The 72,089-nt window shown below is 37.3% G+C and overlaps 5 protein-coding genes and 1 pseudogene across 5 annotated transcripts; 4 read left to right on the top strand and 2 right to left on the bottom strand.

Annotated features, from left to right (window-relative positions):
* Positions 1-5,703: 5,703 nt before the first annotated feature.
* LOC147517113 (uncharacterized) lies at positions 5,704-9,858 on the bottom strand (annotated as a pseudogene).
* Positions 9,859-25,893: 16,035 nt separating this feature from the next.
* Positions 25,894-29,327, top strand: LOC147517114 (large ribosomal subunit protein uL30y). Its single transcript, XM_086589508.1, has 7 exons — positions 25,894-26,206; positions 26,857-27,041; positions 27,194-27,291; positions 28,082-28,139; positions 28,210-28,289; positions 28,790-28,892; positions 28,964-29,327. Exons 2-7 carry the CDS (start codon positions 26,859-26,861, stop codon positions 29,177-29,179), a joined length of 738 nt encoding a protein of 245 aa, XP_086445634.1. The 5' UTR covers positions 25,894-26,206; positions 26,857-26,858; the 3' UTR covers positions 29,180-29,327.
* Positions 29,328-44,183: 14,856 nt separating this feature from the next.
* LOC147517115 (uncharacterized) lies at positions 44,184-46,426 on the top strand. Its single transcript, XM_086594652.1, has 2 exons — positions 44,184-44,820; positions 44,905-46,426. Exons 1-2 carry the CDS (start codon positions 44,530-44,532, stop codon positions 45,241-45,243), a joined length of 630 nt encoding a protein of 209 aa, XP_086450778.1. The 5' UTR covers positions 44,184-44,529; the 3' UTR covers positions 45,244-46,426.
* LOC147517116 (uncharacterized) lies at positions 45,375-46,250 on the top strand. Its single transcript, XM_086593480.1, has one exon. The coding sequence runs from the start codon at positions 45,375-45,377 to the stop codon at positions 46,248-46,250; it is 876 nt and encodes a 291-aa protein (XP_086449606.1).
* An 807-nt stretch (positions 46,427-47,233) lies between the features above and the next one.
* On the bottom strand, positions 47,234-48,208 carry LOC147517117 (uncharacterized). Its single transcript, XM_086594653.1, has 2 exons — positions 48,073-48,208; positions 47,234-47,988 (listed from the first exon to the last, which is right to left on the bottom strand). Exons 1-2 carry the CDS (start codon positions 48,190-48,192, stop codon positions 47,359-47,361), a joined length of 750 nt encoding a protein of 249 aa, XP_086450779.1. The 5' UTR covers positions 48,193-48,208; the 3' UTR covers positions 47,234-47,358.
* A 12,518-nt stretch (positions 48,209-60,726) lies between these two features.
* On the top strand, positions 60,727-63,675 carry LOC147517118 (uncharacterized). Its single transcript, XM_086593481.1, has 3 exons — positions 60,727-60,836; positions 61,320-62,207; positions 62,553-63,675. Exons 1-3 carry the CDS (start codon positions 60,727-60,729, stop codon positions 63,673-63,675), a joined length of 2,121 nt encoding a protein of 706 aa, XP_086449607.1.
* Positions 63,676-72,089: the final 8,414 nt, after the last annotated feature.

Raw genomic sequence — 72,089 nt, forward strand, 5'->3', positions numbered from 1 at the left:
ATCAATTGGTTTGGCCAGTACAGGTGGTGTTGACAAGCAGTTCTTGAGAGTGGAGAACGCTTGGTGGCATTGCTCATTTTATGAGAACTGTTCACCCTTCTTGAGAATTTATAGGAAAGGTCGGCATTTGTTTGATGCTCTCAATATGAATCGGTTTAAAGCTGCCACCATTCCTGACAATTTCTGTATCTGCTTCTTTGTTTTTGGGTCGGGCATGTCTAAGAACGCTCGAATCTGATAAGGGTTTGCTTCTATCCCACATTGTGATACCTGATACCCCAGAAATTTCCCGGAGGACGCTCCAAAGAGGCATTTCTCAGGGTTAAGCTTTTTTTGAGTTCGCCAAAGTCTGGAGGACGCTTGTGTGAGGTGATCTAAGTGATCTTCAGCTTTCTTGCTTTTGACGGCCATATCGTCTATGTAGACTTCCATGGTGTCACCTAACATGTCTTGGAACATATCGGTGATGAGACACTGGTAGGCCGCTCCAGCATTTTTGAGGCCGAACGGTAGGACGTTATAACAGTAAATCCCTTGCTTTGTTACGAATGAAGTTTTCTCTTGGTCTTCTTCTGCTAATGGGATTTGGTTGTAGCCACTGTAGGCATCCATGAATGAAAAGAGCTCGTGGCCACAGGTCTGGTCCACAAGTCGGTCTATTCTTGGTAAGGGGGAGCTATCCTTTGGAGTTTCCTGATTTAGGTTGGTAAAGTCTATGCAAAGGCGAACTATGTCATTCTTCTTCGTGACTACTACTATGTTAGCGACCCATTCAAGGTAATCGACCTTCCTAATGAAACCAACTTTTTTGAGATTTTTGACCTCTTCGTTGATTGCTTTTTGGAATCTAAGGGATAACTTTCGAGGTCGTTGACAAACTAGTTTAGCATTGGGGTTAACATTTAACTTATGACATGCAATATTGGGATCAATTTCAAGCACATCGATATACAACCAAGCAAAAACATCTTTATTTAATGATAAAAAGCTTACAAGTTGTGCCTTAAGAGTAGGATCAAGGTTATAGCTCCTTCATAAACGAACTTAGGTCATCCTCAGTTCCAAGGTTGACCTTTTTCCTTCAGCTCGGTCTGAGCAGTTGCCTCAGTGGGCTAAGCAACCTCTGGGGTCCTGGTCTCTTGCGATGTCTCTTTAATCTGAAGGGGTAGGGCGACCTTAGGGGTCTGGACTTCTGGAGGGACATTTTTTACCAAGCCCCCTGTGTTCTCCATTGTGAGTTCGCTGCGGGGGGTTTTGGCCAAGGTCTTCACTTCAAAGATGAAGTCTTCTGCCAGCTTGGTTTTGGCGATCTCTCCCTTGTTTTTGAGTGAAGCCCCAGCAGGCTTGTTGATTGAGAGAATCTAATTATAATTGTGGGCATCGAGCTGGTTGCTTCTGAGCTCCATCATGCCTCTGGGGCCAGGGAAGTGTAAAACTTGATGGAGTGTTGATGGCACTGCTTGCATCTTGTGGATCCAACGACGTCCTAAAATAGCAGTGTAGGACAAGTTGACATCCAGAAAGCTGAAACACGTATTGATGCTGACCTTGTGATAGGAAATTAAACAGTCTATTTAATTAGACTAATCTAACTTTAGTTAAACCGCAAGCGCACAACTATCATTGAAAATAGTTGCAACAAACGGGTCGATCCCACAGGGATTGCTACTTCGGACAAACGAGTATTAAAATTATACTTAACTAATTCTACCGGATTTTTGATGTATGATTTAATCTAACTATTGACTAAGCAATGCAATTAAACTATTAACTACGAAAGAAATAAAAATATGGATTAACTATCAATGAAGAAAACACTAAGGCTTTCGAATCCACCCTAGACCATTGTAGATTATCTTAGTTTAATTAATTTTAAAGTTCCCTTTTTATTACGAGTAGCATGAGGGAAAGACAACCCTTGCTTTCTCGAAGATGTGAACGTGTAATTCTTAAACAATTCTAACAAATCGTTTTAATTGAATTTCAGCAAATAGATATAAACCCCTAGCAAAAATTGTCTTTTTACAGCATAACTTCTCACAGGTTTAAATATACTTTAGAACCGATGCCTTGATATCAACAGAAACTTAACCCAACAATTGACTAGTCTAGACATGGATAAACATGCAGGATATAATCAATGATAGAATTTCTACAGAAATCAAAGAATTCAATTAATTATTTACTGTAAAACTTAAGTCAGAGAACAATAACTCAATTAAACATAGAAAAACCTACGCAAGTCTAGGGCTTCATCTAAGCCCTAGCTTGGATTTTAGCTAGACATGATAATTTGCAACACGAAAATAAAAGAAGAATAAATCATCGACAAAATCGTAATCTCGCTTTGATATCTTCTTCTCCACTTCATCTGCTGCTCTGGCTCCAATTTGTGCTCTCCATAGATTCCCCTCCTTTTAGTTTTTACTGGTATATATAGAGGTTTGGTTAGGGGCAGTGTTTGATTTGGAATGGAATTTGAAGTTTCTAATCCGGTAGCGAGAGTTTCGAACTGGATCAGTTTGATTGGAACAAGGAATTTCAGTCTTTGGTTCTCTTTTTGGTTCCTGTTCGGGTAAGTAGTGTTTTAAATAGAACTAAAAAGGTTTTTGCGAGCAATTCGGTAATTGGGCGATTTGATCGGAAATAGCGAAGTCAGTCTTTAATTACTGTTAGTTCTCTTTTGACTTGTGTGAAATAGAGAATAACAAATGGCTTTGATTCGGTAGTAGGAGTAGGTGGAGTATTTGATTGGTTATGGAAGTTGCGATTTAGTCGCCGGAACTAGAGGAGATTTTTGGTTCTGTTCGTGCGAAATGAATTTGGAGAAGAAAACTGTTTTGATCCAGTGGTCTAGTAGCTAGGAACTACAATGGGAACGGGCTTTGGTGTATATGGGCTTTGGTGTTGATTTGGGCTGGTCTAATTAGTTACACATGGGTCCGGTCTTTAGCACATGGGCTTAAACTCAAACTCTCTCTACTGGTCATGTGCTCACTTAAGTTCATAGCCCCATTGCTTTTCATTCTTTTGGTACTTACTTCTGCTGAAAATAACAAGGTTTAACTAACCATCCAAACCATATCTGATCCAAATAATTTCCCGATTCTCCCATGCTTTTTCAGATACCGACTAAAGTCACGCATTGATATCTCGATTCTTCCCAATATCGACAATACTTTAATTCCTGCAAAAATCAATAAAAACATACTAACTAAATCAAATACAAAAAATAACCGGACTAATTAATATAAAATTGAGCATAAATATATAACATTTATGCGCTTTATCAAATACCTCCAAACTTATATTTTGCTAGTCTTCGAGCAAAATTAAAACTAAACTAATAACAAAAACAAAAATTCTAACTCATTTTCATAGGAATCACGATTACACTTAGCATGTGCAACAAGCCTTTTAAACCCCTAGGTTACCCCTGGTGGACGAGTTTAGTCTCATGAGGATTATCAGAAACGATACCCACAAACATTAACATAGCATGATATATGGTGATATATATAATTTTCTCAGAGATAAAAACTTTTGCCAACTGACAAACAAGTTTAATAATTATCAATTACCACAGTTTACATCATTATCACTAAGACACATCACTACTTCCAAAGATAGAAAAGATTTACTACTACTCCAAACCAAAGCGTGTGTGTGTTTAGTCAAACTGATACAATCTCTTATCCAAGTAACGGAATTCCTAACTTATTATCCAAAGAATATATCAACCTCAATCCTCACCATTCATACACTCACAAGAAAGTCTCTCTCTCAGATAAGTTTCAATTTTACCTCTGTATGCGGGAAATGAGTAAAATAATAGAACATCCCACATACTTAGCCAGAAAGACGGACATATGAAATTTCAAAAACAAATTAGTTTCATGAAAAGAATGTCAATCACATGTGAAGTGTCGGGTCCTTCACTTTAGCATCCTCTCACCTATTCTACACTTCATATCATACTTTTGTGATAAGTCTGGGTATTAAGACGGGGCTTGGGATAGGCTGACAAGAAAAAGGTAAAAAGGAATAAAAAATTTCTGAGAATAAACTAAAGACCATTTTGTATTTCTTGGAAATATTTCTTCACTTTGTAAACAACATTACTTTACTTTCTCACTACTTCTGCTCAATGATTTCTCTTTGTTTTTCTTTTCTTTTTTTATATATATATATATATATATATATATATATATATATATATATATATATATATATATATATATATATATATATATTTTCTTTTCTATTGAATCACTTTGAGCAAAATGAATGCTTTTCTTCATTTGATTTTGGTAAAATTTTCCTTCAGAATCTTCTTCTTCTAGCTTTCTCTTTAGTCCTTTAGAAATCCTCAGAGATATGGGTAAGGCTAATAATATGGGTTTACACTCCTTATTTGGAGTTGGGTTAAGGATAATTGGTTTAAGAAGAAAAGGCTTGATATATAAGGCTCAAAAGGGTTAACATGATGATCCTACTAGGTGGTATAAATAAAGGCTAATTGGTTCACTACTTGACTTATCAGTATGATATTCCGTTTCAAATAGACTACAAGACCTAATGGCTATCTCCCCAGTTGATGTCACTTCGTGATCGACCAAAACAAGAAAAAAATTGAGACTATACAACGAATTTCAGCACAGAAGAATGAATGAGTCAACTTGGACTCTGAATTTACATAAAGACTCTCCAAGAAATTCAAAGGCTCAAGTCTCACGGATTAAGTCTCTATATTCCTCTTCTAGTTCACTAGGAGATTAAATTACTCTTCAATTTGACGTGTATTAGTTGGCTAATAGTGCAAATTTCACTTTGGCTTAGACTTTCATCAATAAAATCTATTTCTAGAAGTAGAAAATAGTCTAAGCAACAACAACTTCAAAAATGACTCTTAACTTCATAGATTCCTTGAAAATCAGTGGCTTTAGAAATCAATTTTTTTTTTTTAATTTCTCATCATAGAAAATCACCATTAATCATACCATGTTGGACATATTTATTTTTCGCTAAACAAACATTTTGTTCCCACCCCCAAACTTATTATAGATATTGTCCTCAATGTTAAAACAGATGCGTAATTTAAAAGATAACAACATGGACAAGTAAAAGGTATATAAGGAAAGAGGTTACCAAGAGCTTCCAAAAACGAAAAATAATATCTTTGAGTCACCTGTAGAAATTAGTACCTCACAAAAGATATAACAATGATAATATAAAAGAGGAACCAAATTACTACAATGACTAAAATGTGTCACATGTCTCATCCCATAAAGTTACACGTCTCCAAAAAGGCGGAGAAAAGGTGCTAGAGTGGAATGCATGATACACATGCACAAAAGACTCAACAAAAATAAAAACATGGGTAGCCTCCCATAAGTTACAGCTTAACGCCTTAGCGTCTCTAATGCTTGCTTACACCCAATTCTTAGATGAACACTTTGTCTACCAACTAAACACAAAATGTACGCCCCAAAATTCAAAAAAATTCAACAGAGTCTCCTCTGTATTTTCGGCATTTCATAAATATAAAACCTGTCATAACCTGAAAATCACAATAATATGTTTCTCATTGGTTAACCCAAATGGAGACTAGGGGCTAGAATGAAATATTTGGGAACAATGCGAAGCGACTCTTACAAAAGAAAAACAAAACCTAAACTACTAAAATACAACCAACATACTCATTCAGTCATGATAAACAGGATCAATAAGATCCACCTCTTCCACATCCTTATTAGCAAAACCATCAAGATACTGTTTCAAGCGTTCACCATTAACCTTAAACACAAGACCACCCGTAGGATTCTCTATCTCAACAGCACCATGAGGAAAAATAGTTTTAACAATGAAAGGGCCAATCCACCTAGAACGTAACTTACCAGGAAAAAGACGCAAACGAGAATTATATAGCAAAACTTTTTGATTAGGTTCGAAGGACTTGCGAAGAATAGATTTATCATGAAAATTTTTAGTCCGCTCTTTGTAAATCTTGACATTCTCATATGCCTCATTCCTTAACTCTGCTAACTCATTTAACTGAAGCTTACGTTGTGAACCTGCTCTACGCATGTCAAAGTTAAAAGCTTTAATGGCCCAAAAAGCACGATGTTCTAATTCCACAGGCAAATGACATGCCTTCCCAAATACAAGCCTATAAGGAGACATACCAATGGGAGTCTTATAAGCAGTCCTATAAGCCTAAAGGGAGTCATTAAGATATTGAGACCAATCCTTACGGTCAGGTCGTACCGTCTTTTCTAAAATCCGTTTAATTTCCCTATTAGATACTTCAACTTGGCCACTAGTTTGGGGATGGTAAAAGGTAGCAAGTTTATGAGTAATAGAGTACTTTTTCATTAAAGATTCAAACGCACAATGTGTAAAATGAGTACCATTATCACTTATGATTGCAAGAGAAGTACCAAAACGAGAAAATATATTATATTTCAAAAAGTTAACTACAACCTTGTGATCATTCGTTTTACATGGCACCGCCTCAACCCACTTAGAAACATAATCTACCGCGACGAGGATATAAAGATAACCAAAGGAAGGAGGAAAAGGATTCATGAAGTCTATACCCCACACATCAAAAAGCTCAATAACCAAAATAGGGGAAAGAGGCATCATGTTCCTATGGGAAATATTACCCGTACGCTGGCATCGATCACATCCTAAACAAAACTCATGTGCATCTCTAAAGAGAGTAGGCCAATAAAAACCATACTGCAAAACCTTAGCAGTCGTCTTCTTAGGACCAAAGTGACCACCACATGCATGGTCATGGCAAAAGGAGAGAATGCTACAAAACTCACTCTTAGGAACACATCTCCTAACAATCTGATCAGGGCATGACTTAAACAAGTATGGGTCATCCGAGAAAAAATACTTAACCTCAGCAAGAAACTTAGATTTATCTTGTTTTCTCCAATGAGAGGGAAACTGGCCTATAACAAGATAATTAACAATATCTGCATACCAAGGCAACTGGGAGACAACAAAAAGTTACTCATCAGGGAAGGACTCATTCAAAGGCAAAAGACTAGTAGAAGACTCTACTATAAGCCTAGACAAGTGGTCAGCGACCACGTTCTCTGTACCCTTTTTATCCCTAATCTCAATGTCGAACTCTTGTAATAAGAGGACCCAACGAATAAGACGCGCTTTAGCATCCTTTTTAGAAAGAAGATACTTCAAAGTCGAATGATCAGTAAACACGACAACCTTAGACCCTATGAGATAAGACCTAAACTTGTCTAAAGCAAACACAACAGCTAACAATTCCTTCTCGGTTGTAGTGTAATTCATTTGGGCATCATTAAGAGTTCGACTCGCATAATAAATTACATGGGCCAACTTATCAAATCGTTGACCTAAAACAGTCCCAATAGCATAGTCCGACGCATCACACATTAACTCAAAAGGTACACTCCAATAAGGTGGTTGTATGATAGGAGCGGTAGTCAATAAATGCTTAAGCTTCTCAAAAGCTTTCAAACAATCATTATCAAAGACAAAATCGACGTCCTTACCAAGTAAATTGCATAAGGGACGAGAAATCTTGCTAAAGTCCTTAATGAATCGCCTATAAAATCCAGCATGACCTAAAAAAGACCTAATATCTTTCACAGTCTTAGGTGGTGGAAGACTAGAAATGACATCAATCTTAGCCTTATCGACCTCAATTCCTTTAGTAGAAACAATATGACCAAGAACAATACCCTGTTGAACCATAAAATGACACTTCTACCAATTCAACACAAGATTTTTCTCCTTGCACCTAATTAACACTAATTCCAAATGGTGCAAACCCTCATCAAAAGAATCACCAAATATGGAGAAATAATCCATAAACACCTCAAGAAACCTTTCTACCATGTCAGAAAAAATGCTAAGCATGCATCTCTGGAAGGTACCGGGTGCATTACATAACCCAAATGGCATACGACGGTAGGCAAAAGTTTCAAAAGGACAAGTAAATGTAGTCTTTTCTTGATCCTCAGGTGTAATACATATTTGGTAATAACCGGAATAACCATCGAGAAAACAATAATACTTATGACCGGCTAACCATTTAAGCATCTGGTCAATAAAAGGAAAAGCAAAGTGATATTTCCTAGTGGCTAGATTCAACTTACGATAGTCAATGCAAAAACGCCACCCAATAGTCATACGGGTAGGAACTAACTCGCCATTCACATTCTTAACTACCGTAATACCAGACTTCTTAGGGACAACCTAAATTGGACTCACCCATTTACTATCAGAGATGGGATAAATGATACCCGCATCTAACAACTTGAGAACCTCGACTCTCACTACCTCTCTCATGTTAGGATTAAGCCGTCTCTGGAATTCGCGGGTTGGTTTAGCATTCTGCTCTAGATGAATATGGTGCATACAATCAGTGGGGCTTATCCCATTAATATCAGTAATAGTCCACTCTAAAGCTGTCTTATGGTCTCTAAGAACCCTAAGCAATTTACTCTCTTGTTCACTATCAAGATTAGAAGCAATAATAAGAGGCAAAGTCTCATCAGGTCCCAAAAAGACATACTTAAGAGCATCAGGTAATAGTTTCAACTCAAGCTTAGGAGGACTCTCTATGAAAGGAACTTGTTTAGACTCAGAAGGAGAAAGAGGTTCTACCTTGGTTTTCCACTTATTAGTATCTAAGATTGGGGTGGCATCAAGCAAAGCATTTACTTCACAAATAGAATTATCCACATCAAAATCACCACCAAAGTGAGTTAAACAAGACTCAAGAGGGTCATTAGAATAACTTTCCAAGAAAGTCTTGTGAACCATACTGTCAATAAGATTAACATCCCAAAGATCATCAGGTTCAGGAGGTTGTTGGCTCACATTAAACACATTAAGTTCTGTAGTCATATTACCAAAAGAAAGCTTCAACACTCCATTATGACAGTTAATGATAGCATTGGATGTGGCCAAAAATGGACGACCTAAGATGACAGGAATATGGTGTTTAAGATCTTGAACAGGTTATGTTTCTAGAACAATAAAATCAACTGGGAAATAAAATTTATCAACCTGAATCAAAACATCTTCAACAATACCATGTGGAACCCTGACAGACCTATCCGCCAGTTGAAGTGTAATCGGCGTTGGTTTCAATTTACCAAGACTAAGCTGTAAATAAACTGAATAAGGTAACAAATTAACACTAGCCCCCAAATCAAGTAATGTCTTCTCAATCATATGATCACCTATAACACAGGATATAGTAGGGCATCCTGGATCTCTAAACTTAGGTGGAGTGTGGTTTTGAATAATCGAACTCACTTACTCAGTAAGGAAAGCTTTCTTATGCACATTCAACTTACGTTTTTGCGTACACATATCCTTAAGGAACTTGGCATAAGAAGGAACTTGTTTTATAGCATCCAGTAACAGAATATTAATATGAACTTGCTTAAACATCTCCATTATCTCATTAAAAGTATTTCCTTTCTTCGCCTGAACTAACCTCTCAGGAAAAGGAGCTTTTGGTATATAAGATGGTACATGACTAGACTCAAAGGACGTAGGAGGCTCTAAGAACTTCTTAGAAGCATCACGACTATTAGAACTACTTACATCACTCTTCTCGCCCTCACACTCTATAGGATCATATCTGACCTCAACATCCCTAGGCATCTCAACCCTATTACCAATATGTTTACCACTTCTAAGAACGATAATAGACTTAGCTTGCTCCTGGTGGTGCTCTTGGCTCAAGTTAGAGACTATTTCATACTGTCCCTTTGGATTAGCCACTGGTTGATTAGGAAACCTACCATTTTCCCTCTCATTCAAAGTATTAGCAATTTGACCCATTTGAATTTCCAACTTCGCAATAGATTGCGCGTTTGAATGCAAACTCTATTGGGTATCCTTTTGAAATCGTTGGGTGTCTTGATGAAATTGAAGAGAACTCTGTATGAAAAGACTAAGAGTGTCCTCAAGAGATGGTTTCTTAGATGGTGGAGGTGGTTGCTGGTATTGCTGAAACTGGTTGGAAGGAACTTGAGCATGTAACTGGGAAAGAGGGTTCACAGGTGACACTCCTGGATCAGTTTGATGCGGTCCATTTTTCCATGAGAAATTAGGATGATTCCTCCATTCAGGGTATGTGTTAGAGTAAGGGTCACCAAACGGTTTCTTATTATATGTGTTGAGTGCATTAGCTTGTTTAGCTATACACTCATTGAATGCAGAGATAGAAGGACACGTTTGGGCTGTGTGCGCAGGACTCTCACATAGCTGACATACTTGACTAACTGACAAGACAGAGAACAGGGGAGAGACGGAAAAGTGGAGCTCGAGTTAGTACACAGATTAAAGCTTGGGGACAGAACAAATTGGAGGAGAAGACTTCAACGCGAGACTACGATTTTTGCAATGATTAATTCTTCTTTTGATTTCGTTTTTCCGTTTATTGTTATGTATAGCTAAACTCCAAGTCTAGGGCAGATGAAACCTTAGGCTAATGTTGTATTTGTTGGGATTAATTTCGATGATTTCCAGTTAGTTCAAATTGCTATATTCTTCTAGTTTCATGTATTGATAGCTAGCTTATATCTTTCATATAGTATGTCACGCATGCTTTATAGTTCGATATTCGTTGCTATTAGTTAAGCTTGTTTTAACTGTTGACGTCAAATTTAGATATTATTCATGCTGTAAAAAGACGAGTAATCTTTTAAGTTTGATCTGTGTTGCCAAAACTTTAGAAGATACATGTTTAGTTAAAAGTTGTCACGATCATATGTTCGAGAAAGCAAGAGTTACCTTTCCCTTGTGCTACTCGTATTAAATTTGGAATATTAAAATTACTCCTAGAAATATAAACAGAAGTCTAAGGTGGATTTAACAGTCCTAGAATTCTCTCTATTTGATAAAACCCAATTATTTAGTTTATAGTTTTCATAGTTTAAATAGTTTAGTGAGTAGTTAATTCCATTTTCCATAAAAAGAATATTGTTTGAATTAGTTAAGTATAATTTTAATACTTGTTTGTCCGAAGTAGCAATCCCTGTAGGATCGACCCGTTTGCCGCAACTATTTTCAACGATAGCTGTGCGCTTGCGGTTTAACTAGGGTTAGATTAGTCTAATTAAATAGACCGATTAAATTTCTATCAAGTTTTTGGCGCCGCTGCCTTGATATCAACAGAAACTTAACCCAACAATTGACTAGTCTAGACATGGATAAACATGCAGGATATAATCAATGATAGAATTTCTATAGAAATTAAAGAATTCAATTAATTATTTACTGTAAAACTTAAGTCAGAGAACAATAACCCAATTACATATAGAAAAACCTACGCAAGTCTAGGGCTTCATCTAAGCCCTAACTTGGATTTTAGCTAGACATGATAATTTGCAACACGAAAATAAAAGAAGAATAAATCATCGACAAAATCGTAATCTCACTTTGATATCTTCTTCTCCACTTCATCTGCTGCTCTGGCTCCAATTGTGCTCTCCAAAGATTCCCCTCCCTTTGGTTTTTACTGGTATATATAGAGATTTGGTTAGGGGCAGTGTTTGATTTGGAATGGAATTTGAAGTTTCTAATCCGGTAACGAGAGTTTCGAAATGGATCAGTTTGATTGGAACAAGGAATTTCGGTCTTTGGTTCTCTTTTTGGTTCCTGTTCGGGTAAGTAGTGTTTTAAATAGAACTAAAAAGGTTTTTGCGAGCAATTCGGTAATTGGGCGATTTGATCGGAAATAGCGAAGTCAGTCTTTAATTACTGTTAGTTCTCTTTTGACTTGTGTGAAATAGAGAATAACAAATGGCTTTGATTTGGTAGTAGGAGTAGGTAGAGTATTTGATTGGTTATGGAAGTTGTGATTTAGTCGCCAGAACTAGAGGAGATTTTTGGTTCTGTTCGTGCGAAATGAATTTGGAGAAGAAAACTGTTTTGATCCAGTAGTCTGGTAGCTAGGAACTACAATGGAAATGGGCTTTGCTGTATATGGGCTTTGGTGTTGATTTGGGCTGGTCTAATTAGTTACACATGGGTCCAGTCCTTAGCACATAGGCTTAAACTCAAACTCTCTCTACTGGTCACGTGCTCACTTAAGTTCATGGCCCCATTGCTTTTTATTCTTTTGGTACTTACTTCGGCTGAAAATAACAAGGTTTAACTAACCATCCAAACCATATCTGATCCAAATAATTTCCCGATTCTCCCATGCTTTTTCAGATACCGACTAAAGTCACGCATTGATATCTCGATTCTTCCCAATATCGACAATACTCTAATTCCTGCAAAAATCAATAAAAACATACTAACTAAATCAAATACAAAAAATAACCGGACTAATTAATATAAAATTGAGCATAAATATATAACATTTATGCGATTTATCACCTTGTCTTCGTGCGACCCAACTGAGACAGGTAGAATGGTGTCTCTTATTGGGTCGACTCGTGATCCATTGAAGCCATAGATGGGGGCTAGTGGATCGATCATGATTGACCTGGGCATGTTCATCTCCTTAAGGGTGCGGTAGAATAGGATGTCGCATGAACTACCTGGGTCGATCAGGCCTCGCTTGACAATCCAGTCACTGATTTTGATGTGGACCATCAAGGCATCATTGTGTGGGAGACACACCTTGTTGAGGTTGGTCTCAGTGAAGGTGATGTCTCCTGAGTTGTAGCCATTTGTGCGTGGGATGGGGGTTGCTTGCGAGGAGAACTGGTAGACTTCCTGGAAGGCGCCTATTCGTCTCCTTTTCTCCCTGGAGGACGTGACAGAGTTGTCCTGGAAGGTAATCATGTTGATGGTTCTGTTGTTATCTCTGTCAGATGAGTGCTGGCGACGCTCATGACGAGATCGCTCACTAGAGCGTCCTCTAGCATGAGAGCGAGCTCTGCTGTTGTTGCGAGGTGGAGTGTTCTCTATGAGCCATGAGTTTGTGGTGCAAGTCGCCATCGGCTATATCAGTATAATGCTTGATATGGCCTGCCTTAATGAGGTCTTAGAGGTAGTACTTGAGCCCGCGGCATTTGTTGGTCTCTTGACACTTTGCTTTATGGAAAACGCAGTACGGCTTTCCTGGTGTCTCTTCTGGCCGTTTTACCTCAGGTCGGTAATAGGCCGCTATTTTTATTTTCTCCAGAATATAGCCTGGAGATCTTATAAGCACCACGAACTTTCTTTTGGTTTGGGTTCGGGAGTTGGTCGGTTGACCCTGTTGCCTGGGTCGCTTCTTAGAAGATGGGGCACTATCTGAGATCGCGGCGACCTCACCTGCTACCTTCAGTCTTTCTTTTTCAAGGCCTTCTATAGGCTTGATGTACTTCTCTACACGTGTGTACAATTCGGCCAGTGTTTCAGGGGTGTTCCTTCATGAGCAACCTAAACAGATCAATGTTCTTCCTGATCGCGTTGGTGAAGGCCACTATGGCGAACGACTCCTTGAGGCCGCTCTCCATGGACAGTAGCTCTGTCTTGAAATGTCCTAGGAAGGTGCAAATTGGTTCGTCACTCTTCTGAGACAACTGGAAGAGTAAATTGAGGTCGGCTGTCTTACATTTGTTGTGGACGTATTGGCTGCCGAATTGGTCGGTTAGTTTTTCGAAGCTGTCGATTGAGTTCGGTCCCAGTGAGTAGAACCAATCGAGAGCTCCATCTTTTAAGCTTGTTGGGAACAAACGACACTGTATGTAGTCAAACTCCTGCGCACTATAGAGTGTGAGGCTCTGAATGTAGTGAGCTACGTGCTAACTAGGGCATGTGCTGCCATCGTACATTGCGAACCGAGGCTGAATGAAATCTTTGGGGGAGGGTTTATTGAGTACCTCGAGCTTGAAGGGTGATCCACGGTATGCCATCAACATCTTTTGGATGACCTGAGTGGCGTCCTTCTTACTGGTACTCTGTTCGATCCACTAGGAGAGGCTGTTAATCTGCTGGTTGACCTCATTGATCCCATCCTCAGTGGTAACTCCATTCGGGTTCTGGGACTCGACCTGGGTTTTGAGAGCTGCATTCTCTTATCGGAGCTGGGTGATGTTGTCGTTCATCGTGTCCAGTTGGCTGATCAAGTCCTTGACTTGTGCTTGGAGGCTTTCCATGCTTCGTGGGCTTGAGATTTGTTGGTTTGAAGATTTGTTTGAAGGGTTGTGAACTCAAGAATCAAGCCACAAACAGCGCCAATGTAAATGTTAAGTTTCGTTTGACCTTACTAGAGTAGGCAATTTGGGGGAGATGGGTTGATTGATGGGGTTTGATCGAGCTCGTTTGGACGAACTGCCTATGTATCAAGTTCTCTCTCTCTAGGGAGAGACTTGAATCAGGTCAGACATAGTTCATCCTCTTATTTATATAGGCAAGGGTGACTGCGCCTCCTCCTCTCTCGCATCAGGTTAAGTTCTGGACTTGATGACATTTAATGAACCATGAAGGCGGCCTGCGGTGGAGTAATGGCGGGCGTAGCTGAAGCTCTGATCTTGATGATACCAACTGTAACATACGTTACTAGCCGTTGGGGTGTTGGCTAGAGCTAACGTTCTGGAAGCTTGATGTTCTGGATGCGGGCGTTCTGGGAGAAAGACGTTTGATGCTGATGAGGTTGCTCAACCTGTATGAAGTGGTCATCAGCGACCTGGACGTGTGGATGAGTGTGATCGTCTTGGTGTGCTGGACATGTGGCTAATATTCAATGGAAGTGTATATTAGTCCCTCACACCCATCATACTGTTCCACAGTACAATCATCAACCAACTCAATGAACTTTTCCTTATAAAAGACCTTGGTTCATTAAAATTTTTCCTTGGAATGGAAGTCAAAAGAAACTCTCAAAGTTTGTTTCTTTCACATACTAAGTATGCATTTGATCTTATAAATAAGACAGACATGATTGGAGCCAAGTCTTGTAACACACCTTGTTCAAGTTCAATAAAACTTGACCCCATACAGTGGTGAACTTCTACCTGATCTAACAGAATACATATCTATAGTTGGATCCTTGCAGTACGTACCTCATTTGGACAAGACCAGATTTGTCCTTCTCTGTAAATCAAATATGTTAATACATGCAAACACCTACTACAACTCATCTCATTGCAGCAAAAAGAGTGTTAAGATATGTCAAAGGAACTTTGGACAAAGGCTTATACTTCACAAAAGGTTTCACTACAATATCTACCTTTTCTGATGCTAACTGGGAAAGAAATCCTACTGACAGAAGATCAGCTATAGGTTATTGTGTCTTCTTAGGTTCCAATATAATCTAGCTCATCTATCTCATGGTGTGCTAAAAAGCAAACCACAGTCTCAAGAAGTTCTACTGAATCATAATACATAATCCTAGCACACACTGCTGCTGGACTTTATTGGATATGAATTTTACTCAAAGATCTTCACTTTACATTATCACAACCACCACTTCTGTGGTGTGACAACATCAGCGCAATATCATTGGCCAATAATCCAATCTTCCATGCTATAACTAAGCATGTAAAAATGGATTATCACTATGTCAGAGAACTTGTAACTGCTAAGCTCCTTGATATAAAGTTTGTGTGCACACAAAACCAACTAGCTGATGTTTTTACCAAAGGATATGATTGTCAAGTAATAGATTTCAATTCCTAATCTCCAAGCTTATGGTGTGCAAATCACCCTTCAGCTTGAGAGAGGGTAATGGAGATAACATCTCGAAGGTTCTAGAAGATCAGACAGCTCAGCACTTGAAGACAACTCAACCAAGATCAATTACAACAAACTAACAGTTTTTTGTAACAAAAAACAAACTAACTATTTTTGTAACTAAAGTTAATTAGTGAAAACCTCAGGTATAAATAGAACATATGAGCTCAGAGAATGTAAGTCAATAAAATTCATTTTAAGTTTTGAGTTTAATCCTCTTTTATTAATTCTTTTCAACCAACACTTGTAAAGGTGTCATGTAGCGAAATAATTGAATAACATATCTTATCACCGTTTACAACAATCTGCACACGCCAATGTATTTTATTGTCGCCTATAACATTCTCCTACGTGTTCATTTAAACAAATTAATTTAGATAGAGAATCTGAGTTTCAAAATTATAACCATAATAAATGGAGTAATGTGCTACACTGACCCATTTATTTGACTTACTATTTGAACCTACTGACTTGTCAAAGACTCAAAGGATGTGGCAGCTCCACATTAGCCCCAAACCTTGAACATGTAAAATCTTCCCACAATTTTTTCCCTCAAAATAAGGAAATGAAACAAAAACAAAAATAATACCCCTCTTTATTCTCGTGTATTTTTCTATCAAAACAAATTCAAACCCCCATTAAAAGAATTACATGTTAGAAATCTCCAACTGACCGTCATCATTACAGTAAGGTAATAACCCCACGAAGTGCCAAGGCAGCAGGACGGAAATGTTGTCTAGCAGCATACAGATTTCCCCGTGAGAAATGTTGGAAGAGGCATAAGACAAGCTTGCTTGGATAAGTCCAATAAATAGGCGAATCAGTATGTTGGTGCATCGTCTAGTTTGTTTCAGATGCTTCCAGTTTCTGTTAGAAAAATGGATTTGCACAAATCTATTGAGATATGAATGAGTAATTTGTCTCCCAAGTTACCCACCCCACTTGAGATGAAATGAGTTTCTCTTGAAACAGTACGTAAAGTGAGAAAAACCTTTTCAAAAGGGTGTACTGGTTTGACATAATGCATTATGCTGAAAAGGTGCGATCTTTCGAAATGTGCACTGGTTCGAAACAGTGTATCATGTCAAAAAGGTGTGACCTTTCGAAATAGGCACTGGTTCGAAACAATGCTTTATGCCGAAATGGTGTGTCCTTTCGAAACATGTGACTTTTCAAAGAGTTGCTTACTTTTTCCCAAGAGTCATTGTGTTGTTTCGAAGAGGCACCACTTTGGAGAGAAAGACACACCAGATCACACAGAGTTCTGATCTTTCTCTTCTCCCTCTATTCTTAGTCAAATACTATGTTGTGTTCGCTAATTTTATATAATTGAAAGCTTTCTATAGAAGGAAATCCGTTATATCTTGGGAGACAGTTTCCCATCAACTTTCAAGCACCGTGTGGGGGAAAATATGTCTTAAGGACATAGTGTATCTACGCTAGGCTCGGATTTAACTAAGAAGTACAAGACACTTACAAGACAAAAGGTTTGTATAGTTTGGTAATTGGTAAAGAGTAAGTACAATTAAGTTGTATATTCCTAACAACTTAAGACAGATTTCTTTTCCTTATTTTTCTTTACCGAATAGAATTTGTTTTTGTTTTCTTTTCTATTTTGGTTTAAAGGAATAACAAAGTGTAATTGTATTTCAGAATATGGCAACACCACTAGTTACTCCTGCTATTACTATCCCTATTGTTGTTCCCCATTCTGTTCCTCATGGGGAGAAGCCTGAAAAGTTCAATGGAACTAATTTCAAGCGCTGGCAATAGAAGATGCTCTTCTATCTAACCACCCTTAACTTGGTAAGGTTTATGCGGGATAAGGCTCCTGATGTAAGCCCTGATAAAACTGACAAGGAGAAGGTTTTGGCCAAGGATGCTTGGTTTCATGTGTATAAATTATGTCCTTAACAGGTTGGCTGACTCATTATACAATGTGTATAGTGTGTTCAAAACTGCTAAAGAACTTTGTGATTCGTTGGACAAGAAATACAAAAGTGAAGATGTTAGCATGAAGAAATTCATAGTTGGCAGATTTCTTGATTTCAAAATGACGGATAGTAAGACCGTCATAAGCCAAGTTCAAGATCTTCAAGTAATCCTCCATGATGTCATTGCTGAAGGAATGACCCTAGGAGAATCTTTCCAAGTGGCTGCTATGATTGAGAAATTACCACTATCTTGGAAGGATTTTAAGAACTATCTTAAGCATAAACACAAAGATATGAATCTTAAAGAACTAATTGTCCGTCTAAGGATAGAGGAAGATAACCGTCTATCTGAGAAGAAGGGCAATGATCCCATGGTGGCAAAGGCCAATGTTGTGGAAGGATCAAGTGCTAAGGGAAAGAGGAAGCGCCAAGACAAAGCTCAAAGCGAAGAGAGTAGTACGCCTACTAAGTTCAAGGGCAAGTGCTACAACTGTGGGAAGGCTGGACATAAGGCAAGTGAATGTCGCAAGCCAAAGAAGTACAAGAAGCAAAAAACTGAAGAAAATGTGACAATGGACATGCTTTTTAACAATGTTAATGACATGAACCTATATGATGTGGTTTCTGAATGTCTCATGATTAGAAATGAAAGGGAATATTGGTGGGTGGATATTGGTGCTACTCGCCACATCTGCTCCAACAAGTTGATGTTCACCACTTATCATGTTGTGGAAAAGGAAGAACAACTCTTTATAGGAAACTCTTCTACATCCAAGGTTGAAGGCAAAGGAAAGGTGGTGATGAGGTTGACTTATGGGAAGAAACTAACTCTAAATGAGGTGCTCTATGTGCCTGACATTCGCAAGAACTTGGTTTCTGGGTCGTTACTGAGCAAGAATGGTTTTAAGTTAGTCTTTGTTTCTAATAAATTTGTACTAACAAAGAATGATGTATTCATGGGTAAGGGATATCTTCAGGATGAGCTCTTTAGGATGCCTTATTTTACTATTGCGCCAAAGAGCGCCAATAAAGTTGAATCTTCTGTTTAGTTGATTGAGTCTTCACATATATGGCATGATAGATTAGGACATGTTAATTATGATATTTGCGTAGATTAATTAATTTGGACTATATACCAAAGATAAAAATATACCCACACCATAAATGTGTAACTTGTTTAGAATCCAAGTTGACCAGATCATCCTTTTATTCCATTGAAAGAAGTACTGAACCTCTAGACTTAATACATACAGATATATGTGATCTTAAGTACGTGCAAACTAGAGGTGGTAAAAAGTATTTCATTACTTTTATTGACGATAGCACTAGTTATAGTTATGTTTACTTGTTGAGAAGTAAAGATGAAGCAATTAAAGTGTTCAAACATTATAATAATGAAGTTGAAAATCAACTAAGCAAAAAGATTAAGGCTATAAGGAGTGATAGAAGAGGAGTGATAGAAGAGGTGAATATGAATCACCTTTTGAAGGTTTCTATTCTGAACATGGAATCAATCATAAAACTACAACTCCTTATTCACCTCAATCAAACGGTATTGCGGAACGCAATAACCGAACTCTAAAAGAGATGATGAATGCTATGTTGTTAAGTTCTGTTTTACCCCATAATTTGTGGGGGGAAACTTTGCTTTCCGCCAATTACATTCTCAAGAAGATTCCTAACAAGAAGACGCTTAAAACATCATACGAATTGTGGAAAGGTCATCAGACTTCCTACGAATTCTTAAAAGTGTGGGGGTGTCTTGCTAACGTGGAAGTCTCTAAACCTAAGAAGGTGAAGATAGGACCCAAGACTATTGATCATGTATTCATTGGATATGCAAATAATAGTAGTGCATATCATTTTCTGGTTCATAAATCAGAGATTAAAGATATACATGTTAATACAATTATTGAGTCAAGGAATGCTTCATTCTTTGAAAATACGTTTCCGTATAACATGTGTATAGAGCCAAGTTCAACAAAGAGAACTTTAGATGCTACAACTAGTAACCATCCTACACAAAGCAAAATTGAGGAGGAACCTAGACATAGCAAAAGGTCAAGGACGTCAACGCCTTTTGGACCTGATTTTCTAACATACTTGTTGGAAAATAATCTTCAAACTTTCAAGAAGGCAATGTCGTCTCCAGAAGCTACTTATTGGAAAAAAGCAATAAATAGAGAGATTGAATCCATAATGTAAAATCATATATGGGAATTGGTGGATTTACCACCAGGTTCCAAGACTTTGGGATATAAGTGGATATTCACAAAGAAATTTAATACTGATGGATCAATCGACAATTATAAAGCTAGACTTGTGGTCAAAGGCTTTAGACAAAAGGAAGGATTGGATTATTTTGACACTTATTCTCCAGTTACAAGAATAACTTCCATAAGGATGCTAATAGCAATAACATCAATACATGGATTTAGGATACATCAAATGGATGTAAAGACAACATTCTTGAATGGTGAGTTAGTTAAAGAAATATACATATGGAACAACCCGAAAGGCTTATTGCTCCTGGACAAGAAAGGAAAGTTTGCAAGCTTATTAAATCCTTATATGGATTAAAGCAAGCACCTAAGCAATGGCATGAGAAATTTGACAATGCAATGTTGTTAAACGATTTCAAAATAAACGAGTGTGACAAGTGTGTCTATGTCATAAGCACTAAAAAAGGATGTGTCATTATTTGTCTCTATGTAGACGATATGCTAATTTTGGGTAGTAATATGGATGTCATAAAATCTACCAAACAAATGTTGTCTAGTAAGTTTGACATGAAAGATTTAGGTGTCGCTGATGTTATCCTAGGAATTAAGATTTCTAGGACAAAGGATAAACTTGTTCTATCACAATCTCATTACATTGAGACGATTCTTGAAAAGTTCAAGAAATATAACATCACACCAAAAAGGTCATCAGTTGGCGTAAATCTTCATTTAGCCAAAAATACTAGAGATAGTATATCTCAACTAGAGTACTCTCATATACTTGGTAGTTTAATGTATGTCATGAACTATACAAGGCCTGACATAGCATACTCTGTGAGCAAGCTAAGTCAATATACGAGTAATCCTGGCAGAGATCATTGGACTGCTATACGGAGAGTTTTGGGATACTTAAAGTATACTCATAATTTTGGTTTGCACTATACAAGATATCCAGCCGTTCCAGAAGGGTACTGCGATGCTAATTGGATATCTGACACTAAAGACTCAAAGTCCACAAGTGGATATGTCTTTACACTTGGAGGTGTAGTTGTTTCTTGGAAATCCTAAAAAAAAAACGTGCATAGCGAGGTCCACTATGGAATCAGAATTCATAGCATTGGACAAGGCTGGAGAAGAAGCAGAATGGCTTCAAAATTTCTTAGAGGATATTCCAAACTGGGCTAAACCTATGCCAGTAGTGTATATACACTGTGATAGCCAATCTGCTATTGGTAGAGCACAGAGTAACATGTATAACGGGAAGTCTCGACACATACGTCGTAGACATAACACCGTTAGATTATTGCTTTCAAATGGAGTTATCTCAATCGACTATGTAAGGTTAAAAGATAACATTGCAGATCCACTTACAAAAGGTTTAACAAGAGAGCAAGTGGAAAGATTATCAAAGGGAATGGGCTTAAAGCCTTTGAGATAATCAACCAAAAGTCCTCATAATGGAAAAACCAACCTAGTTTACTAGAGATCCCAAGATCTAGGTTCAAAGGGCCAATTGAATTATGTCTATGACTCAGTTAGCATTGGAGAGTAATAATATACTTTAACCCATTCCTATATAAAACAGTGCATATCTGCGTCGAGACCCAAGATAAGTCAAGCTTTTAATGATTTACTAAATCTTAGAAATTTATGTTATCTAAGTGGAGTATTACAGGATACTCTTTATAGAAATCACCTATGTGAGTGTGAAGTGGGGCTACTTCTATGAGAATTTTAAGGAAAATGTCTCAAAAGCACTATCTGAAACCAATAAGTGTTCAAGGCCAAAATGAACACAAACGTGAGAACCAACAGTATTCGAGAAGGTACTGCGTAGGGGTGGGAATTTGGCCCTAACGACCCTAACCCGGCCTTGACTGACCCAACCCTAAGCCCTATAAAGCCCTCACAACTAAATCCCTCACAGAGTTTAGGGCAGGGCTAGCTCGGCCCTAATGCCTTCTAGGGTAGGGCTAGGGCTAAGGTTCTAAAACATAGGCCCGACCCTAACCAAGCCCTAGTTATAGTTTCACACTTTCACTATAAATACACATACCATAATTGTCTAACTCTTTATTAAATATTTTCAGTTAAAATGACATTATTCTTTGTAATTTATCACTTACACCCAAGGGTACTTCCAATAACTTGTCTTATATAACAAAAGCTTGTCAACTTAGCAACCATGAAGAACAATGAGCACTAGCCTAATAAAAAATAAGACTTTATTCCTTTGATCATCAAATCAAAGTCTAAAACTTATTATTCTCAGTTTCTTTTCCCACTTACTTCTTATAAATTATATTTTTATTCACATCCAAGCCAAGTCTAGAACTAAAGGTTTTCTTCCACACCATTAAAACGAAATACAGAGCAGAGACATTTGTAACACTGAAACCAAAAAACAACCTTTGTCAAAAAAATGGCATTTGTAATCTCAAACCTTTCTCCATCACTTGTTCAAAAGCCAATCTTTTCATTTCCACATACAAAGCTTGAATCACTTTTAAATTAGAAGAAAAGTACGGTAATATTATACTCGTTTGAATCTATTACGGAAACAGTTTATGATATTGGAAACAGTTTAACAACTTCCCTGGCTCTTAACCAAAGCTATTCTGTGTCTTCTTTATAACTATTACTTCTTCCTTTAAAATGATAATATAATTATTTGTCTATGTACTTTTCAATGTTAAATGTAATTTTAGTGAGGTTTGAGTACAAGGAAGAACAAATTCCGAACTCTCGATGTACTTCAGTTCATTAGATTGTGGATGTGCATTTTAAATTGTTGGACTTATCAAGGATTATTACTAGATTGGTGGAACTTTGAGTTTGAAGATCTTTGTATATTTTTGTAATACAAATGAGTTTTAAAACTGATGTAGTAAAAAGAAGAAAATATATAGGCATGACCTTAAAGCCTTTAAAGAGGGCTTAGGGTAGGGTCAAGGCTTGAAATTTAGACTTGTGACCCGGCCCAACCCGACCTTATGTTGACTTTAGGGTTGGGTCGACGTGGCCTTAATATCTGAAGGGCTTTAAATGTTTAGGGCTGGGCTAGCCCGACCCGGCCCATTGCCCACCCCTAATATTGCGTGAAGATGATTGTCTAGGTTTATACAAACGGCTGACAGTTCAAGGATATTAATTGAAGTCTACTGATCATCCAATTAAATCCGATCGTCTTTCACTAAGGTAAGTTCAAGACTTCCCATGCTACTTGACCTGATGCGGTATCTTTTCATTTGTAAAGGAACAGAAATCCGATGTTTATGATAGAAGAAGCCAAATTTTCATTCATGTGGGGGATTGTTAGAAAAATGGATTTATACAAATCCATTGAGATATGAATGAGTAATTTGTCGCCCAAGTTACCCCACTTGAGATGAAATTGGTTTCTCTTGAAACAGTACGTAAAGTGAAAAAAAACCTTTTTGAAATGGGGCATTGGTTCGAAACAGTGCATTATGCCGAAAATGTGCGATCTTTCGAAATGTGCATTGGTTCGAAACAGTGCATCATGCTAGAAAGGTGTGACCTTTCGAAATAGGCACTGGTTTGAAACAGTGCTTTATGCCGAAATGGTGTGTCATTTCGAAATATGTGACTTTTCAAAGAGTTGCTTATTTTTTCGCAAGAGTCACTGTGTTGTTTCGAAGAGGCACCACTCACCTATAAATAGTGGATGAATTTGGAGATAAAGACACACCAGATCACACAGAGTTCTGATCTTTCTCTTATCCATCTATTCTTAGTCAAATACTATGTTGTATTCACTGATTTTATAGAATTGAAGTGCTAGCTTTCTATAGAAGGAAATCCGTTCTATCTTGGGAGACAGTTTTCCATCAATTTTCAAGCACCGTGAGGGGCCGAAAAATCTGTCTTAAGGACATAGTGTATCTACACTAGGCTCGGATTTAACTAAGAAGTACAAGACAAAAAATTTGTATAGTTTGGTAATTGGTAAAAAGTAAGTACAATTAAGTTGTATATTTCTAACAGTTTCGACTTTTCACCATTAGACAAAATAAATTCATCGTCTAGTTTGAGCAATATTTTTTATTACAAGACAAAAAATTTGTATAGTTTGGTAATTGGTAAAGAGTAAGTACAATTAAATTGTATATTCCTAACAGTTTTAACTTTTCACTATTAGACAAAATAAATTCATCGTCTAGTTTGAGCAATGTTTTTTATTCATTCCCCTCTATCCAGGTGTATTTGCGTAAGAGTGCCAAGGTGTAAACACATTTTAGTGTATACAAGCATATTGAATTGCAAAGCCATATGATTTACACCAGAATTTGGTATAGTATGCGAGTTCCATACTTTAGACAAATGAGATAATCAGACTTTACGAATGATCATAGACAACAATATAAGGTTTCAAAACTTTCTAATATACGAGAAGACTTATTACTTTTTTATCACCCGAAGTACAAAAATAAGGGAAAAGTGAAGTGTCATGCAGTCTACCCCTCCTACTATGGTCAGTAGCTTCCAATGTAGAGTTTAAGTTTTGAGTTTTTAGCAAATGGAGAGTCCAGCCTTTTAAGATCTTAGCTTCAATGTCGCAGTTCAAGATTTTATATAGTCATGATTTTGATGATTTCCAAAGGCAGAGAAGCTTTCTCGGAGACAAGAAATGGACAATGTTGTTTTAGAGTTTTCAGTCCGAACTGCAACTACCCACTAATAACTTTACGAATGCTGTTTTAATTTTGTTTAAAATTTTGACCTATTACATATTACATATTACATATCTTGTTTAAATTTTTGCATGACACTTGGGAAAAAGCCGAATTATATAATTTACTTGTGAAATTGTGTACCTAGTTGAATCTATTTTAATGTGAGAAGACAAAACTAAAATTTAATGAAAACATGTATGCTGTATATTGCTGATGGTAGAGACTATAAAGGGATTTAGCGCGCCAAAGTTAAGTATTAATGGCATAACTTTGGATTGAAAACCTTATGCCTCAATAGATAACATAATATTTGATTTTTGGAATGATAGAGAAAGCCACGTTCTCTTAGGGCATTTCTAATGGAGGGTGTAAATTGTTTAAAGTGTAAAATTTACACTCTAAATGTCAAAAACATGTTTCCAATGGAGAGTGTAAATCTCAGGTGATAAGCTAATAGTTAATAAAAGGGGTAGAGAATTCCCCATCCGGCTATTAGTTAATAAGCATCTCGGGCGTCGCTTGTGAAGTAACGTCCCAATTAAAAAGAAATTCGGACGTCATTTAAACTCACGTCTGTTTTATTTTTTTTAGAATTATAACGTTTGCGACGGATAAAGACCGTCATTTATTGGTTGGCCCATTTTTAATGAACTACGGACGTTACTTAAAGTGACGTGCGTTTTATTTTGTTTTTGGTTAAACCCCTTGCGACCGACTTTGACCGTCGGTTTTTTTTAGTTTTTTAATTTTACAAACTCTTAAACTTTGTTGCATTGGATACCATTTTGGATGTAGAAACTATTAATGTGTAAGAGGGGTCATAAAATCCTAGTGACACTTATGTGGCACTTATGTGGAGGTGTATATATACACTCTCTATTGGAGATACCCTTAACAGGGCGCTCTGAATTTTGATGGGCCCTAGGCGAGTTTTTTTAATGGGGCCTATATTATTATTTTTTCTATAAGGTTTTTTATACAAATGGTCGTTGGGCCCAATGTTTAAGTGGTTTGTTGCAATTATTGGACTGGACTGGACTAAATCTGCTTGTAGTTTAGTGGGTATTAAGTTAGATGGGGGCCCTAATTTTGACCAAGTAACTGGGGCCGGTTGCCTAGTTGGCCTGCCCCAGAGCCAGCCCTGCCTCTTAGTTCGTAAGTATTTAATATTATTTTTGTTATTTAAAAGGGACTCGTGGCATAATATTTCCTCCACTAAATCTTTTTTTTTATGTACGATTTATTTTTGATATCTAATAAAATATATTCTTAGTTACTCAATTATAAACAAAAATAGTAAAATCATCCCTCGTGAAATGAAGAAGAAAGAGAAAAACCTATAAAATTGGGCTTACAAACAGGGTCTGTCACAGGGACCAATGTTCATAAACTAGTCCCACTAATAACTCACAGGCCCGGCCCATATAATAATACTCTTTGCCCTAAAATAAGCCAAGCCTGTAAAATGACGACAAACACCCTTTATAAAACCCCTTAAAGGCTTAAACCCTACCCTTGATTCTATAACAAAGGGGGTATTCACGTCATTCACGTCTCTATTAAGTACCCCCCTGCCACACTATTTTCTTCTTCCTTGTTTCTCCACTAGCCGCTCTTCCATCTTCACAAGTCTGAAGAACCACACTGCACGCCTCTAAAGGTAAAAAAAAAAAAAAAAAACCCCACCTCGTTTCTCTTCATTATGTCAATTGGGTTTCATTTTTTTTTCCAATATTTGTTAGCTCGAGATCTCATTGAATCTGTTTTGTTCAGTACCTGTTACTGTTGAACATGGTAATGTTGTTATAATTTTTCTTTGATGGGTTGCTAGATCTAAGTTATTAATCGTATTTGTAATGGGATTTTCACTGTGTTGTAGATTTCTGTTAGAAGTTTTATGGTAAAAGTTTAGAAATGTATTATTTGCGGGTGATAAATGCTTGGTTTGAATGGTGATGGCTATATAATTTGATTCAAGGCTATTTTATTTTGCATTGTTTTGTTTGGTATACATTGATTAAGATAAGTTTGAGAAATGGAGCGAGAATTGATTTTTATTGATTTGGTTATAATGGTATTGAATATTTGTATTTGTATATTACCAGTGAATAATACTATCCTAGTTTCCTACTATTATTTGATATTCTTACATCAAAACTTATATTGTTATGTATTTTTAATGTTAAGTTTCATATATTTAAATGATTTAATGGATACCTTGTTTTAGTATTTTTCGACTTTTTGCGCCACTTCATATAAGATAACTTGTTAAAAATGGGTTTTGATATATGCCTACCTTTGCTGATTCAGAGATGGGTGAAGAAGTTAAGGCAGCAGCTATTGTTCCAGAGTCATTCTTGAAAAAGCGGAAGAGAGCTGACGAATGGGTGTTGGCAAAAACCCAAGCTTTTGAAGTCCAGAAGAAAAAAAATTCTGAGAATAGAAAGCTGATCTTCAAGAGGGCTGAACAATATGCAAAGGAATACAGTGACAAGGTGTGAACTTGTTTTCTGTAATCCGTATCACAGTTACATGTTTACTGTTTAAAAAAATAAAAAAAGTAACAGTTATCTGTTTGTGTGGAATTTCTCTTGCGAATAATTTATTTCTCAAGGATATTGCTGACTTTTGTATGTCTCATATTCAGGACAAGGAGTTAGTTAGACTGAAGAGGGAAGCCAAGCTGAAAGGAGGCTTCTATGTCCCCCCAGAGGCCAAATTGCTATTCATTATCCGTATCCGCGGGTAAGTCAAGTAGCTAGGAAATACATCATGTAAAATGATTGTTTCCTACGTAGTTTCATCTTCTGTTTTGCATTTATACCCACAGTTCTTTCTGAGATACGTTTTTTTTAATGTCAAAGTACCTTCCTTATTTGGTCTATGTAGTTGAAATAATGACGTTCATCTATAATACATTGGAAATAACATTTTGTGGGTATGGATTGTTTCTCTATTGTGGGTAAGGAGGGGCGTTTAGCATTACCTGTCTGTCTGAAGCAAGGTCTGCACGACTTTACGAGTGGGCCCACAGCCCACTCTCCTGGAGCTTAGTTTTGCCTGAACCATGAATTTGATCCCAGGTTTGAGTCTGCCAAGACCAAATGTCATCTAGATATATTCAGACAGTTTGCTTTTTATGGTGATGAATTGTGGTTTGACATTTTGGTTTTATGGTGATGAATTGTGGTTTGACATTTTGGTTATCTAGTGAAGACTTGAGGTATAGAAATTGTATGCAGCTGCTTTAGCTTTTCCAAGCAATCAAACGGTTAAAGAGTGTTACAATAAAAACTCACGTGAAATTTGTGAGACAATAATCTTGATTGAGTACAAGCCCCATGGAGTTCGGGCATATATTTTGTATGAATATCGGCCTGGCTCAGTTCAAGTTTTGAACTAGACCCTATAAACCCAGACTGTTATTGGCATGTGCATTCTAAGGTGGATGGAATTTACACTTTCAGTTTCCTATTATGCCCATTCAATATCATTCAAGGTTCTTATTATGGTTGCTTGTGATGTCTCTTCACAGTATCAATGCAATGGACCCAAAGACCAAGAGTATATTGCAACTCCTACGTCTGAGACAGGTACAAAAAGCCGCAAATTTTTATATGACATATCGTATGCATGGATTTTAATATGTAATTCCTTTTGCAGATATTCAATGGAGTCTTTCTCAAGGTGAACAAAGCAACCGTTAACATGCTGCGCAGGGTTGAGCCTTATGTGACTTTTGGGTAAGTTTTGTTTCTATATGCACCAGAGAGGTTGGAGAGAGTTTGCTATTCTAATTAGGAATGGGTCGGTTTTAGTGTATAGGTTGTTTAGCTACTCACCATTGTGGGGTATATGAAGCCAATGTTTTAGCCAATTTCCTATTTTAAGTTTCAGAACAATTATCGTTGAACTGGATGACAAAATGGTAAATTGCTTGTCAAATTTCAAAACGCTTGGGCTGTCTTTGAAATGAAAGATTGTAACTTTTGGAGTTGTGATCCATATCCAAAATAATCTGGACGGCTACTGTCACTTTTTGTTTGTTTGTTTGAAGTTTAATTAACACTCCGTAAAACCACAGGTTGTTTGAACTCTGTTTACGTAAAACCTTGGTTAGTTTGACGCTAGAAAAAATTGTGTCCTTTTGGTTTAACTCTTAGAAGTTGTGACCTTTTGTTTTAAACAGAGCTCAATCCTTTTTAAGTGACTGGTGCTCATTCAAAAAATTTCTGTATTACAGGTACCCTAATCTAAAGAGCGTGAGGGAATTGATTTACAAGAGGGGGTATGGAAAGCTGAACAAGCAGCGAATTGCTTTGACAGACAATGCTATTGTTGAACAGGTATATATTTTTGGTTTGTCATTATGTTCAGTGCTTCTTTGTTTGGCTTTCTGATTTTGATGTTTTGGCAGGGACTTGGAAAACATGGGATAATCTGCGTGGAGGATTTGATTCATGAGATCCTGACTGTTGGACCCCATTTCAGGGAAGCAAACAACTTCCTGTGGCCATTCCAGTTAAGTGCTCCATCAGGTGGCATGAAGAAGAAAAGAAACCATTATGTTGAGGGTGGAGATGCTGGAAATCGTGAAGAGTTCATCAATGAGTTGATCAGGCGCATGAATTAGATAGTTGAAGTACTATTCCTGAAGTTAGTACTATGGTAGCGTTGATATCTAGTTATGACGTATGTCTGTTATTTTCTTGTTCAACTTTAAACTCTGAATTTTTCTGCATATTCTCATTTTTGTTAATTGGAATTCTGTTTTTGTTTTATTTTGTTCGTGGACCATTACATACTGAGTTTACATGATAGTTACTACTGCTGGTCAATTTTATCGGTGGATATCTGTAGGTAGAAAACTCAGTTTCAGAGTTCTTTGTCCCCAAGTTGTTTTCAGATCTTATTGGCCTGTCCTTGCAGGGGATACAGTTACGCTATAATTATCAGCGTTTGTTTTCTTAGCTTAAAGCAGGGCTTCCTGTTCAGAATGTTTAGCAAATCCTTGTTGAATAGGTAAAATCGTAAAACGATTGATAGGCTGCAGAAAGAATTATTAGCGGGTTTGATGTATCTGTGCTATTCTGGCTATTCGGAAGGGGCTTGCAGAAACGCTTGACCTCAAAATCCTCTTTATTGTTTATTGTGAAGATCAAATAAAATAAGTTTTCATAAAAAGAAGAAGAAACTATACAGATTATGGGTCATTTATACTTGTGTACTTGTGGTTTTGATGTCTTCAAATTGGATCTCTTTGAGCGTAACTGGACTCGAATGAAAAGCCTGCGACGACAGACATTGTTAGGGTATAACACTTCATTGTAGACGTCTTTGTCAGACTTTCCTGGATGCAAGGCAAGCTTATCTACCCACAGATGATTAATATGAACTCTTTTACGCGAGGACAATACCTCATTTGACATGGAAGGGAATATATAACTTTGAAGAAGTGATCTGCATTATGATGAAGGGCCGACAATCTTTCCACCACCTATTGAATTGAGCCAATACTGAAATGGTTTTGTAATTTGTCTATCTATTGTTCGAATTTATGGCGTTAAATACATTGTAGAACTGTTGAAATTGGTGTGCGCTTAAACAACGTCTGATTTAGTTCTTGTGTTTGTTTATCTTTTGTTCTGGCGAGTTTGCTTCTACTGTTTCCGCCATGTCCAACTTGTCCCGTTTTAGCGCCAATGAAAGTTGAGAAGCTAACAATATTTGAAATTGTTTTGATTCTCAACTGTATTTGAAATTGTTTTGATTCTCAACTGTATGTGGATTGCAAGTCGTAAGTAACAAACGAGACATCACAATTATTTCTAACAAATATCGGCCAGCTATAGACGCCTGTTAGTGGATCTTATGGTACTAATTTCACCAGACCAGGACTGGGTGAAGTGGAATGATCTCGCTTAACAATGACTTTCAGACTGCATATAATGTGTTGTTTAATGGATTTGTCCGATAGTTCACCAAAAGATAGCTAGAAGTTTGCACTACTGCGTACAATACTTAACAATCTGTAACACTCTAGAGTCTAGACAAATAAAAGAGAAAAAGTGGCCCATGAGTTAATGCTGGTCGCATACATTTCAGAAGGGAAAAACCAAACTTGCTTAATATCAGAACAACCAGTCCAATGAATCCAACTCCTAAAAAATATCGGCCAAGTTTACCTTGAGTTGGAATTGGCTAAAACAGATGGTTAAAGGCTTAAAGCATGGATTGAAGTGGACATGACGTCCAGGATTTACTTGCCAGTTGAAACCAATTAAATAATATATTTGGGATTTTGTGTAATTATATTGAGAACAAAGGCTTCGGAAACAGAATTGGAAATTTTCCCAGTTGTTATATGGCTGAGAATTGGAAGTATTTAGATATATATTATAGCTGTACCCTCTAGGCTCTATTTTTTGAGCATTCACAGAGTCTCTAATATTAATTACGAAAAAGTAGGAGACTAATATGGAAAAACCAGATAATTTGAGCACTCACATCGACTCCAGTTTTTTCTAAACTCCTCAAATATTTATAAAACTCTTTGGCTAATTACGAAAAAGTAGAAGACTAATATGGAAAAATCAGATAATTTGAGCACTCACATCGACTCCAATTTTTTCTAAACTCTATTACTAATTACGAAAAAATATAATATAAAGAAAGAAACAATCCCATCTAGAGTTTCACAAATTCTCCAATTTTTCCTAAACGCTATAGCTAATTACGAAAAAAAATAGGAGACAAAAAAACTAAATTGCTAAAAACAATAGTTTCGACCCTAAAACTCTTATGCCACAAAGAATAGTTTTCACACTAATCTTAGGTGAAGTTTAACATAACAAAATTTTTTTCTAGAAAAAGACAATGAAATATCGAAGGAAAAAATGAATTGAGTTGAGTTGCCTGAACATTTACTTTCTACATTTGTTAACCTCACATGTGACTGGGACAAAAAAGAAAAAAGAAAAATCAACTAATCATAAAATAAGTAACAGTGTACACTCAAAACTAAGTGTACACCCAAAACTAAGCGGACAAAACGAAACTAAGTGTACACCCAATACTACATGAAACTAAACTCAACGAACAATTAATGGGAAACCGAAAATTGGATGCAAATGCATCGAACTAACCTCAAATAATATTTAATGGAAAATCGAAAACTTGATGCAAATGAAAACACTAACTAATCTTAAAAAGTAATTAGTGGGAAATTGGACTATGGATACAACTGCATTAAACTAACCTTAAAGAATAATTAACGGGAAATCAAAACTTGGATGTAAATACATCAAATTAATATAAAAAAAATAATTATCGGGAAATTGAAAACTGGTTGGAAATGCATTGAACTAATCCTCGATGATTAAATTAATGGAAAATCGGAAACTAGATGCAATTGCATTGAACTAACATCAAAGAAAAAGTAACTACAAATTGGGAACATGATGCAAATGCGTAGAACTAATCTTAAATAATAATTAACGGGAAATTGGAAACCGGATGCAACTGCATTGAACTAATCTCAAAAAATAAACTGGATGCAAATGCATTGAACTAACCTCAAGAAATAATTAACGGAAAATCGAAAACTGGATGCAAATTCATTGAACTAACCTCAAACAATAATTAACGGGAAATCAGAAACTATATGCAAATGCAACCTTATCGAATAATAAAGAAGAAATAAAAAACTGGATGCAAATGCATTAAAATAATCTCAAAGAATAATTAACGAGAAATCAAATATTGGATGCAAATGAATTGAACTGACCTCGAAGAACAATTAATAGAAAATTAGATGTAAATGTATTGAACTAACCTCAAAAAATAAATAACGGGAAATTAGAAACTAAATGCAACTGCATTGAACTAACATAAAATAAATAAATAACGGAATTGAAAATCAGAAACTGGATGCAAATGCATTGAACTAACCTCAAAACATAGTTGTGTTATATGTTGTGGGAATGTCTCAATAAATATAGTTTTGCATTTAAAATAGTGTTTATCTTATCTATTTTCAGATGATTGGGAAACATTCTTGCTATTCAAATAGCTTCAATGAACTTCGCCTTATTAGGCAATCTCACAAAACTTCAATCAAACTTCTATTATTAAACAACAAAATGAAGTTGAAGGGTTTTATCAAGGGCGAGTTCTTTTTTTTAAATGGATAGCGGGGTTTTCATGTTATAAGAAATTTGGATGAGTGATCAATATAATATTTATATATAATAGTTCTGTATATATAGTTGCAAATATTTTTTGAGAATAATTAATATAACATCACACGTTAAGTAGATAATCTTTGAAGATCCTACATAGTGAGTCATGTATAATTTAAAAGAATAATTAACGGAAATCGGAACCTGGATAATTTCTTATGACAATCCCACATAGTAAATGAAACATAATTTATTTTTATGTCTGTTTGAAGTTGGTATTACACACCACATTGGATAATTAAAAAGAAAATCGAAACCTGGATTCAAATACATTGAACTGAGCTTAAAGAGTAATTATTAATAGGAAATCGAAAACTTTATGCAAATACAATAAACCCGGACTCAAAAAGTAATTAACTAAAAATCGGAAATGGATGTACTGCATTAAACTAACGTCGAGAAATAACTAGCGAAAATTATAAATTGGATGCAAATCCTTTAAAAATATTTAACGGAAATTGGAAATGGTATGCAAATACATAAAAAAAACTTCAAATAATAATTAACAGAAAATCAGAAACTGGATGCAAATGCATTGAACTAATCTCAACAAATAATTAACAGAAAATAAAAAACCGAATGCAATTGCGCTGAATTAACCTCATATAATAATTGGCGGGAAATCAGAAATTAGATGCAAATGCATTGAAATAACCTCAAAGAATAGTTAACGAAAAATCAGAAATTGGATATAATTGTATCGAACTAACCTCAAAGCATAAATAATCAAAAACTAGATGCAGATATATTGAACTAACCTCAAAGAGTTATTAACGGAAAGTCATAAACTGTATGCAAATGCAATGAACTAATCTCAAAGACTAATTAATGAAACATCGAAAAATGGATGCAACTGCACTGAACTAATCTCAATGAATAATTAACGGGATATCATAAATTTGATGGAACTACATTGAACTAACCTCAAAAAATAATTAACGGGAAATCGAAAACTTAATGCAAATGCATTGAACTAACCTCAAAGAACAATTAACTAGAAATCGAAAATTGGATGCAACTACATTGAACTAACCTAAAAAAATAATTAACAAAAAATCAGAAACTGGATGCAACCGCATTAAACTAAAATAAGAGATTAACTAATGGTAAATTAGAAATTGGATGCAATATCTTGAGAAATATTTAACGGGAAATCAGAAACTTGATACAAATGCATTGAAATAACTTCAAAGAATAATTAACAAGAAATTAGAAATCAGATGTAACTGGTCAAACTAACTTCAAAGCATAAATCAGATGTATGGGAAATTTCACCGTACCGCCCTATAAAATCATCTCAAAGATTCTAGCCAATAGATTAAAATCCCATTTCCAGAAGTTTATATCCCCATATCAAGGTGTCTTTGTGAAAGGAAGGTATATAGGGGATAATATTGGACTAAATAGTGAGGTGCTGAATGCTTATAAAAATATGAGGAAAAAGAAGAAGCAGGGATGGATGGCAGTCAAGATGATGGATATGATGAAGGCTTATGACAGAGTGGAGTGGGAATTCATTTACCAAATTATGGTAAGATTGGGTTTCTGTAGGAAATGGATTGTTTTGATAAAGAAATTCTTAGAAACTATATCTTTCAAGGTGTTGCTGAATGGATCTCATTTGGATAGTATCATACCAAGGACAGGGCTGAGACAAGGTGATCCCTTATCACCTTACTTGTTCATCTTAGTTACTGAAGCATTATCAAGAATGATTGCAGAAACTGAGCAACAAGGAAAGATCACAAGGATTAAGATTAAGAGAAACTCACCTTCTATCTCACATCTCTTGTATGCTAATGACCATATAATTTATAACAAAACCAATTTGATTGAAGTAGCAAATTTTAAAGAGATACTTGTAAAATACTATGCGGCTTCTGGTCAAAAAGTAAGTCTAGAGAAATCTAGTGCTTGTTTTAGCAAGAATGTACATCCCAAACATCAGAAAATGCTGTTGAAACTGTGGAAAGTGGAAAAGATGGCGGGGAAAGAGAAATATTTGGGAGTTCCTATGAGAGTGGGGAAAAACAAAACTGAGGCTTTTGAGTATCTAGTGGATAATCTACAGAGAAAAGTAATTAGATGGAAAGCCAGGGTTCTATCTCAAGCTGCAAGGACTACACTAGTGAACAGTATTGGACAAGATGTTCCTATATATGCCATGAGTGTCTATAAGTTACCAGGAAATATTACAGAAAAACTGGATAGGATTAATAGAGATTTATGGTGGAATGGGATCTTACAAGGTAATGCTATCCATACTTTGAGCTGGGACAAGCTCTGCAAATCCAAAGCACAAGGGGGGTTTCAGAAAGGCAAAAGAGATGAATCTTGCTATGCTGGGTAAACATTGTTGGAGACTCATTGATGATAAAGATTCCTTATGGCAAACCTTCAGCAGTATTTATAAATGGCATTGGGGAAATGAGGAAGATAAGGCAAAATCTGGAAGAAGCTCTTACTTTTGGAAGAGCATAATGAGAGCTATGGAGGGAGTCAAAGGAGGGTTACTCTAGAAAGTATAGTAGGAGATGACACCCACATACCTATCTTATATGAACCATGGATTACTATAAATAATAAACCTATCTATTTAAGTAAATATGCAAGTCTTAACTACAATCCTGGTCTACAGAGGGTGGATCAGCTCCTGGACAATTATAATGTCTTGGAATTTGGATAGGCTGGGAGATTTGTTTACGGAGTCAGTTTGTCAGAAAATTAGTGAAGTACCTATCAAGGCTAATGCAGAAGATGTGGTAGTGGGCTAGTGGTTGGAGATGCCAAGGGTGTATATACTGTCAGATCAGCATATAAATTCCTTACAAAGGAATATGAGCAAGGTGAATGCTCTAATTTCAATGCTAAGATAATTAGAAAGATATGGAAGTTGGGTTTAGATGCAAACACACAACAGTTCATATGGAAACTATATGTAGGAGGAATACCTATAGGTGAGAAAGCATGGCAACATAAGTTCAAAGGGGATCACTCCTATAACTCTATAAGTAGTTTTGTTGGAGAGTAATAGAATCAGAAGCTTATCCGTTTTTCATGTGAATTGAATGGGCCAGAACTATTTGGTTTGGGTCAGGCCTTAATATGAGAATAAAAATACATGAGAGTAGAAGTGTCAGAGATTAATTGGGTGGATTTGTTTGTAGAGTGGAGTTATCAGAAGAAACATATAGAGCATAAATATGTTGGTATATATGCTCTAATATTACTATCAGAAATGTGGAGAATGAGGAATGAGATGCGGTTTGAAAAAAGAAAGCCAGACCAAAGAAGTATCTTCCTACAAACCTCTAAAAAAGCAGAACTCACCGGGGAAGCTACAAAGAAAAATGATCCTAAGACCAACCCTTATCAAAACTCTCTAGGATTGGAATATGATAGTTCTAGAGATAGTTATGGTATAGCTTTCTATTCTAGTTGGCATAAAATCTTCTTTGATAGTTCTTTCCACAAAGACAATGGGAAAGGGGCAGCAACAACTATACCAGTGGATCAAACTAGAAAGCTATTGGGTGCTACTTATAGGAACTTCAAAGCAACAAATACATTGGAAATAGAAGTAGCTGGAACAGAATTAGCAATCAACCTCCTGAGGAAGCATTGGCTAAGCCACACACTTATTTTGGGAGATAATAGATACCTGATGCAGTTGCAAAGGAACAGGGGAGTTGATGTAGGTTGGCAACTTAACACAAAGATAGATCGAGTACTGGAAATAGTGTCCTCTTGTAATAGTCTTTTGGGAAACTCTTGTGATTCGTGTCAGGATTTTAATTTTTGGTAGGGTAAGGAGGTTAAACAACACTTCGAGTCATGAACTATGTAAGTGGGCTCTAAAGTATGCTGGTGTAAACCCCTCCTATATGGGTCTATGAGTATGTAGAACCGATTTATCAAAGTATATAGAACCGATTTATCCAAAAATAAAATAAAAAGCAACCTAACCTGTACTCTGTACTAGGGTGTGCATAAAATCGGCCGAATTGACAAAACCGACTGAACCGAACCAGTTGGTTTCGGGTTGGTCTTGTTTATTAGTTGATTCGGTTCGGTTAAGTATATGTGAAAACCAATAGAGTCGGTTCGGTCATTGGTTTACTCCCAAACCCAACCCGAACCGACTCGCCATATATAATATATACTAAAATATACATATTTAATTGATTTAATTTAAAAATATGTGAAAACCGGTCGGTTTGGGTCGGTTAATATCGATTAAACCATAACCCAGTTGGTTCGGTTCAGATATCGGTTCAACTGGAAATTAGTTCGGTTCGGTTCGATTCGGTTCCAGAAAAGCATAAAACGATATGGTCAGTTCGGTGGTTGGTTTAGTCCCAAACCCGACCCTTTGCACACCCCTACTCCGTACAACATACAGTAAGCATAGTGACGACTGACCACCTATAGAAGAAATACAGGGTCATGGCTCGCATGGATAAGACTGGATAGGGACAATTCCATATTAAAGATGTTGTGTACGTTAAAAGGTGGCATTGTGATGTGGAAGAATATGTGTAATTACGTATCTCGATGCATTATTGGTCGAGGGATCTAGAAGCGCGCCTTTATCTATTTAAAGTGGCACTCAAAACACTTCGTTGTTGAAACAAAATCAAGACTCCAGCAAGAACAATCTTCAATCTTTAATCACCAAGAAAACAAGAACTCATCTTGAATCAACAAACATCCATCTCGCATCCCGAATCATCTCTCTAATCAACAATAACCAATCTCTCTAATCAGCAGCAACCCATTTCAAATCACTGATAACCATCTTGAATCGATGAATAATGAATTATATCTCGCACAATTTGCTGAGTTTGATAACCCTAACCCAGCACCAAAACCTAACCCCACTCCTCCTTAAGAACCAAATCAACGCCGAGAAAAAATTCCAGTCATCAAACCAACGGACTTTCCATGTAACCGCTGCAAAAGGAGATTTTGCGATCTCGAGACTATCCAACAGCATGGGAAGGGATAGCTCACATCAAAGATTTTATAAGGACTCGCAGCATCCAATTGTTTTTAGCAAACTTCCACTACTGCACCCCTAAAATTTTCACAACTATAGTGAGAATATAATGAACAAAAAAAATAGTATGAAAAAAAAAAACTAATAAAAAACATTCTAATAAACTAACATTTTTTTTTACTTATCTTTTTTCTCTTACAAAATTATCATTTATCATTTATTTTGAGTCCAAAACTATTATAGAGGGACAAATGTGTCTTTGAATGTTTGATGGGTTAATGAGACTAAAACAAATAATCAAATGCCCAAAGTCCAATCGGTTAGTTTATATAATTCTAATCACCCATAACAAACCCATAAGCTATCCCTCATTTATTTCACTCTCAATTCTTAAACAAGCGCCAAACTTAAAAAAAAAAACAACAACAACAAATTCAGAAAGGACTTGCGGCGCAGCTTGTTGCACGGTTGTCCTAATTATTTGTAAAACTTGTTATCATTATCAATAAAATTTTCATTTAAGAAAAACAAAAACAAAATGAAACAAGATAATTTTTTACTTTCAATGTTAATCTTTTATAGTTTTCTCCACATGATAGTAGGATTATATAGACTTATAACATTATAGGATGTTAACAATTTGTGTGAATTGTTATAGACTTGTGGACTAGATTATGTAGATATATATAGACATAGTAGTATCAATTAATGACTTAAGTGCTTAAGTAGTTAACTTCGTCAGTCCATATTCAATTTTTAGTAGTCAACACATTCTAGTTTTGTGAATTGAAATAAATAATGTATAAATTTGTTGACCTTTATTGTTTAGACCTTCTAAAAAATAAAAATAAAAAAAAGTTGCATACTTTTTTTTTTGTGGGGTGGGGTGTCCACATAATATCGCACCCCCTGACTTAGAATCCTGGCTCCGTCCCTACTCGATAACATCATACATACCCGAATCCCTTCTTTACAAAGGCGACACTATACCACAACTCATTAAATAATCTTATCAACAACAAATGGGATGTGAGTGTGACTTGTGATTCAGTTGGTTTTCTATAAAAAAAACTTAACAAAACTGGAGCATAACCAGTCATGGCTAGCGAGACAAAAAACCTGTCTCTTTGCTTTAATAAGAATCAAAAGGTGATACTACCCATTAACTGTCGACAATCCATGCATCTACAAGAAACATATCAAACATCTAAAAAAATCTAAAAGTAGATCTCAATCAACGGGTCCGTAAGACAAACCGATATCCGATGAGAACAAAAGCGATGATCAGAAACAACCCAACACAAAGCCCCATCTCTAGAAACCTTCCTTCTGATGCATAGAGAACATATACAACACTCATTGCAGTTACAATGTATCCAAAGGCCTGAACAATCCCGTGCCCGAGTATAGAACCTAAATAGGTGCTCAGCATGGAAGTAAATCCAACTGAAAGTCCAACAAGTCCAGTATGCCACCCTATTTTGCTAAGAATAGGGAATTTTAAATATAGAATTGATAAACCAACAACGATTGCAAAGTCTAGAACATTCTTCACCATGATAAACACTTCTTCGAAATGAGGAACTTTTTGAACTGCAACAGAGTTCGTAAAACATACTCAAAGAAGATATAACATAAACAAACCAAAGAAAATATACACCAATGCGAAAATCCATACTTGAGTTGTAGAGGTGAAATGATCTGCTTGGTTTAAAAGGTGGTTCTTCATATCCAATAGAACGAGTAGTAAAGAGGAAGAGAAAAATATGCAGCTCCACGCAAGCAAATTTCCATGTCCAATTAGCAACACTTGCATTCTCACCATATGTGGTCCAGTGGGCATTGGTGGTGCAAGAGGGCGCATTGGCTGTGCAGTGGGAGGGCGCAATGGCTGTGAAATGGGAGGGCACATTTGGCTGTGCAGTGGGAGGGCGCAATGGCTGTGAAGTGGGAGGGCACATTGGCTATGCAGTGGGAGGGCTAAATGGCTTTGAAATGGGAGGGTGCATTGGCTGTGCAGTGGGAAGGCGCATTGGCTGTGTAGTAGGGCGCGTTGGCGGTGCAGGAGGGCGCATTGGCTGTTCAGAAGTAGGAGGAGCTGGTATTGGTTGTTCAGAACGAGGAAGGGGTATTAGTTGTTCAAGAGGGGGTGCTCCCTCAAGCGTGTACCTTCGTGATTGAGGACTCCTTGGTGCTGCAGAACAATTCAATTCTCGCTTTCTAAAAACATTCATCTTCAATTTTGGATTTGCTGCAGGAGGGAATCATGCATCATCAGTATTGCATACCCTATAAACTTGGTAGTTTAATCAGCCTTCTGAATCAATAGAGTTACAATTATATTTAAAACAACTCAGAAATAACCAACAACCTCTTAATTAAGTTAGTTTTAGAGTAATTTCAACAACTAAAAATTAAAGAAGCACGTATATAATCAGTGGAGTGCCTAAGATTCCAGATTCCAAACTCAACTGTTCAAAAAATTAGTAAAACTGAATCTTACTTTTGAGTCAGTTGAACAAAGGTTTGTTAAAAAGCAATCAACATCGAGGGTGGTCTTAGTTACATTGCATTATTATGGTCTTAGTTACATTGCATTATTAACTTGACTTTCAAATTTTGTATAATTACTAATTACATCATTATCTTGTTAAATTCACTCAATTCTTTTGAGTGATTTATTGGATTATCACAGAAAACTCTCATTCAATTTACAAAATCTGATTGTCCAACATCTATTCCAGTTTCTAATTTACTCAAAGATAACTCAAACACAAAATGTTAGAAACATAAGAGCATCCCAATTAGGGGTGATAATTAGGCCCTCAGGCCCTCAACCTGCCCCAACCCGGCCCTCAAAATTGCATGTTCAAGCCCTCAAAAATTGGCCCTCACAGATTTAAGGGGCGGCCCGGCCTGGCCCTCATGCTTTTAAGGGGTGGGCTAGGGCCTAGGTTCTAAAGCCTAAGCTCGGCCCTCATTAAGCTCTTACAAGCCCTCACTTGGCCCTCATACGTTTTATTGTTATTTTACATTATATTTATGTATTATACTCTAATTATCTGAGTTGTATAAAAAAATCACTAAATTAGTTTTCAATAGGAGATAGATTATAACATAACATAACATAACATAACATATGCGTTTTATGTAATTGATTAAATGATAGGAATATAAGTCATACATAAAAGCAAATCCAAAAATGTAGATGTGTTAAAAATATTATCTATTCCACCATATATATATATATATATATATTTTAAAGGCATAAGAATTAGTTTTATATACTGAGTTAAAATTGATATACATAATCAAAGTATGATAAAAATAAATAAAAAATCACTAAAAAAAAGAAGTAAACTAGTAACGTATAATTAGACCGGGCCCGACTCGGCCCTCATTTGGCCCTAAAAAATGAGGGTTGAGGGGCGAGTTAAGGGCTTGAGTTTTCATGTTTGACCCTATTCAACCCGGCCCTCAATACAAAATAGGGGCGGGTTAACCCGACCCTCCAATCATGAGGGTTTTTATGGTTTGAGGGCCTAGCTAGCCCGGCCTGCCCTTTTTATCACCCCTAATCCCAATCTATAGTACTATCTTCTTTCCATAATTTTACGTATATTTGAGATCCAAAATGAAAAAACAATTATCTGCCAAAACTTTATTTAATTTGCTCATGTGACCCATATTCACTTTCATTATCGAAAAAAAAGAACCCATATTCAGTGTTTCATTTCTAGTAATAAAAACATTTAGAAGCAAACAATTTTCTATTACCATAATAACAATTTTTTGCAAAATAAGTTGTTTAAATTAAACAATTAAAAGTTTAAAACTAGATATAGAAAATAATCCGTTTATATATCTAGTAGTTCCAAAAACATAAAAATACTCCATTTGTTAAGAGGACCGAATTCAATATAATCTGTTTCATATAGATTTGGTTCTAAAGTCTAAAATATAAAAATAATCTAAAACATTGTTCCAGCCGCACAGATCCATGTAGTCAATAGTGAGTCAAATATTATAGTGAAACAGCTATTTCCCCACAAAAAAGGAAGAGTTTTAAATGATTTGGGTCCTACTAAACAGAAGTTTTCCATCGTTATTGTTGTATGAGTACTCTTATTGGAGTAGCTATTTGGCCCGGTCTATGGCCGGACTTAAAAATTTAGAATTATTTAGAATTTGGTCCTACTTATTTAGGAGTATTTAGGTTTTAGTTTTAAAATTGGGTAATTTCCCAATTAGTAACCCATAATGTCAATCTGTTCCCAAGTAGTAACCACTCTTCAATTTTGACTTTTCAACCTCACTTTTGACACTTTTGCCCTTCTCCTTATTTTCAAACAATGCCCACGTGGACCTGCAACACTTTCTCTCCCCTCTTTACCTCATCTCTGCATAACTCATCATATTGTACCTGATGAGTTTGACTTTACAGTGATGGACAACCGTTGGATCTTGATCAAGAAAACACGTTAATCAAAACATGTTGTAGTATCTGTGGTTGCTATAATGAAGAAGCAACTGACTAATAAACTATCAGCAACTCTCAGTGATTTTGGTTGTCAGTACCTTTACAACTTTTACCTCGTATTTTGAGCCAACCTAAAAAATAAGGACAAAAGCTCAAAGTTTATGTTTTTTTCTTGGTTGTTTCTTCTTCTTCCTCGTCATTGTCCCTCTGCTTTTTGTATTTTTTAAGGTTTGACATGGAAAACATGACACATTCACATGATAAAGGTATAGTTTGTTGTTTTTTAAGCTATCTAGGGCCTTGGGTCTACGGTTTTGTTCCACGTAGTTTAGTGTTTTGTTTGTTTGATGTTTCATCTTTCAAGGAAGAGGGTTTTGAAGACAGCTATGACGTCTCCATGCATAAATGCTTGTTGATTATATAGTTATGGTAGAATGTTGGTGGTTTCCATGTTGATTCTATATTTAATGTTGGGTTTAATATTAAGGCATTTAAGATAGATTCTGTCATAAATGTCCTAAAAGTGTCAGTTTTTTTATACTTACTGGTTAGGTACTTCTTTGGATGTTCTTATTCACTACAATGGGGAGATGAAAGCGGACAAGTATGGCCGGATGAAGTATGTTGGTGGCGAGGTGAAATTGAGAGTTTGTGATGGGGGTATTTCATTTGAAGGATTCATGAGTACCGTGGAAGGTGTGTTGTCGAGAAAGAGATCTACTTTTTCTATAAGATACTTGACGAAGAAGTCCCCGTGTCGAATTGATGAAGAAACAGATTATTTGAACATGATTATGAAACAAAGAAAGTCTCCAAGAAAAACAATGATGGTTTGGGTTATCAACGGCGTAGAAGTGGTAAGCAATGGACAGCCTAATGTTAAGAAGAAAGAAGTTGCTATTGAGTTGTTTAAGAAAGACGCGACTCCAAGCATTGTTTCTCCTGTGAAACACTCTTTTCTGAAACAGAAGGAGCTAGCTCGTCAGAAGCGTCCTATTAACCAATTTAAACTTGTCGATGAAGCAATTGGTAAGTAATGCAGTTCCATTTGGTTAGGTCATTATTAGTGAGGGTGGGTACATGCTTTATTTCCTGATAGTTATGAATCTTTGGTTTTCCAGAAAGTCCCCTTGACCAACCCTGGAGTGGGAGAGTGGGGACTCATCAATGGGAAGATGTGGAGATTCACGACGTCGAAGAACACATTCAACCTCACGCGGCTTGTCAACATTCGAAAGGTGATGGCGGGTAAGTCTTCGATATCAATGGGATATGTTGATAGATGATAGCTTACTTGTCGTGATAGTGGTGTGGAACTTCATCGAGTGTTCATTGAAATATAGATATTTGGCGGAGGGTGTTTCCTCCGAAGTTACACCGAACCTTCAAGATTTAAAAGAAACGGTCACACCGCCTTCTCTTTGTGGAAGGTACACTCTATAGCCTTGCAAGGTAACATATAGTTCTAGTTGCTGATAGTGGGGAGCTAATTACTGATATAATACAGGGATGGTCAATGATGGTGATGAGCAAGATGGTGTACCAGATCTTGATCAACCTGATTATGATGACTTTGATTCCCAAAATCCATATGGTGATACAGAGGACGTCCCTGAGGAATATAGAATTTCCATGAATCAAAATATTGACAATAATGAGGGTGATGATGATGAAGTTGAAATACTACATGAAGTTAATTTTGAAGAAGAAGTAGTACAAGTAAAGGATGGAGCTGATGATGATGAAGTTAGAGTAGTAAATGGTGGTAATCAAGATGATGATGATGAAGTTCAATTATTGGATGATGATTGTGATGTATGGTCTACTCCTAACTGTAGTCAAGAGTTTTTTTGGGGAGGCACGCCTATGACTGTTAATGATGAGGAAGGCCAAAGTGAACCTGATATGACTGTTAATGATGAGGAAGGCCAAATTGAACCTGATATGATTGTTAATGATGAGGAAGGCCAAAGTGAACCTGATATTGAAACAAATGGAATGGTTGATGCTACGCTATTCGGTGCAGAAGATCTCAATTCAGAAGACTTACATCAAGGATATGATCCTCTTCGCTCTCCCCATAGTCCAGAAACACCAGCTAAAGTGGATGTAACTCCTCCTCATGTGAACCTGAAGTTTGTTCCTCCTAAAGTAGGACAACACTATCCTACTCGGGATGATCTTATAAAAGACATGAAGTCATACGCAATAGCAAACATGTTTGATTTGCATCGTCTGAGAGCACTTCTCTTGAGAGGATTTATATGAAGTGTAAGTCTCCTGGTTGCACATTTCATTTGTTTGCAAAACCGACCACTGGTTCTGATATATGGGTTATTATAACCTTCAGAGAAGCACATACATGTTCACAAGATAAAGCAATTGCAACTAATAAACAAGCTGATGCAAAATGGGTTTCAGAAGTTGTGAAATCGAAACTTAGGGACAATATTGATATGGCTCCGAAACAGTTGCAGTTGGAGGTTAAGGGCGCACACCAGACAAATGTGTCGTATAAAGTTGCTTGGAAAGCAAAAGAAATTGCAATGCAAAAGGTAACTGCCTTGGTTATATCAGCAACTAATGAACGCAATAGTAGCAACAACTAACTTATGTTTGTTTGGCTTTTTTGCTTGCAGATAAGGGGAAGCTTTAGTCAGTCGTACCAAATGTTGCCAAATTATTGTAAAGAACTTAAAAGAGTGGATTCAGATTGTTTCACCGAGCTGCAAACGTCATCGGCCCCTGAGCACAAGTTTGAACGTTTGTTTGTGAGCTACGGCGTCACTGTCCGAGCTTACAAAAGATGTCTTCGTCCATTGATTATGATTGATGGCACTTTCATGACAGGTAGGTACAAGTCAATCATACTAACTGCTATCCCGGCTGATGGCGATAGCCACGTGTTTCCAATTGCATTTGCCATAGTCCCAAAGGAAAATAATGACCAATTTGGGATTGGTTTCTGGAAAAGTTAAGAGACCTTGTTGTTGGGACGGAGCAAAACTTTGTTCTTCTCTCTGATAGGCATCTAAGCATTCTTCAAGCCGTGCCTAAAATACTTCCTAATGCGGTCCATTGCTTTTGTGCACAACACATTTCAAATTGTATGACTAAGCAAGAGACAAAAGGGAAGGTGAAGAGAGCTGCTGAAACTTATGAACAGGCAGAATTTGTAAGACTTATGAGCCAAATTTATTGTGCCGACAGCAAAGGTTATGCAAAGATTGTAAAGATTCCGAAAGAGTCGTGGTGTTGTGCTTTTGCTCCAATGAGAAGGTATGGCATTTGCTACACAAATCACATAGAGAGCTGGAACAAGATGATACTTCCAGAGAGAGCTATGCCAGTGACATCTCTTGTCAATGGTATCAGGTTGAACATAATGAAACATTTTTATGACTACCGGGTGATGGCGTCAAAGCTGAAGACAAAACTGACCAAATCAGCTGAGGAAGTGCTCATCTCGTCGAGATATTCGAGTAGACGTTTCACAGCAACAAAGGCAAGTGAGCACGTTTACTCTGTGCAATCACTAGACCGTACTGACACCGTAGACCTTTTGGAGAGGACTTGCACATGCGGTTTCTTTCAACAGGTTGGTCTTCCTTGTAGCCATGCTATGAAGGCAATCGATCACTGTAAGCTATGTGCATATGACTTTTGCTTGCATTGGTACACAAAAGAAACGATGATGGATACATATAGAGAGAACTGGACACCATTAAGAGGAAAAGAACAGTGGGTTTGGGTTTATGATGGCATCATCATCCGTCCACCCGTTGATGAGGTGATGCCCGGAAGACCACAGAAAAAGAGAAAGCGCTCTAAAGGAGAGGGAGTCCCAGTGCAAAGAAGAAGGTGTACGCGTTGTGGTGGTCTTGGACACAATAAGGCAACTTGCACGGTTGCCAGTGATGATGCTGAGTGGATTGATTTTTCAGCTGGGATTCCACCAGATTTTGCATATGAAGAGTACATATGATCTTTCTTTTAACCAATCACCAATAGTGGCAGCTTTGGTTTGTTTGTTTGAAATTGGCACTTGCAGTTGCATATATGTTAGTGGTAAATTGTTACCCTGTGGCTTTACTTCGGGGTTGATATTTTGGATAGTTTTGGTTGGCAATTTTGGTTTAAGTAATTAATTTGGTTTGAACGGACATCTTCTTGTACTATTAATATCATTAACTATAACAATGACATGGTCATCAACACGATAACTATTAATATCGATCTCTAATGGATAGTTTCTTTACAAGTAGGCTAACATCATCAACACTTTTCCTCTATTTTCATTTTAATAGATCATCAATGGTGATTTGCAACTGGTTTTCCTTTGTCACCTTTGCTTCACTAGCAAGTGCTTTAGCCTTATGGATGTGTCCCTTCACCTTCTAGATCTATCCATTTAAAACCCTTGCATGGATCGGCCCTGCATGAGAGAAACCTTCTTCCCGGACTATATGGCTTTGTACTTACACCATACCTCATATTAGATTGAGAGCATAGCGGACCGGTCGCGTAGTTGCCCATGGACAGTTGATCTTCCAAAGGCGGTTTCCCACACTTAAAACATTTGCTATAGTTAGTTGATGATGAACCAACATTTGTATTATTCTTGGTAGAATCCTCACCCCCACCCATTTTGAACGAGAAAAAAGAAAAGAGAAATGGGATGGACCAAGAAAGGCAACCCAGGTTGTACTTATAAAGGAAACACACTATTTTCCCGCCCTAAGTGGTGTTGGCCAAACTATTCCCTGAAAACATTTCCCGCCTAAACTATACACAAATGTTTGATGAAACATAATATTCCAATAACCATATTGGATTGCAGGACCTATCAGCAACTAATTCCATAAAAAATACTTCACTAAAAACTTAACTCATCACTCCATGAAAGCATGAAGCAATGAATGACAAATTCCATCATCACAAATTAAGTGATGATATTAATCGCGGCACCACAAAATGATATTACCATACTAAAATTAGACAACTAAACACAAAATAGAAGAAGTTATTTGTTTCACTAAACACAAAATAGAAGAAGTAGCATCCACCAAGCTGTTTCATAGTGATTCCCCTGCTCACGTACCGACTTCTTTAGCATCCTCCAAACTCTTCTCCAATTGCTCTTGTCTGCTTTTTGAAACAGTATTTGGATTCAACCCACAATTAATTATATCCATTCCAATCCTCTTCCTCATTCGATGGGGTTGCATATCTATTTTGTTTACTTCCTCAGGTACACCCCTCATAAGGCAGTCTAGATAGGCTAGGCAAAATAGGCCACAACTATTTGTATCTGGTTGTTGAGTAACAGGCACAAACTCATGAGCCCAAGGGGCTCCCAAATCATGAGGTGACGATGGATCAACACACCTCATGACATAAGTAAGACAAGTCTCTATAGCAAGTTGCTCATCAGAAACTTTCTTCAGACCAAGAGAATCATAGTTGTAGATTTTTCTCTTTCCAAAATTGTAGACTTCAAGAACCCAGTGGCTACCTTCAACTTGAAGAGGAATGATAAGACCCATTGCCCTGGATGGGTGTGCTTGATCTCTAATTCTTCCTTCATAAGGGTCTAAGTACTCTTTAACAACTTCATGTGGTTGATACGCACCACTATCTACTCTGTCATCAGGAGTTGCACCACTGAAGGTTTGGTCTTCCATCTTCTTCTTAAAGTTTGTATACTCTCTGTTCATGAATTTCTACATCAACAAAATCATAAAGTACTTCATCAGTAAGGTGAACTATACAAAACAAATTCCATCAACCAATGAGATACAACTTACAGAAAAGTATACATCCTCAATGATAGTATATGTTTCTTCTTCTGGAATGCCATTTTCCTTACAATGTTGGATGTACCACCTGATCAACAGCTTCACATATATGGTGATCACCTGAGTCATAGAATTTTAAACATTATTATCACGAGTTGGCTTTGATGGTTAATATGTTAGTTCTTTGATGGTTAATATGTTAGTTCTTTCTTTGGTTAATATGTAAGATAATATGTTAGTTGTGTCTTGACCTCCCATCTACCCACTCTTCCATGCAATGAATGGAAACTTTACCTTGAAATAGACTGGTTGTATCCAAACACTCTAGCATCTAAACAGTTTTGTGGACTGTACAACCTTGTGAACATCTTCCAATAGTATCTTGTAGTATGAGGAGGTCACCTTTGGTGGTGGTTTTCTTGATAAATGTTTTGGCGAAAGCGGACTTGATCGGTTTCATCACATTCCTGTCCAATGTTTTCTTCCCATGACCTGACCTTGCATCCCTTCCCTTCTCTTTTTTTCTTTGGTGTGTTTCTTCAGTTTTTTTTTCATTTCATTTCACTTGCCATTTGACTCTCAGATGCGCACCACATCGGGGACCACCATTTCCCCTCCACAAAGATCATCATCATCTACATCATTATCACGTTCTCCCAACATCACATTATCATTTTTAGATTTCATAACAACAATAGATTTGAGCTGACTATCTACCTCAAAGGTTTGAGCGGTTGTGGGTGACAATACATGCAAGTCAGTTATGTCAGTACTGCAAGAAAGTAAAGTAGAAAATGTGACCTTCTCCATTTCTGAGTTCAGGACTTCTTCCCCATCAATATCAACATCATCATTGGAGGGAACATCAACATTAGGTGTAGGCAAGGGACCATCACCAGGAGCAATGTCCAAGGGACTAATAAATGGCACATGCTCAACAACATCCATATTATAGACTTCCACTAGGGAACTTTGGCCAATCACATTCTCATCAACAGGCTCTTTCACACCCTCTTCCTGCACTTCATTGCTCAAAGACTCCTGAACCACATTCTCTTGACATTTGTAGGTATTTACAACCCTCTCTTCAACCTCCTCAACTAAAAACTCTGGAGCACCCTCATCATTATCATAAGGGCCTTCATGTTCATGTTCAGGTTCTTGGAAAAAACCATATACATGGTCTTCCCCCATCACCTGGTCATCATGAGGAGTCTTGGGTAACTCTTCACTAATATCTCTCAAAACATCACCACTTTGCAACAAGATCAGTTTCACTACCCTCTCCTTCTCCATCTTCTTCTTCCTCACCTAAACCAATCAAATTTCTTCTTCTTTTTGGTTTGTTAGCTTCCTTGCTCTTAGCCTCTATGTCTTTTCTTTTCTCACTGACTTGACTTCTTTTCAAAATTGTTTGCCTTTTGCTAGCCTTTACAGCCTCTACTTTACTTAACCTTGGTGGCTGGACTCTCACTTGCTGCATACTATGTTTCTCTTCACCCCTCCTCCTTACCATTTTAAACCCCGCATTCACTCCTCTTTTTCTATTTTCTTCAACCTCATGTGAAAGATCAAATGTAACTTTCTTAGAGGATGATGACTTCCTCTTAGAAGGTGGGGATGATGACTTCCTCTTAGAAGGTGGGGTAGACACAGCTTCTTCCACAACAGCTTTAACCTTATTCTTAACAAACCGTGTAGTAGGTTTTTTGACAACAGCATCAGCATTGGTGTAGACACAGCTTCTTCCCCTTGTTTTCTTTGAACTTGGTCCCTTCACAACCCCCTGGGATGATGATGGTTCACCCAATCCACTTTTCTTCCCACCCTCAGAAACCCCTTGCGATTGTCTCCATACATCCCTAATTTCAGACTTGATGTCATTCTCGAGCCATCCTAACCTGTATTCAAAAGTTAGTTGAAGTAATCATTGCCGTGTATCATAGAGTCCTATCTTATGAGTCCTATCTACCTTATGAGCACTAACATAAAGTTCCCTGATATATCCAAAGTTCTGAACCTATCTTATCGGTTAACATAAAACTACCATAGAGTTTCGATATATCAAGTTTAAGAACCTATCCCGTGAGTCAACACAAATGTAATATATACTTCCCGATATTTTCAGTTTAAGAACCTTTCTTATAAATACAACGGATGTCAAATGCAATCTTGATGTATCCAATTCGCAGAATATAATTAACAATGCAGAGTTTATAATCAACAATGCAATGCAGAGTTTATAATCAACAATGTAGAGTTTATAATCAACAATGCAGAGTTTCAATCATATGCTTACAAGGCCTTTCAGTAGGTGTGCTGTCTCTCTCAAGCATCTCCTCAAACCGGCGCGGTAGCTTTGTGTGGCTTTGTTGGTTGAAAGCCACCTTCATTACATCTTCATTCATTTCTTCTTCTTCAATATCCAAAGTGTCAAAGGCAACAACCTTACCCTTAAGAGGCTCGAGCTTCTTCTTCCAGGTCTGGAGATGTAAGTTCTTGGGAGGCAACTGAACCCAATCTAGTATTCTTGGGAATTGACCATTCAATGCCCTACGAGCCCCAAGAGAGGGGATGTGAAGGTATGCCCAAATATCAAAACAAATAACACAACCATAAACTGCAAAGGAGTCCTTCTCAGCTAACACATTTTTGTAAATATCATCCAAACAGTATTCCAATATCTCAAAGCAAGGTGTGCCCCATGGAAACTGATCAAAAGTAGCTAGGTCCTCTGCAAGATCAACATACCTTCCATCTACAGTCCTAGAAGATCCAGGAAGCACAACTTGGAGCAGCACATACAACCTATTGAGCCTAAATATATCACTTTTATCTTCACTACCACTGGATTTTGCCACCACTAAAGCATCTAATATTTCTATCTCACTAACAGTGCTTCCTTTAAAAAACCCAGCACGAAATTCTGATGTGTTGTTCTTCACGTCAGTGGTGTAGAATGAGTTAGCAACAGAGTTTACACTAAGATCCATAATCAATGCAACATCACTCTTCTTGAATACCAAATCTTTGTTACCAATCCGATAGCAAAGTCTACCAACTTTATGGCTAACTATGGCACAAACTAGTGTAGTTGTTGTGTGCATATTTTTTTGGATTTGCAAAAAGCTTCGAAAACAGGAATTCTCAAAATCCTCCATTTATTCCTTACTAAATCCACCAAATAATTTCTGCATTTTATCTAATGACATTCTACATATCAGGTTAAGCTTCCTCATTTCTCCACCAATAATTCGAACCGTAAAGATAAAATGAGGGTGGGGTTATAATATGGAGATTGAAGTGAAACTAAAAATTAGGGTTTCCAAATTTAATTGAGCTTCACTAGGACAGTTTTTCCCCCTAATTCCCAATTGATTTCTTTAAGTTTCGGTTAATGTGACACGTACGTTCCAAGGTCATTTCCCTCCACGTGTCAGACTTCATTGGGTACCCAACTTCATTTCCCACCAAAATACTGATGTCCATGTTGATTCCTCTATCAAATGAACAAACATATTCCTACCCTAGAACTATCAACAACTTTACTATACATTGTATAAATAATTAATTCTAATAAGGTTAAAAAAAAATTCAGTAAATTCAGTATAAAGATTAACATTCTACATGAAGCTTTTTAACATGCCGAAGCATGCTTGCCACTAGATATCATGAAATAAACATGGGTATTTGAAAAAAGAAAAAAAATGGTTTGATTGCCTTTAAATAAATAAAAGGTCTTCTACAAATTGGGGACACATGTCAATCCTCAAATTTCCCGCCAAAAGAATGATATTCATATTCGTCTGTCCAATTAATAACTATATTGTGGCCTTAAGACTATCAGTAACTTTCTTGTACATTGATAATTATTTATGGGTACCCAAATTATTCATTCAATCCATTTAGGGTCCATTTATGGGTTAATTTCGGGGTAATTTAGTCGAGTTGCATACTTGCATGTCCTCTAATATGGCAACAAACGAATTACATTGGGTTTGACAAAGGGTCAAAATTCACTTCATTTTCTAAATTAATTTTGGTCTTGCCTGTCCCGTTTGTGTGTCATGATGACCATTTACGGTAAGGTGAAAAGAAAACTAACCACCCCACATAATTACAACGCCTCGTTTCCCGCAAACATTTATCTTTGAAATAGTCATCTAAAATTTGATCTCTCTCACATTCTAATATTCTTTTTGTTAGCAACAATCTACCAAAGCAACAATCTACCAAAGTTATCAACATGCATCTTCCTGGATGTTCAAGCGGTGAAACCACTGATTACTCAAGTGACGAGTACGAGAAAATGTGGGATAGTTATTCTATTGATGACTACACTGATGAAGAAGAAGACGATGAAGAAGAAGAGATGTATGATCCTTATTTTGTTGAAGACCCTACTGATTACATGTGGGAAGACCAACATGATGATGATAGTTCCAGTTCTGGGGATGATGGCGATGATGAAGACGAGGAAGATGAAGACGATGAAGATGATGAAGATTAAGGGTTGTTATGTTCTGTTGTTATGTTCTGTTTTTATGTTCAGTTTTTATGTTTTGTCTTAGTTTCTGGTGCTTTTGCAATTTTTGTTGATGATAGTTGTAGAACCAGAACATGTCCTGTGAATGCTGTGTAGATTTTGCTTAGTTTTAAGGGTTTAATACATGGGTTGGTTTAATTCATGATTTTTATCTTGTTATTTTTACAAGAATCTTATCCATTATTCATGTTTTTACCATTATTCTTGTTATTTTTTACAAGAATCTTATTATTTCTACATTTTTCTTATTAAAAATAATTTTTTTTATAATAAAAATAGTATATGAACAGTGTTAATGTAAATAACCGTCCATCTTAATGTTTACGAATCTCAAAGCTTTTAAACCACAGATGCGTTCGTGACCGTTCATTTGCATCTCTTCATCTCTAAGATAATCTGTGGTATCTATCCACACACCCATCAAATCACTTCAAATCACTTCAAATAAGGAGAGAGAGTCTTGCAGTAGAGAGAGAGTGTTGCAGGTCCACGTGGGCATTGTTTGAAAATAAGGAGAAGGGCAAAAGTGTCAAAAGTGAGGTTGAAAAGTCAAAATTGAAGAGTGGTTACTACTTGGGAATAGATTGACATTATGGGTTACTAATTGGGAAATTACCCAATTATTGATTATTTATTAGGTTTTAGTGGTACTTCTATCTATTGATGTTGAGTCGTCTCAGTTAACCGTGGTCAAACTATTTTATAATAATATATTTTTCGTTTTTTATGAAAATGGCCAAACTATTTTTCAGGTGCTTCGCATGTGACTTTAGAGAGTCATCGAAATGGTCAAACAATGGACACGTGCCATCGCAGTCTATGACATATTAGTGTTAGTACACTCGGCTGGTAGTCCTTGTGGAAAGCGTTTTGCATCAGTGCAGTAATTGTAGATCATGTAATTGTCTTGCGCCCATTTCATTTTCTCCTGGCTTGTTGAATCTAATTCTTGTGATAACCAGCCTGCACTATTATTAGATGTAGAAGAGGTTGTCTGTGAACTACATGAAGAGGTTCCAGAAGACCAATTACAAGCATCCGCATTGAATTTTTGATATGAGGCGGTGAAGGGAGCATTGTCCCAGTCCGTTTTTATAAGGCCACCCCTGGTTGCCCAGTCGTCTGCATTCCAAAGACTTGAGTAAATCCTCATTGGTTGATTCTTTGGGAAGGGAACGCCTATCGCTTCTTATGGAAGCACGCACTCCATTCCAACAAGTAAGTTGAAAGCACCATACTTTCCTTGTCCACCTAACCAGAAGAAATGACCCAGCCAAAGTTGAGAAGCAGCTTTCCTCATCGGAAAAGAAATTGGGGTTCACAATGCTTCTCCACGCCCAATGAGAGAGAAAAAAAATACCGACAACAGCTCCCGCTGAAGCAATTGTAGAAGCTCCCACACCTATTAATTTCACTCCTAACATTGATAACAATAACACAAAAAAGTCATTCGATTCTTTCTCGAGTTCTTGAACTCTCTGATGGGAGTCCCATCGACAGAGAAGCTGGAAGGAGGAAGCAAAGCAAGTTGCTGTTAGAGAAATGGTTTGTAAAGATGATTAAGTTAGAATGAATCTACTGTTCAATTCAATTGGAATTTAGGTCGTAATGAATGCTTACATTATGCGTTTGGGGTTCCAGAGGATCGAATAGGTGTGGAAATCGGTTGTTGGGTCGAACCAAAGGTGAAACTATTGCTCCCAAAGATTTTTGACCCGTGTCTATTGTTTGGCCATTTTCAACGACTCTCTAAAGTCACATGCGAAGGATAGTTTGGCCATTTTGATAAAAAACGAAAAATATATTATTATAAAATGGTTTGACCACGATAAACTGAAATGACTCAAGATCAATAGATAGAAATAGGACTAAAGCTTAATAATCGATAATTTTAGGACTAAAACCTAAATACCCCTACATAAATAGGACCAAACTCTAAATAATCCTATTTTTTTTTTAAAGTTGACTTTGGGCTTGCTACATTTTTTAGTTTATTATTATTATTATTATTATTATGAGTAGAAATAGTTATTATATTAAACATTAAAAAGCATATATATATAGATAATATTCCATATGATATATTGTTGAAAGAGATTATTAAAAACCAATTGTGAGTGGCTGAAAAGTGGAATGAGTAAATGAGTTGTAGGTGGAATTCATGTATGAACCTAAGGGCAAATAGTATAAAGAAATTGATCAATTTTTTTTGTGTATCTTTCAAAGAGGAATCTCCATTATATTCTAATGACAACAAAATTCAAATGAAAAAATCTCGGGTTTACATGATAAATTACACACTTCCTTTATAAACTAAAATACGTGTCAAGTGCATAATTAATTTGATTTGATTGAGGTTACTCCAAATGGTATACTATCTACATTGATATCAGCTGATTAAGTACCCAACATTTTTTAAAGCCACTTCATTTTGACCTGCTTAAACCTATTATTCAAGTGTATAAAACAAAAGGACGTCAAAACTCTGAACCCATAGTTTTTTTTGTTGCATCTTAGAAAGAAGAAGCCTGTTACATGAAATTGCTCTCCATTTGGAGGGAGGGAATACATAAAATGTGAGAAACGAAAATTGAAAAGCATACACTCAATGAACATGTTAGACTCAATAGTGTTCAGAGTTCCAACACTTTGATAGATACTAAGTTGATAGTCAGAATTCAGAACCATATTTTCTCTACTGCTTTAACTATCAAACTTTGTGCACCTATCGTCAGCTGGTTTTGGCATTGGCATTGTCCTTTGTCATAAGCAGCATCCCTTTTAGTTACTCTCCTTAACTTGCAAATTCTCTCTCTGTGGAAGAATGCTTGCTAACTTTTCTTTCAAAACTTAACTTTGAGTAGCCACATACAACTTTAAAACACCACCCGAAAAAAGATAAACTGCACATTTGTATAACAGTAGTTCTATCCCATTCAATTAGGTACAATCTTTTTCTTTCAGCAGATACTTTAACCTACCACCTTTTTTAGGTTTTACTTTACTCCTAATTTTGGTGGCTCCATTGGTTGCATGTTCAAGAGGCTAAGCAGTGGTTAAAGGAATTCCATTGCTGCAAAGGATATTCAGATTCAATGGTATCATCTCGCTCATCAGGGCACTTTGGTGGTTCACATTCAGTCTTACATGTTCAACAGTAACAACCTCCTTCACTTGCATCATTAACACTACATCACACAATCCACTAATCAAAGATCATCAAGAGTTTCGAATATAGATGAAGATACGATGATATTTTCAAAGTAACAAAAAAAGCTGATGCCTTACAATACTCAGGGAATTTAAAAAAAAGAGTAGATACAGTTCAAACTTCAAAGCATATCTGAAAGATTGAAAGACTCAAAGTTTTCAAATAACATTACAGGAGGCTTTAATGGTTGTTCCCATTGTTGTCCAAGCTAGGGAATTTTTCTTTTGCAAGTTGGAGAGTGTATGTAAAGGCATAAATCAGGTTTTCAAAGTGTAAAGTGAAAAATATAAAAAAATCAGTCCTCTTAATGGGTCCATGCATGCTCTTAGCAGTCATCCAACATAAAAAATATCTCGAATGATTCATAGGCACAAAACTTGGATAGTCCCTTGTAGTAGGCTCTTCATTTGCTCTTTGATACAATAAAAATGGAATGTGAAAAAATGGAAACTGATCTCTGTCTCTCAAAAATTCATCACTCATGGGAAAGAATAAGGATATAGGGTTGTAGTTACACAAATGTGATCCTTTAATTAGACACAAAGTGGATATGAAATGACAAAAATAACACTAAAAAAAATCACGGCATAGATCTACATGATTTCCCTATGTGATGAGCTATGTCCTCATAGATTATCTCAACCTGTAAAGACTCAAATTCTCGTTAAGGGTATTTTTGTAAATTATATAGAAAACCTAGGGACATTTATGTAATTGGTCGGTCGGGAATACATTTCAAACGTACATAAATTAATGAAACTTAACTCCGACTCATAAGCCACGTTAGGTAAGCAACTCACATACGAAAATTTGACAAAAATGTCGGTTAGCGACTTTTTTGCGTTCGAAGCTGGCACGAGTTAACAACTTACACGCATGAGTGGGTTATTGTTATAGCCTGCGGTGGGATAGAATGTAGGAGATTAAATTAAGCTGGATAGGCTGAAAAATAATCACGACGCTAAGTCAAATTAGTTAGTGGTTAGAAGTCTAATTATGCTTTAAGCCTAATTTGGGCATATTGGGCTTGGGCCTTAATAACTTAAACAAGTAAAAAAAAAAAAAAAACTATCGCACCCAAGTTCTTCTTCTTCTTCATTTCGCCCACTACTGAAAACCTAGGAGAGAGAAAACCAATTCGCCCAATTTCAAGCGATTTAAACCTTCAGTTTTCGCACCTATCTCTTGTAAACACTAAAGTCAAGTGTGAAGTTTAGAAATTGTGGACGTGTTGGAGTGGCTATCGGATTTTCTTCTCGCGACAACGCGAGATTCGAATTTCCCTGAATTTCCGTCATACCAAAGTGAAAGGTGAGTTAGTTTTATTCTCAATTAGATAGTTTAAACTTGATTTAGATGGAATTGGATATATTGATGAAAACTAATTGAATTGGGGGTTTTTTAATTCGACAGTAGCTGTTGGAGGAGAGACGGCTTAGCGAAATTGGTGGAGTAGATAGCTAAGGAGCTAATCTTACTGACTTGGTAAGAATTATATATACATTCACTCCATTTTTGAGAAGTCAGGATGGTTCTATACCTTGTTTAAGATTATGTTGATTATAGGTCGAATGAGAATGAACACACACCTATTTTATTACTAGATTTAATGTGAATGGAAGGGTGTGGAACTTGGTTGTTGTTGGAGTTGGGAAAAATCTCACTTGTTAGTGGAAGTGATATGATTGGCGTTGATGTGAGGGCCTGCAGTGGCTGGAAATAGCCTGCGGAGACCTGTGTCGAGGTACAAAGTGCTAGAAATGACACAGTAGCTTTGTTAACTCAGAGTTAGAGGAACAATTACACGAAACCGAATTCTCGGCCGAGATTCTTCTCGACTTTACGTTAGATAAGAATTTCACGTTCGTTCAATAAATTCTAATAACCTACGTGTATATGCTGTTATAGGAGTTAAATAAGAGTAGATTCGGTTAAGCGGGCTCGATTCGGTTAAGTGGGCTTGAGGAGAACGGAGCTTGCTAAGGTAGGAACCTACATACCAATATATACTCCGCTTATTTTCATGCATGATTTGAGTTGTTTAAAATGATAAGAGATAGTTTGCGTATCAACCATGCATGTATATGTGATATTCATGTTTTACATTGGATTTCCTCGATATAAACTAAATATATGAATAGCTTTCGTGTGAAATGGTTTTGCAAAATTCGGCTAACGGGGATTTATTTTCTTTGTTAAAAGAGCAAAATTGGTTTTGGGAAGGATTCTCGTCTCTCTTGTCTCGATGGAGACGAGAGATGGATTTTTAATGCGGTAAGGATTACCCAGTTGTTTGTAACTATGTGTGAGGTTTTGGATTGTTCCACGGATGGTTCGTTTTATATTTACGATGATTAAGCCGTTTGGGAATCATCGGTTGTCATTTACTATGACCGCCCGCTTTGGGAGTCATAGGTTGCATTACTCGATTGTTGGAAATCCAAGAACTCATACATACAGAACCAACAGTTTTAAAAGAAAAACTAAATATGTATCTATAGTATTTGGAAATGACTGGTAATACGAGTATATATATATATATATATATATATATATATATATATATATATATATATGTTACTATGCTTATCACGAGGGGATTTAGAAAAGGAATTGTGAATTCTTATAAAGAAGGAACTGTTGTTGCATTTTCGGAGACAACAATTCGCTCTAGGATTCCAACTGTGGTGTACACCTTTCGAGGTGGTGGGCCACCTTTAAAGGGATGCATCACTGGATGTAGTCCGGAAATTCTTTTTCTACTTTTCTAGATAGCCATGTTTGTACGTGTCACGCTGTATGGTGCTTAGCTTGTGCGAGGTTACATGTTACCTCGATGAGGTTTAGACGCGAGGAGTGAGAGTTTAGTCCACTCTTGGATGTGTGTCAAGATCCTAAGCAGTTTGCAGTCGTCGAACGGTTGACCACCATAAGTTAGGTGCCAACCCGTATAGGGGTCGTGGTCACAGGGCCCACCTGAGCCCTAAAAGCTTTGGAGATTTATTGTGTACGAACACAACAACGGCATTTCTTCTCCCTACTGGTAAAATTAGGAAAACAACGGTGCATGGTTCACACTGGAAAGTACTGAACCGAGATATGCCTGTGACTGGGGTTGAGTACTAGTCGTACCCTCACCATTCTAATAAGATGCAGCGACCACAATAGTTGTATGATGATTGTGAAAACTATATTTTGAATATTAATGAAGCATGTCGAAATGATTTCTACTAGTTAGTGATGTATTATATAGTCACGATATTTGGATATTATTATAGAAACCTTGCATGTTTTAAATGTTTTCTATAAGTAGACTATTTATTGGTTATGTGCGTTTCTACTGGGCATAGCTGTTTTGCTCATCCTACATTAACATTTCAGCCGAACCAGTTGCGGAGGAGGCATTATCTAACTCTAGTGATGATGGTTATGGGGATTTGGGCGGATTTCCTTATGCTTGACGAGGGACAGGGTCAAGTATTTTGTGGTATAGGGTGAAATTAGTTCCTTTTGTTGTTTATAGAGAGTATTAGCTCCTTTGGTTGTATAGGAGAGGGTATAACTCTTTTTTTGTTGTATATATAGAGAGCCAGTTCATTTTGATGTAATACTCGATGTATTGGAGTAATAGTTACACTTAACATTTTGGATACATTGCTATTAAGTATGAAGTGGGTTTATATATATATGTGGTTGTTGGAAGGTGGAATTTTGTGAATTTTCAGGTTATGACAGGTTTTTTTTGTATATGAAACATCGATTAAACAAAGGAAACTCCGCCAAAATTTCGTTAGAATTGGGATGGTGTCGGCCTCGAGATTCACTCCTCGTCCTCGGGATGTGTGTTAGGTCTAGGGCATGATAGAACGTGATATAAGAGCGTCCACTATTAGATCCGTCTGGGAGCTGTAGTGGGGGACTCGATCGCGACGCGTTTCAGAAGTTTTAGTCGGAACCCGATAAAACCCTAAGTAGTGTTTACGTTACATTAAGCGTTAATACTAGCTTAGCAATGTCGAGACGTCTCACGGGTAGTTGTCTTGTCACAGCGGAGAGCGCGGACACGTGTCGGAAAATTTGACGAATCGGACACTATAAGGTCGGAGTGAATTTTCATTTCGAGGTGGAGGGCGCGACCTGCCCTCTGCAGGAACGCACCTGCGCTCATCTCCCGAATCTTAGCGCAACCCCACACTGCTACCAAGGCGCGACCTGCGCTCACCCAAGCCTTACCTGAGCGCGACTTGCGCCTCTTGCATAATTTTGAAAACTCTCTCTCTAATTTATCAAACACTGAGTTGGCTCTTTGTATATGTGCAGAATAGTTACCATGGATCCGGAAAGTACTAGTGGTGATGATACTACAGATCGTGGTCGGGAGGACCGAATGGATAGGCTCCTCGCTATGATGAATGAAATGGCTCAAGCACAAAATGAGATGAGAACTGAGATCGAAAGTTTAAGGGCTAGTCGGACTGAGCCCCAACCTCTCCTAACATCCGTTGTTATTCCACCTGGTTTAACACCAGAGGTAGCATCCCCAACCGTAGTGAGAGTTGAGGAGTTCAGGCTACCAGTGCAAAGTCAATCAGGTTTTCTGCTTGCAAATTTCATCAGATTACGTCCACCTGAATTTGTGGGGTCTTCCGAAGTTAAAGTAGCCGAAGACTGGTTCCTAGACATGTCAAGTATGCTAGACTCTATGATGTGTACCGATGTGGAACGGGTTACTTTGGCTGCCTTCATGCTTAGAGGTGAAGCCAAACACTGGTGGATCAGTGTTAAGGATGTGGAGACATTTCCGATGAGTTGGGCTAAATTGGAGGAACTCTTCCTTTTGAGGTATGTTACCGAGGCGGCGAGAGCTAAGAAGCGAATGTAATTCCTCAAATTGGAACAAAGAAACATGACTGTGGGACAGTACGAAGAGAAATTCACTGTTCTTTCACAATACGGGAAGGAGTTGATTTCCACAGAAAAAGCTAAGGCTAGGAAATTCATTGACGGGCTGAAACCGTATATGCAGAGCAAGATGTCGGTCCTTTAGATCGATTCTTATGCTGAGGCTGTGAGAAGGGCTCAAGGCATTGAAAGAGTTGTTGATCAGTTATTGCTCCAGAGGCAAGAGGTTGGAAGGGTAAGACAGTCGACATTTCAGGGTAGGTAGGATATGGGAAAGAGGCAGGTTTATCAAGGCAGTGGTTCCGGGTCACAACAGATGTATAGGCCGGTCATCCAGCAGGCACAATAGTGGAGGGCACCAGCTGTACATCGGGGTTTGAATGTGGTTAGGCCAACACAGAGGCTACCAGTTGTGAGACCGACGGGTGGATCACAGATGGCACCGAGGGTACCTGCTCCTTCTCAGACCAGATCACCAGTGTAGAATTTGAGGCCCCAGGGTCAGAGAGCTAGATTGCAATCGGTAATACCACAGAGTACACAGTTAGGGAGAGAGAGTGTGGTTTGTTATAGTTGCGATGAAGCTGGGCAAATCAGGCGGTTTTGTCCCAAGTCCAATTCAGGGGTGGAACAGAGACCACATGGCAAGGTGTATTATCTAGTGCCAGAGGAAGAAGTTGTGGATCTTACATCAGTCCAAGAGGAAGCCACAGTATATAACGCGATGGGGGCAAATATCAGCGCTACCGATCAAGTGGTTGAAGGTATGATATGTTTGTTTACACATAAGGTGCATGTCTTGTTTGATACGGGTGCTACTCATTCTTTCATTGCTAAAAATATGGTAGCAATACTGGGGTTGGATGTAGTTAACACCGGGAGGAAGCTTATTTTATCCACTCCGTTGGGGAAGAAAACTATGTTCTTTGAAGTTTGTCACCATTGTGTGATAAAGATAGGTGATAAGGAGATGATAGTCGATCTAACGGTGATGGACCTAAAAGATTTTGATATCATAGTAGGGATAGATTTGTTAGGAAAGTATCATGCCCATGTAGATTGTTTTGCAAAAACGGTGACGTTTAGAGTACCGGGACATCTAGAGTTTGTGTTTAAAGGGATTAGAAATACGGTATCTCGAGTTGTGGAGGCCAAGTCTGACTTAAAGTATGAAAGATACGGATTGTTAGATGGTTTTAGTCTCCAAGGGCCGAAGTTCGAATCTTCCGAGCTTGTTCCCGTGGTTCGTGAGTTTGCGGCAGTGTTCCCAGATGCATTGCCGGGATTGCCTCCCTGGCATGAGATAGATTTTGTAATAGATCTACTACCGGGAACGTCGCCTATTTCGATGATTCCTTATCGAATGGCTCCTCTCGAAATGAGAGAACTCAAGTCCCAATTAGATGAATTGAAAAGATTGGGGTTTATAAGGGAAAACCAGTCACTTTGGGGAGCACCGATGTTATTTGTGAAGAAGAAAGATGGGTTTTTTCGGCTATGTGTGGATTATCGGAAGCTGAATAATGTGACTATCAAGAACAAATATCCGTTGCCTAGGATCAATGACTTATTCGATCAGTTAAGGGGTGCCAAGTATTTCTTGAAGATAAATCTCAAAACAGGCTACCATCAGATGAGAATTCGAGAAGAAGATATAAAGAAGACATCTTTCTGAACACGGCTAGGGCATTTTGAGTTTTTGGTGTTACCATTTGGATTGACCAATGCTCCAGCTGCATTTATGGATCTCATGCACCGAGTGATGTGGAAATACTTAGATCAATTTGTTATCGTATTCATAGATGACATATTGATTTATTCCAAGACTAGGGCTGAACACAAGGAACACTTGAGGATTGTCTTCCAAACATTAGTTGATCATCAGCTTTATGCCAAGTTTAGTAAATGTGAGTTCTGGTTGAATGAAATGAAGTTCTTAGGGCATGTTGTATCGGAGAATGGAATAAAAGTTGATCGTTCAAAGATAGAGGCAGTGAATAATTGGCCGAGATCGACGTCAGCGACGGAAATCAGAAGCTTCTTGGGATTGGCAGGTTATTACTGTCGTTTTGTAGAAGGATTCTCTAGCATAGCGCCGTCCTTAACTAGAATAACACAGAAGGAGGTGAAGTTTGAATGGACGGAGGCATGCGAAAAAGCTTTCCAAGAGCTAAAGACGCGATTGATAACAGTGCTAGTTTTGACTATTCTAGATCCGGAGAAGAGTTATGTGATTTATACTGATGCCTCTAACACCGGGTTAGGATGTGTCTTAATGCAAGAAGGTCAAGTGATAGAGTATGCGTCAAGACAATTGAATGCCCATGAGAAGAATTATCTTACTCATGACTTGGAGTTAGCTGCGATTATTCATGCCTTAAAGATCTGGAGACATTATGTGTATGGTGAAAGATTTGAGATATTCTCTGATCACAAGAGTCTCAAGTACTTGTTTTCGCAGAAGGATTTGAATATGAGACAGAGGAGGTGGGTTGAGTACATGGAGGACTATATGTTCTCATTGCAATACCATCTGGGTAAAGCAAATGTAGTTGCCGATGCATTGAGTAGGAAGCGAGAACATGTTTGCGCTCAAATGATGATGAAGGAGTGGCAATTGCTGGAGTCTGCTGCTTTTTATAGTTTTGAAATCACGGGAAATGGAAGTGGAGATCCTCAGAAGTGCTGTTATTTAGCACAGATGACAGTGATGGCAGAAAACACCTTAATCCAGGAGATTGTGAATGCCCAGAATACATCGAAAGATGGACCTAGGTACCGAGGATATGTGGAGAATGCCGAGGATGTCGATTGGGAAAAACACGGAGACGAAAGTATCAGATTCAGAGGAAGAATTTGGGTACCGTTTGATCACTCTCTGAGGAATGATATCTTGAGTGAAGCACATAGATCGAAGTATACAATTCATCCGGGCGTTACCAAAAATGTGTAGATCTCTACGTCGGTTTTGGTGGGGCGGGTATGAAGCGACACATTGCAGAATATGTTAAGAAGTGTGCCACATGCCAACAGGTGAAAGCTGAATACCATAGACCACCTGGTCTTCTTAAACCTCTGGAGGTTCCGGAATGGAAGTGGGAGAATATAACTATGGATTTTGTATCTGGGTTACCGAGGACCAGTGAGGGAATGGATTCTATATGGGTCATTGTTGATAGGCTGACCAAGTCTGCCCATTTCATACCTGTTAAGACTACTTACTCTACTGAAAAGCTAAGTAGAATCTACATGTCAGAGATACTGAGGTTGCATGGGGCACCATTATCGATAATTTCAGATAGAGGTACTCAATTTACCGGTTTATTTTGGAGAAGTCTTCAAAGGGAATTGGGGACCAAACTGAAATTCAGTACATCATTTCATCCGCAAACCGATGGGCAATCGGAAAGAGTCATTCAAATCATCGAAGATATGCTTCGGGCTTGCGTCCTTGATTTTGGGGGTAGTTGGAAGACTCATTTGGCGTTGGATGAGTTTGCTTACAATAACAGTTACCAATTTAGTATTGGTATGGCACCGTTTGAAGTGTTGTATGGAAGACCTTGCAGAACACCTCTCTGCTGGACTGAAACCGGAGATAGTATTATGTTGGGGCTAGAGATGGTTAGTGACACCACCGAGAAGATTAGAGTGATACGGAATCGGTTTCTCACAGCCCAGAGTCGTCAGAAAAGCTATGCGGATAGGCGTAGACGTCCCTTGGAATTTTATGAAGGTGACAGGGTATTTTTGAAGGTATCTTCGAAGAAGGGAATTCAGAGGTTCGGGATGAAAGGGAAACTTGCACCTAGATATGTGGGACCGTTTCCGATTATTCAGAAGATCTCGGAGTTGGCGTATAGGCTGGAGTTACCAGAAAGGCTATCACGTGTCCATAACATGTTCCATATTTCGATGCTACGTAAGTATGAGCCGGATCCCCTACATGTTGTCGATTTGGAATTGTTGGAGTTCGAAGAAGACATTACCTATCCGAAAGGGCCAGTTCAAATCCTAGATACCAGAGAGAAGAGATTGAGGTCAAAGGTCATTCTATTGGTAAAGGTCTTATAGAGAAATCACAATGTGGAGGAAGCAACATGCGAGAAGGAATTGGATATGCGACAACAATATCCAGAATTGTTCGAGAACTAAGGTATGATTTAATTTCGAGGACAAAATTTTCTTTTAAGGAGGGTAGGATGTAAAGACTCAAATTCTTGTTAAGGGTATTTTCGTAAATTATATAGCAAACCTAGGGACATTTATGTAATTGGTCAGTCGGGTTTACATTTCAAACGTACATAAATTAATGAAATTAACTCCGACTCATAAGCCACGTTAGGTAAGCAACTCACATACAAAAATTTGACAAAAATGTCGGTTAGCGGCTTTTCTGCGTTCGAAGCTGGCACGAGTTAACAACTTACACGCATGAGTGGGTTATCGTTATAGCCTGCGGTGGGATAGAGTGTAGGAGATTAAATTAAGCTAGATGGGCCGAAAAATAATCATGACGCTAAGTCAAATTAGTTAGTGGTTAGAAGTCTAATTATGCTTTAAGCCTAATTTGGGCATATTGGGCTTGGGCCTTAATAACTTAAACAAGTAAAAAAAAAAAAAAAAAAACTATCGCACCCAAGTTCTTCTTCTTCTTCATTTCACCCACTACTGAAAACCTAGGAGAGAGAAAACCAATTCGCCCAATTTCAAGCGATTTAAACCTTCAATTTTCGCACCCATTTCTTGTAAACACTAAAGTCAAGTGTGAAGTTTAGAAATTGTGGACGTGCCGGAGTGGCTATCGGGTTTTCTTCTCGCGACAACGCGAGATTCAAATTTCCCAAAATTTTCGTCATACCAAAGTGAAAGGTGAGTTAGTTTTATTCTCAATTAGATAGTTTAAACTCGATTTAGATGGAATTGGATATATTGATGAAAACTAATTGAATTGGGGGTTTTTAAATTCGACAGTAGCTGTTGGAGGAGAGACAGCTTAGCGAAATTGGTGGAGCAGATAGCTAAGGAGCTAATCTTACTGACTTGGTAAGAATCATATATACATTCACTCCATTTTTGAGAAGTCAGGATGGTTCTATACCTTGTTTAAGATTATGTTGATTATAGGTTGAATGAGAATGAACACACACCTATTTTATTACTAGATTTAATGTGAATGGAAGGGTGTGGAACTTGGTTGTTGTTGGAGTTGGGAAAAATCTCACTTGTTAGTGGAAGTGATATGATTGGCGTTGATGTGAGGGCCTGCAGTGGCTGGAAATAGCCTGCGGAGACTTGTCAGAGGTACAGTGCTAGAAATGGCCTGTAGCTTTGTTAACTGTAATTAGAGGAACAATTACCTGAAACCGAATTCTCAACGTCGAGATTCTTCTCGACTTACGTTAGATAAGAATTTCGCGTTCGTTCGATAAATTCTAATAACCTACGTGTATATGCTGTTATAGGAGTTATATAAGAGTGGATTCGGTTAAGCGGGCTTGATTCGGTTAAGTGGGCTTGAGGAGAACGGAGCTTACTAAGGTAGGAACCTACATACCAATATATACTCCGCTTATTTTCATGCATGATTTGAGTTGTTTAAAATGATAAGAGATAGTTTGCGTATCAACCATGCATGTATATGTGATATTCATGTTTTACATTGGATTTCCTCGATATAAACTAAATATATGAATAGCTTTCGTGTGAAATGATTTTGCGAAATTTGGGTAACGGGGATTTATTTTCTTTGTTAAAAGTGCAAAATTGGTTTTGGGACTGGTTCTTGTCTCTTGTCTCAGTAAGGAGACAGAGAGATGGATTTTTTTAATGCGGATAAGGATTACCCGGTTGTTTGTAACTATGTGTGAGGTTCTGGATTGTTCCACGGATGGTTCGTTGTTATTTACGATGATTCGCCGTTTGGGAATCATCGGTTGTCATTTACTATGACTGGCCCGTTTGGGAGTCATAGGTTGCATTACTCGATTGTTGGAAATCCAGGAACTCACACATATAGAACCAACAATTTTAAAAGAAAAACTAAATATGTATCTATAGTATTTGGAAATGACCGGTAATTCCCTCGTGATAAGCAAGGACCCACGGTTAGACAACTTAGTTTCCATATCCTGTAAGAATCTAACCAAAAAGCCTCGAAATGTGTGATATGTGAGTAATGACACAGAGGAGTAGTTTTTCTGAATAGAGAAGTTCACACGACTACTTACTTGATCACTACCCAAATCCTAGGCGAGAATTTAGGCCTTCTTTGGATCGATATAGCCAAAAATTCACACCTGTAAAAAAAATTTATCGCTAGTCGCCCCATTGAACCTTTCATTAACCCTTTCTATTTCACCAAAAAATCATTACCCATCTATTAACCACAAATAAATAAGCCTACCTAGATGATGAGTATGAGAAATAGGATGAAGTGTGGAAAAATGAAGAGAAAAACTTGTCACAAATCAAAATCAGTTACCTGCTTTAGAAGAAAAGAAAAAGAAAAATAGAAATATATTTCCAAAAATCAAAAGAATTATCAAAGTTAGAATTTCCCTTAAAATCAAATCAAAAGGGAGTACAAAAGCTTAAAAAAGCCAAGTATGGAAACCCATGTTAGAAGCAGGAAAGAAAATAAGGATTTCTCTAGTATAAATATCTCGAAGACCTTATTCTCTCATACTTATCATTTTTGAATTTTCCATCCCAATTTCTTCTACATTACCACCTAATCCCCATAAAACCTAATAAAGACCTCTAGCTCAATTAGGAGTATGATAGTGTGATAATAAGTAGTAGATGTGAATTCTCGACCTCGACTTCTATGACTGTCATTGAGTATGTGAGGAAACGTGTGCCCACTGCACACTGGAGTTAGCAAAACTTGAGTGGAAAAATAAGAGAGAAATTGTGTTTCGACACATACCTGTGAGAACCTACTTAAGGACGCTATCCAAAGGATCTAGAAACGGCCCTGCTCGTACATTTCATTGTAAAAGATCACTGCATGCATGCTCATATGAAGATATTTTGATTATTGTATGTATATTAACTTAAATTTCGAAAGAATTAATTCTTGTTTCACCCGCTAGTGAGATGTATAGATACCTGAGATTAATTAAGGAAACGAGCCTTTGTTACTGAGTCGTTGTAGTATAAATGAAGTTTGTGAGTATCTTCTCTGAAAAACTCCCACGAGGCTATAACTCGTCCACTAGGGAATTCCTAGTGGTTCAAGGCCTTGTTGCATACGGTCAATGCAACCACACTCTGCGAAATGAGACTTAGCTTAGGACAACACATTTTTGGTCACTTATCATTTTAATGTCTCTTCTTTGCTTGAGGACAAGCAAAGTGCTGTTTGGGGGTGGTGTGATAAACATCCAAAACTGTAATATTAAATCCCGAGAGACATAGCATATTGGTCAATTGTGTGTTTAATAATCATGTAATAATTATATTTTCGTACTTTCGCAGGTTTCCGCAGTTAACGTGAATATGATAATAAAACATGCATTGAAGTACGGGAATACTGGAATTCTTGAAGTCTTCCCACTCAGCCCCAGTGAAGCCCAACAAAGCCTGACTAGAGCCGAAGTTTCCAAAGGAACAAAACCAGTGCGAAACGGGTTCACATGTAAAGAAGCAGCAAACTTCCGAAGCTCACATCTTTCAAACCTGGACGCCGACATCGGCTAGTGAACTGCCAAAGCAACCAGGGCGACAAACTCTACACAAAGACAGAAAGTTGTAAAAATGCCAAAATCGGCGCCGCCACTAGACACATCACGTGGACCCACTCTGCGGGCCCAAAAGGCATGATGAGTCAGCATAGGCAGGTGGCAAGTGATGGTCACAATTTTGTGCCACCTTGCAAAAGGAAAAGGCATGTATCAATTCAATGTTTGAATTGAATTGGCTGAGGACAAAACATAAGGTACAAAATGACAAAGAACCAAATTAATTCAGATGAAGCCAAAACTTTGTATTTCAAAGTTTTGAATGGATCAATTTGGCAAAAGGACGAAACCAAATTAATTCCTTCACGAGAGACCATCCTATATATATGAGAGGGGGGTCTTCAATATTTCTCCTTCAGCATTATATGCTTTAGCCTTTGCTTATTAGTTAGTTAGCTTTAGTTATCGTCTGTATCTTCATTCCAGTACTTTTATTCTGTCATTTTCTTTTCCAGTAGCTTCAATACTGTAAGTTATTTCTTCTTAATAAAAGTCATTTCTTTTCAAGTTTAATTCATGTCTTGCATTTACTTATTTAATGTATACAACAAGTTTAATTATTCCTTCAATGACCATGAGCTAATCCCCCCCCCCCCTCTCAGGGGAAGGGTTATGCTGGTCGTGTGAGAATCCGGATTGACACTTTAATATTCTAGAATCACTGCTTAGGAATTAGGTGTAGGTTATACATCCGGTCCCAAAATGATTGAGACAATACAAATTTAGAGTGCTGATGCTCTAGAACAGTCTCGCGAGAGACCCAAAATGTCTCGCGCGCGACTCTCTAGTGTCAGATAGCTCTCAAATTTGTCCAGTTGATGTAGAATCGAACTAGGAGCTGAAATGATATTCCAGAGATGAAATATTAGTTCAACTCCTTATGCTAGTGCGATGCGACTCAGAGATGTGGACATTTCGCTAAGGATCAATACTCGACGTCATCTCGGGTTTGTCTATGAACTCGAGACAAATTAGAGCTATAGTGCAAAATCAACATAATATTAAACATTTTTTCATGTCAGATCAATAAAAATTTGTAGAACTAACAGCCGATCATTTCGACTGTGTAAAAATCACCTATCATAACACTTCACACCAACTCAGTTGGCATAACAATGATCCATCTGTACACTATGTTTTACAACTCAGTTGGCTCCGGTGCTCATAAGCACATAACATCTACTTATTTCTATACAAATCGAGATCGAGACAGAATACCATTATACCATAGTACAAAATTATTAGCAAAATCATCTCGAAAGAAATAAGTATTAATTTCTATAACCAAAAAACAAAATCCAGCCTACACAAACAGGTGAGTTAATGTAGCAATTCAACAATATTAAAGTGGCGATTAAGGGAACACATTGAGCAGGAGTGTGATCTTACCGTATTGATAAGCACATAAATGCTACACATGTATGCCCATATTTATGTTACATTATCTAGTTAATTAATATAAGTTCCTTTGATTAGTCTATTTCCTTGGTTTTATAGAAATCAATGCAAATACGAAGAAACGGGCTGAGACTGAGGCCTTTACAGAGTTGTGAGATTCTCACGTCTTGATTACAGAGAGACTACTCAAAACGAGATATGAAATAACATGTGTATGACATTATAAAGCTACTGCAAAAAGTTGAGGTACTGTTGTCAAGAGGTCAGAGCGCGCCCGCGCTCCCTTCTAATTTCACAGAATAACAATGTTTTCTAGAACCTTCGCAGTTTTGCGCTAACCGCTTGGATTATAATTTGGGAAGTTCTAAAAGGATTCAAACATGAAAGGAAAGGTTTCCAAAAGGGATTCCAAGGCTTGGACGCCCTAATGGACCTCTATATAAACAAAGGAAGGGGAGAGCTCTTTCACTCTCGGCCCCAGCTCTCCAGAACCCAGAACAAAAGAACTAGAAAGAGAGAAAGAGAAGAAGAAGAGAGAGAGCTCGAAAGTAGAGTATAGAGAACTAGAGAGAGACTCAACCCATGGTATAAACAGGTGATATCTTGAGTGAGGTTGAGGTTTGGAGCAACACCGGAGCGAGTCGAAGAGGAATGCAGAAGCTTGGAGCAAGGAAGAAACAAACTCATCATGACAATGAGTTTATCTATCTCTTACTTTAGCTTTTGTCTTATTATGATTATGTGTAGCTAAATTCCAAGCTAGGGCTTAGAGGAAGCCCTAGACTTGCGTAGGTTTATACTGTTTAATTGATTCATTGTTCTTGGAACTTAAAGATTCATTGATTGTTTTCATATTTATATTAGTGGTTTACCTTCATTGATTATATCTTGCATGTTATGCCATGACTTGACTAGTTAATAGTTGGATTAATATTCTGTTATCATCAAAGCATCATTTTTATCGTTTACGTGAACTTGTGAGAACTCGTGCTGTAAGAAGATGATTTTTGCTCGAGTTTATATTCTCGTTTGCTGAAATTCAATCAAACCAATATATAGATTTATATAAGAGCTCAACGTTTACATCTTTGAGCAAGCTAGGGTTACCTTTCTCTCGTACTACTCGTAATTAAAAGAGAACTTTAAATTAGTTGAACTAAGATAAACTACAATAGTTTAGGGTGGATTTGAATGCCTTAGTATTCTCTCCATTAATTGTTTTAATATTAGTTTTATTATTTTCATAGTTTAACTAGCTTTAGTTAATAATTACTTTTCCTACAGCCAATATAGTTCGGATTAGGTTAAGTAATATTTTAATATTCAATTGTACCCAACACGCATTCTCTGTGGGATCGACCTTGTATTTGCACACCTACTACAATAGGCCTCGTGCGCTTGCGAGTATTAGTATAAGTAAAATAGGATTTAATTAGCCTGTTTATTTAGGTCGGTTAAATTTCCTATCAAGTTTTTGGTGCTGCTGCCGTATCATTCAAGAACTTCGTATGATGATCATAAACATTGATTCCTCGAATATGAGCTTGGTATTGTCTACAAACATCAAAACTTAAATTAATTGTGACCTTGCAAGCCTTACTACAAAATTTCCACATTTATTATCAAATGAGTAATAATACATCCTAAGATCACCACTACTTGAAAAAGCAACCTGCAGGATCCTGTAGCAAACAAAGAACCCCATTTTGTATCTGCCCCCACATTGAACAAATAAAACACCACTTTGATTTTCTCCTTAAATTCTAGGCCACTGCCGTCCGTATTGACTAAATGCTAAGCCATGATCAGGTACTCATTATTCTCCCTCCTAATTAATTTTTTTCTCAGTTCTCACTTAAGTTTATGGGCTTATGGCTACAGTTTAATCATTTTTTTTCCTTCTACAACCAAGTTTCCCCTTAATTTTACTAGAGTTTTTAATGAACTTTGACAACAAAACTAAGTTTAGGCAGCGGAAACCATCACTTGTTTCCCATTAAATATTGATACTTACAGGAAAGTGCATAACAAATATTGGTAGAAATATAATAAGACTATCTAGTATTTACCAAAAGAGAAAAAGATGGAAATTCTGCTAGTTCTAGACAATAATCACATTGTTCATACATTTTAAGATGCCAATGGAGATCTTTAGCACAAAATACATTCATTAAAATGTTATTGATTGTCGCCAAATTGATAAGACACTAACATTGAAGCTAAT

Source organism: Coptis chinensis, chromosome 2 (assembly GCF_015680905.1).
Source record: "Coptis chinensis isolate HL-2020 chromosome 2, ASM1568090v1, whole genome shotgun sequence".
NCBI classification, from domain to species: Eukaryota; Viridiplantae; Streptophyta; class Magnoliopsida; order Ranunculales; family Ranunculaceae; genus Coptis; species Coptis chinensis.

Excerpts from the sequence above, each read along its gene's own strand:
- LOC147517116 (XM_086593480.1), top strand. The coding sequence starts at position 45,375 with ATGACTAAGCAAGAGACAAAAGGGAAGGTGAAGAGAGCTGCTGAAACT.
- LOC147517114 (XM_086589508.1), top strand. The coding sequence starts at position 26,859 with ATGGGTGAAGAAGTTAAGGCAGCAGCTATTGTTCCAGAGTCATTCTTG. Across the intron at positions 28,290-28,789 it reads GAGCCTTATGTGACTTTTGG|GTACCCTAATCTAAAGAGCG; the intron begins GTAAGTTTTGTT and ends TCTGTATTACAG. Across the intron at positions 28,893-28,963 it reads ACAATGCTATTGTTGAACAG|GGACTTGGAAAACATGGGAT; the intron begins GTATATATTTTT and ends ATGTTTTGGCAG.
- LOC147517115 (XM_086594652.1), top strand. The coding sequence starts at position 44,530 with ATGAAGTGTAAGTCTCCTGGTTGCACATTTCATTTGTTTGCAAAACCG. Across the intron at positions 44,821-44,904 it reads AAGAAATTGCAATGCAAAAG|ATAAGGGGAAGCTTTAGTCA; the intron begins GTAACTGCCTTG and ends TTTTGCTTGCAG.
- LOC147517118 (XM_086593481.1), top strand. The coding sequence starts at position 60,727 with ATGACTGTGGGACAGTACGAAGAGAAATTCACTGTTCTTTCACAATAC. Across the intron at positions 60,837-61,319 it reads TTCATTGACGGGCTGAAACC|GCGGTTTTGTCCCAAGTCCA; the intron begins GTATATGCAGAG and ends TGGGCAAATCAG. Across the intron at positions 62,208-62,552 it reads TTTGTGAAGAAGAAAGATGG|GGCTGAACACAAGGAACACT; the intron begins GTTTTTTCGGCT and ends TTCCAAGACTAG.
- LOC147517117 (XM_086594653.1), bottom strand. The coding sequence starts at position 48,192 with ATGACTCAGGTGATCACCATATATGTGAAGCTGTTGATCAGGTGGTAC. Across the intron at positions 47,989-48,072 it reads TTGAGGATGTATACTTTTCT|AAATTCATGAACAGAGAGTA; the intron begins GTAAGTTGTATC and ends TTGTTGATGTAG.